At 42.6% G+C, this 58,369-nt stretch overlaps 2 protein-coding genes across 2 annotated transcripts; both read right to left on the reverse strand.

The window, feature by feature from the left end:
- Positions 1 to 815: 815 nt before the first annotated feature.
- LOC128408837 (vomeronasal type-2 receptor 26-like) lies at positions 816 to 14,665 on the reverse strand. Its single transcript, XM_053378860.1, has 5 exons — positions 13,931 to 14,665; positions 13,073 to 13,300; positions 12,388 to 12,514; positions 11,101 to 11,868; positions 816 to 1,069 (listed from the first exon to the last, which is right to left on the reverse strand). The coding sequence occupies exons 1-5, from the start codon at positions 14,663 to 14,665 to the stop codon at positions 816 to 818; spliced, it is 2,112 nt and encodes a 703-aa protein (XP_053234835.1).
- An 8,405-nt stretch (positions 14,666 to 23,070) lies between these two features.
- LOC128408838 (vomeronasal type-2 receptor 26-like) lies at positions 23,071 to 53,122 on the reverse strand. The gene is made up of 7 exons (XM_053378861.1): positions 52,788 to 53,122; positions 52,087 to 52,378; positions 34,081 to 34,893; positions 32,947 to 33,174; positions 32,211 to 32,337; positions 30,925 to 31,628; positions 23,071 to 23,316 (listed from the first exon to the last, which is right to left on the reverse strand). The coding sequence occupies exons 1-7, from the start codon at positions 53,120 to 53,122 to the stop codon at positions 23,071 to 23,073; spliced, it is 2,745 nt and encodes a 914-aa protein (XP_053234836.1).
- Between the last annotated feature and the right edge of the window lie 5,247 nt (positions 53,123 to 58,369).

Genomic DNA, 58,369 nt, shown 5'->3' on the forward strand with positions numbered 1-58,369 from the left:
TTAAGAGAGGGTTGAGGCCAATCTCTCCTTCTGCCTTAGAAGCAGGAATGACATTTTCACATCTTTCCAAAGAAATTGCAATAACATTCTGGGATTTCTCCTTCCCTCCTGACATTCATACCTGTGGGGTTTTGTAGATGCTTGACATGGTGGAAATATCTTTGGATGTGTCAGAGTCAGCCCCTTCAATAACGGCCAATACTTTATTCCATGGTCCACAGTAATAGTTTGGGATGTTTGGCTGCCCAGGGCAGAGCAGGTCCACCATGGCACCACAAGTCATTCTGGCGTCATAAAAGTTGTCATAGATGTCATAGCCCAGGGTGAGGTTGGGGAAAAGCCTGTGGTTCTCATTGACCTCCTGAACGGCAAACAAGAAGGACAGGATATGCCAGAAGGCCTGCATTCCAATCCTGGAAAAAAGTGTGTGTCATCTTGACATTCTTTCCATACAAAGACCAGATGGTGTCCTCCTTACCTGTGACCGGGGGGGGGGGGGAATCATGAGATGCTTCTGCAGCATCTGTACACCTGAGATCCATCAACCCCTTCCTGTCCAAATCTTAGAAGAACAGGCTATTCTAATGCAAAGGTCTCACTAGTGTGGGTGAAAGCCCACAGTTTGCAGTAGATGACTTTCTGACATTCAGAACAAATCCTACCATTTCCCTCCAAAGGGACGAAAATAGATGACATAATTGACCAAGCAAAGGTACCAGAAATGAGGATACATGCCTAGCAGACAACAACATTTGGTGTCCATGAAGTCAGATTCAGCTTGCATAAAGCTTTTACAACAGTAGGCACATAAGGACTTACCCATCAACTCTGGTAAAGGGAGGCTCATTGAAGACACTTGGAATGAACCCAACAGGTGTAGCAGATATGACCCCACTAATATGGTAGTCTCCTCGCCTGTACCAATTCAAGGGTGCATTGGGATCCCTTATCAAAGTCAATGGGCATTTTGAGTTCAGCATCTCTGGTGTTGCTTCAGGTAGTAGCAATAGCAACAGCAGAAGGTGAGTTATGATGCACCTGCCTTTTACTCCAATCTCCTTCTTGAGTGCTATCAGCAACAGAGCTAGCAAATTACCAGCAGTCAAAATCTGCTTGGAAGACCCAGGCTGCAGTGACTTAATCACAGAGAACATGCCTGGCGTTCATGGCTTGAGAGCCAAAGAGGATTCAATTCAGCCCCATGTGGGCAGCATAACCCCACCCCACCCTCAGTGGCATAGTGGAGAAGTATTTATGTACCAGTCTCTTCTGGCTGAGTTTGATGAAGTTACATCATGTTGTTGTTCAATGTTGAACGCAAATATGATTTTATTCCTCTTGAGCTTTGGCAAGATGATGACAAAGAAATCACCATTATTTTTAATAATTACATTTGCCCTCGCACCATGTTGAACTCCCTTTATGGCGTCAGGTGTAGACCTGAAGGAATACATGTTCCATCAAATCATAGAGCTATAGAATTGCAGTATGATAAGGGACCCTGAAGGAGATTTACATTGTTGAGCAGCTGTCAGAAAGTTCTTCCTAAAGTTTAGTCTGAATCTCTTTTCTTGTCACTTGATCCACTGTTTCAGGCCCAACTCTCCAGAGCAGAAGAAAACAAGCTTGCTTCATCTTCCATGTGACAACCCTTTAGATATCTGAAGAACTTCCCACTGCATTGTGGTTCTACTTGTGACATGGGTCAGAGAGGGGCACGGGAGGTTGGCATGACCTTTCCTAGCACTTCTGAAAGACTGACCCATGGTCCAGCAGTGGGCCTCAGTGCCACAGCCCACCCAGTGCCTCCTAATTCACCCGTCCTGCCCCTGGACCACACATAGCTCTTTGGTTGGACCAAGGGCATTACTGACAGTTTAAAGGGGCATAAAGGTGTCCAGGGGACAGAGAGGCTGAAGGAGGGCAAGGCTTTAAAGAAGGAAGGGAAATCTCTCTGCTCTGAGGGAAAAGGCAAGAGGATGTGTTGTGGGAAATTAGAATGAGTGATAAAGGGTTAATATCTAAAATTACAACAACCTGGGGAAAAAGAGTAAAGGAATAATAATAATAATAATAATAATAATAATAATAATAATAATAATAATAATATCTTTATTGTCATTGCCCCCTCTCGGGGACAACGAAATTACTTGACTGCTCCATAAAAACACTAATTAAAACAATGCAATATAGTACAGCAGGGAAGATTAGATGACTTTCAAAGTCCAGGCTTCCCATTCAGGGCCGAGATCGCTCTGGAGAAGAAGCTGTTCTTAAGACGGCTCGTTCTTGTCTTCATCGTCCAGTATCTCCGTCCCGACGGCAGGAGCTCGAAGAGACAGTGACCAGGATGCGATGGATCTTTTACTATGTCCAGTGCCTTCCTTTTTTTAAAAATGATATTTATTAAGATTTTCCACTGTAGTACAATAAAAAATCAAAAAAGAGAAAAAACAAAAAAGTTTAAAAACACATACAGTTCACAATCCTTATTTTCTATAACATATTTCCCTGACTTCCCCACACCTCTCCCTCTTGTATTCCAGGTCAGATTGTTGGTTCAACAAGTTCTTAACCCTATTTTCAAACCTTTTTATATTTAGTTCTTTTTTTTAAAAAAACCAATTTTGCCTTATAGACTTCATATTTATACATCATTGCTTATTCTTTAGACCTTTTTCTAAAGTCGGCCTAAATTCCCTTCCACGATTTCCCCAATTTTCATACAAATATCCAAACAAAATAAAAACAGAACAAGTTAGATTATACACCCTTTGGATTCCCAAACTCCACCCCCCCAACAAACGCCCATCAGTCCATCTACTATCAGCCTGGAGACCTCACGTCCGAGGCTCTTAATTCTCTCTCAATTCCTCTCTGCCGGTTTTTTTGATAGTCCTTGGTATTAAGCACCAAATCTCGGAGAAGCTCTAGTCCAATAGGGTCCATGTTTCTTCCAGCCAGACCTCCATACTTAAAAGTGGAGCCTGAATCTTGTTTCTTAATCCTTTCAAGTCCAAATGTCCCCAAAGCTCCACCTTCCACCTTAATCAGATTTGTAATCCTTAGGTCTTCAGATCTCCACATAAGGAGATCCCTCCATTTTTCAGTTTCCGATTCAAACCAGATTTTCTTCATCAAGTTCTTATTTTCCTTTGTAGCCATCATGTCAGGCCTCTGGCCTTCCTTTATCTTTGACAACATTACAGCTCCTCCTTCCTTTTCCTCAGGAACAACATATACGTCTTTCCCCTCACTCTCAAATCTCTCAAGTTTCTCTTCTTGGTCAGCTGCATAAGCTTCCTGAGTCAAATCCTTATCAAATTCAATGTATTTGTTTACTGTTAAGTCCAGAGTTGCAACATTTGTAGCCAAAACATCAACTTGGCCTTGTAACTTTCCCAAGAGAACAAAGACTCTGTCCAACTTAGCTTGAATTTCCCCTCCTTCAGCCATTCTTGTAATGTCCCAAAACCCCCTCTAGAGGGATTTTGGTTACTTAGTATTCCTTCCAGTTCAAATCCAAAAGCCAAATTAGTTTGTATCAGTTCTTCCTTATTTTCAACAAAGTATAATCAAATTGTCACAGATATAGCCAGCAGAGGGACGCGGGTGGTGCTGTGGGTAAAACCTCAGCTCCTAGGACTTGCCAATCGCATGGTCGGCGGTTCGAATCCCCGCAGCGGGGTGTGCTCCCGTTGCTCGGTCCCAGCGCCTGCCAACCTAGCAGTTCGAAAGCACCCCAGGGTGCAAGTAGATAAATAGGGACCGCTTACTAGCGGGAAGGTAAACGGCGTTTCCGTGTACGGCTCTGCCTCGCCAGGGTAGCTTCGTCACGCTGGCCACGTGACCCGGAAGTGTCTGCGGACAGCGCTGGCTCCCGGCCTATAGAGTGAGATGAGCGCACAACCCTAGAGTCTGTCAAGACTGACCCGTACGGGCAGGGGTACCTTTACCTTTACCTTATAGCCAGCAGAAGCAGTAGAAACAAAGTTCCCTTTTTCCGTCTTGACAGCTAGTTTGACAGCTGTCAAATTCTTCAGTACCTTTCCAACAGGCTTTCTTGTGGATCACTCCCGGGTCTGAGGGGGGGGGTGGTACCTCAGCTCAAAATTAGCTCTTATCCTCCAGTACAATTACTTGTAGTGCCAAATCGTGAAATTAGTGTCTTTTGCCCAATAAAAGAGAAAGAATTCTCACAACCTTAGTTAGCAGGTCCTTGTTTTAGGTTGTTTACAGGATGGGGAGACGGGCTTCCTGTTTACGCCTTCCCCGATCGTGCCTAATTCAAAAAAGATTTTCTTTGCATCCAAATTCCGTACTACTCACGGGTTGTTGTTTTGAGGTCCAATTCACAAGAAAAAGTCAGCGCTCTCCGGCCATGGCAGCGCGGCTTTACTCCGCAGGAGAAGCAGTCGACTCTCAGCACCGCGCCACTCACCCCGTCCCCCGTTCTGTAGCCTTTAAAAAGGCTCCTTCGCGGGTCGGGGGGCGCTAATGGTGCCCGCCGAGTCACCAGATTCACAGGCTTCACCGCCTGTGATTTCTGAGGGTCCCCGCGTCGCCGCCGCGGCAAGACCCAACTCCTACCGAGCCGATTCCCTCCGGAGCTCGGAGGGAATCCGCCATTAGCCGATGGCGCTAACCCGGAAGTACTTTTACTATGTCCAGTGCCTTCCTATGGCACCTTGTGGCATAAATCTGCTCTAAGGTGGGGAGTGGGCAGCCAACAATGCTCTCTGCTGCCTTAACAACTCTGCACAGTTGTTCCCAGAGGGGGAAAGGAAGAAAAAGTGAATATAAAATGAGCAGGGAAGAAAGATGACAGTTTTTGGAGGAATATGATACAAGCTGTGAAAAGAAATGGGAAGATGAAACAAGAGTAGACAAGTAAAATGTGAGGCATGCCGGGTGATATGAAACAAAAAGCCTTTTCCACTTAGCGCTTTGGAATGCCGAGATTCTGCTTAACTTGGGGAAGCTGAGTCACAATACTAGTCCCTGAGTCATTAATTGCTGCTCGATTATGCCAAAATCCGCCTTCATCTGCCACAGTTTTCTCCCTGGCTCTTCCGGCAGACCTGCCATTTTGTGACCTCACTAAGTTTTAGCCCTGTGATTTCGCCCCTACATGAAAGTCAGGAAGGATGACTGTTTCTGGAGCTAAACTGTGGAATACTACCCCCCAGAAATATGCTTGGTGCCATCATTCTCCATTTTAGATGGCCGGCTAAGACACTTCCATCTATACATGCCTTTGGTATAATAATAATAATAATAATTTATTATTTATACTCCGCCCATCTGGCTGGGCTTCCCCAGCCACTCTGGGCGGCTTCCAAAAAAATATTAAAATACCGTAATACATCAAACATTAAAAGCTTCCCTGAACAGGGCTGCCTTCAGATGTCTTCTAAAAGTCTGGTAGTTGTTGTTCTCTTTGACAACTGGTGGGAGGGTGTTCCACAGGGAGGGCGCCACTACCGAGAAGGTCCAGCACCGACCTGGTTCCCTGTAACTTGGCTTCTCGCAGTGAGGGAACCGCCAGAAGGCCCTCGGTGCTGGACCTCAGTGTCCGGGTAGAACGATGGGGGTGGAGACGCTCCTTCAGATAAGCTGGCTTTGACCATGGTGCTGAACTTTTAGTGGGATGGAGTAGGATTTCTTCTTATTATTACTGTACTGTTGGTTGAGCATTTTAGGAATTCTTTTTTGTCACTGGCTTCACCCCTGAAGTGCTATTTTGTGACTGGTGAGCCTCAGTAATTTCCCGCCCTTTCTACCTTAGCTCTGCTATACCTTCATGTGAGTCAAAATCAAGATTTATCTAGCTAGCCTTGAACATCTTTTGAACATTTTTCGGCTGAGAGAGAAGTGGGATGTGAATGTTTCATAGTGAAGTGAAGAGAAAACAAATAGTCTTTCCTGGCGCTTGGGGTCCCCCAACATTTTTGGGCTTGCTTATGTGCACATTTGGAAAAGTAAGACACTGTTGTGGGCACCACAAAATAGCAATTTCATGGAGGAAAAACGGGCAATGTTCGCCCACAAAGGCAAAATAAGTACAACAAAATAAAAAAAAACAGAGAAAAAAGGGAGACAGAACCTCCCCACCACCTTGTGCAAGAACAGATAACTCCTCCAACCAAATGATGCAGAACCTTGCAGGACCCCAAAGCACAACTGCAATAGCCCAACTTCTGTTCTTGGTTGGACTACTGCAATGAGTTATATGTTGGGTGCCTTTGAGGATGGTTCGGAAACTGCAGGTCAAGGTAAAGGTAAAGGACTCCTGGATAGTTAAGTCCAGTCAAATTTGACCTGGGGTGCTGTGCTCATCTCAGCTTTCAGACTGAGGGAGCTGGTGTTTATTCACAGACAGTTTTCTGGGTTATGTGGCCAGCATGACTAAACTGCTTCTGATGCAACAGGACACCATGACAAGTGCCAGAGTGCATGGAAATACTGGACTACATTGGCCTTTGGCCTTGAAGCAGAGTACATCTGATGTGTTCTTGAGAAGTTACTTTTTTTTGTTTTGGCCTTGGTTCTGACTTTACTTTATCAGTTGCAAAGGCAATCTTTAAGGAGAAATCCCTGAAGATTTTGCAAGACTATAATTACATAATTAAACATCTCCTCCTGCAACCTCCTGGGTTGATCAAGGAACAGGTGCAGAACTTGAGGAAAAACATGTTTGTGAGAAATCGCCACTGTGTCCCACAGCCTAACACTTGACAAAACTTGCTAAAGAAACCCCTTTTTAGAGAATCAGTGGTAGAGCATTTTTTTTCATGGATAAGGTCCCAGGTTCAATCATACATGGGTCTTCTCCTCCCCAGTGTATTTTCATGGCAACCCTGTTACACTGAGAGGCAGTGAGCGCTCAAGGTTACCCAGTGGGCTTCATCTGAGGAATGTTGGAGGCTATGTAACTGGCCACTGTGAGAACAGGATGCTGGACTAGGTGGGACACTGGACTGATCCAACAGTCTTCTCTTGTGATGGAAGGCTCAGCAGCACAGCCCATCTCTTTCTGGGCAACCAGCAGCTGCCTCCCTTTCTGCCTTAGCTGGACTTCTCTCCTACCCCTCTGGGCACTTCCAAAACTCCCCACCCTGCTTTCCTTCACTTCCTCTCTCTCTATATCCCTGATGATATAAGAATTAGAGATCCCATTAAAACCTTATTTTAATCATGTTTCACTTTGATTGTATTTAACCTTTTAGAATGTATTTTGGAACCTTTTAGAATGTATTCGGCTTGATTTTTGTGTGTTCTGCGTTTGTGAGTCTCCCTCCTGTGCTGCTCTCTCCTCTCTCCTGATCTACCTCTGAAAGTGGTACAAATGGCAGGATGTTTTAGCACCAGAGTGTAACTCAGCTATCCCTGAAGCTATCTAAGACCCAGGAAGAGGATTTTATCATGCTCTTCCCTCACTGAAGGCTAGGTTGCCAGGATAATGCCAGACACCCAAGACATAAAATGGTACAGTGATCTGGACAAATCGGGGCCACTCCAAGGTGATGTGGGGGTGAAGATACCAGGATGGAGCCATGTGTGCTTTACTTCTCATGACTTGTAACCTTTCCTGACATATGTGAAGATTTTTTTAATGATTATTTGTTATGTTTGAAATACTATATGAGCTTTTCTTCTGAAGTGCCTAGAGGCAGACGTTCTCAACTGGCATGTTGAGTTGAGTGAGCTCTGTCCTATTACAATAGCTATAATAAATGTTTGGTCCCTAAATCCAAGATGTTCCCTTGGTTCTGTGATTTATTCAAAAGGTTCCTCACCTGGGTAACAAACAAGGTGGTCAGGGTCCCTTCCGATTATACAAATCTATGATTCTATGTAGGGTAGAGTGGGAGGAGACAGGATTAGTTGGGAAAGTTTTCCACTACTAGACCACGAGATGGTCCATAAGAGATCCTGATTCCAAACCACTTGGATCAAATTAGACCTAATCCTCAGAAGTGGAGAAAAGATACAACGCCAAGGGAAGAATGGCAGATGATGTTAATAGAATAAATAGAAATGGCAAGACTGATAAATAGAATAAGAGATCTGGATAAAAAAACTATTTGAGAAAGATTGAAAATGCTTATAGATTATCTGGAGACATACTGTAAACATATTAAAAAGTTAACAGTAATAGAATAAATTTGGCAGTTCAAAAAAATATTGAGATATAAAGATGGTGGAAAATAAGATATAGGTAGAAATCAGAATATGGAGTTGAAAAAGAATGTAAAAAAATGCACCATGGAAGGAGAGTCAATATTTATTGTGTGGTTTTGTTTTTTCTTTCAAATATTGTACAGTGGACGCTTGGGTTGCGAATGTGATTCGTGTGGGATGCACATTCGCAACCTGCAGCGTTCGCAACCCGAAGCGGCGTCTCTGCACACGTGCGGATTGTGATTTGGTGCTTATGCGCATGCGCAAGGCACGATCATGTTCGCAACCCGAGCGTCCTCTGTACTGGTCAAGGGTATGAATCCAGGACAGAGCAAGCATGTAACTATGTATTTGGCTTCCGGCACAACTCACACGTACCGCTCTGTCTTTTGTTCTCCTTCCTAGCAACTATGCAAGTGTGGGGAGTGGGGAAGGTCCACCTATTTTTTTCTATGGCAGAGCAGCTTCTTTCACTGCCTCCTGTTCTTGCCACCCTCCTCCTCGCTAAATATAATTGATTTAATTCACACTGAGATGAAAAGGTAGCTTTAAAATGGGAAATGTCTGAATGTGTATTAATGAAGCGTTGCTAATATTGGGGCTTTTCCAAAGCTATTTCCTAAAGCACTCTGAGCTCCTTAATTTGTTAACAAATTACTGTTGGTTGTTTTCTACTCTGTGCTGAGAGTGAACTTTTGATCATGTGATGAAGGAATTGAGTTGCAAAACTCCATTTCCAAAGGGAGTTGACTTTAGTCTTTCTCTCCCAAGTTCCATGGAGTGAGGATGAAAATGAAGGGAGAGTAAACAGCCTGAGGCCAATGGTGGCTGGAAAGCAGGCTGTAGAGGAGAGATAGACTTCTGCTTCTAGGTGTGCATGGATTATTCTATATTTTCCTAAGATGCTGAGCCTGTGCTGGATAGCACAAGACATTGTATGGATATTTTGGTAGAGACTCTCCTCCTGAAAGAGAGGGGAGTGGTTGTGGGCGGGAGCCCGAGCTCCACCTCTAGCAGGGGGCGGTAGCCCCCTGCCTTCCACTCACCTGGCTGGCGCCCACGCCCATCGGCAGGCACCCAACCAGGTGCCTCCGAGGGGGCGTGTACAGCAGCCTAAATGCTGCGGCGCCAGCCCCTCCTCGGCCTCACTCTTCGTCATCTCATCGCGAGTCACCCACCCTCCACTCCCTTTTAGCTCAGGGTCTTAGTTTCCTTGGCCTTGCTATGGACCTTAGGTTGGTCGCCCTGGTTGTCCGGGGGGCCTGGTAGGAATTTTTCCATTTGGCATTAGGCTTTTTGGTTTTTTCGCCTACCTCGTAGCAATCGTCACAACTTTTGTGGTATTGGTGGGTAGGTTATGTTAGGAGTGGCTCAGAACTTACAGGGTTAAGAGTTCTGAGTGATGACGCCTCACATTCTGAGGGCGGGTTTAGAACACGGAAGGGGTGTGGTTTTCTCTGTGTTCTTTCAGTGTGCGTGTTTGCTCTAAGGAGAGAGCAAGCGAGATGTCTGCTCTGTCTCCAGGCAGGAGATTTATAGCTGTTGTGTTTTGCTAAGGAATAAAGTCTTTAAAGATAAGCAGACTGCTGCGTCCAGCCTGAGTTATTGCCACCACACGACAGAACGTTCCTGCTTCTGCTTCTGCTGTGTTTTATGCTCTGCTGAGTCAAAGGTCCCAGGGGGGAAGACCAGAGCTGCGCAAGAGAAGTGTGCCGGACCCCTGGACGTAATTGACCCTACAACAGGTTAGGCATTGGAAAAATGTGTTGTGGTGTCATCGAGCTAGGTGTGGCCATCGTCCATGCCTTCAATTTTGGGTATTCTGTTAAAGGAATCTGGCGGTCGTGTATTCTGTCCGATGCCTGCTTGGCGGGAGGCCATGGCACGACCCTCGGTGACATCAGGGGAGAGCCTATAGTTGGATTAGCATCAACAGGTTCCACCTACTGGTGAATAAACCCCCCTTGTTTCAGACTCACCCCTCTCTAAGGGAGTGGAGTCAGCTGACGTAATCCAATGCCTAAGCCAATACCTTTTCACTTGCTGTAATCAATAAAGTTGTGGCCTTTTCTTGTGTCCTTGTGTATTCATTCCACTTTGGGGGAAATCGGGTCCTCGAACCACAATATCTTTGATTATTGTGCTCTGTTTTTGAAGAGTTCTGCCACTAAAACTTTGAATACTAATTTTATGGGCCTGCACAATGATTTCTTCCAGAAGGAGTCAGTTCTTGTGCTTCCAGTCACTTCGAACTGTGCAATATTAATATCTGCAACACTCCTGAGCTGCCATGTCCCTTGCAGCTCCCATTGCCTCCCTCCCTTCAGGACCTGCTCATTTCCAGTCTTCTTTTTTCTCACTTGCAACCTTCAGCACAACAGGACTTCTGGATACCAAGAGATACCAATGGAATATGTTTCTTTTCATTTTGAAAAACAACGCGTAAGCAATTTATTTGTAATACTATCTTTAAAAAAGATTCTCTTAATGAATAGCATTCATTATTATTGAATTATCACAATTCAAGAATTTCTTATTAGGCAAAATAAGGATTTCTTATTAGGCAAAATATATAAACAGTATTCAGAAAAGAATTCCTAAATCAGGTAAAAAATGACCAGTACTAAGGATGGAATATGATTTAAATGATTATTTTGCGTTCTGATTTCCAAAACAATAGCTTTTAAGGAGCTACATTCCCAACTCATGTGTCCTGGTTTTATTGCTACCATGCTGGCTATCAATTGCAAAAACCAAAAACATATTTTAGGAATCAGCTGCCATATTAAGCCTTTGTAGAAAGGTGCTCCTTTGTATTCAGACTAGGCCTGAGTACAATAATGTAGCACTTGGGAAGGAAGATGCAGCCCAGAAGCCCAGCACTGGAGGCCAACATAGAGAAGATCTGCACGGCTACCATGTACTTCCCCTTGGTGCTCAGGTAGGTGGGCACAAAGGACACCCAAACACTGCAGAAGACCAGCATGCTGAAGGTGATCAGCTTGGCCTCATTGAAGGCCCCAGGCAGCTTCCTGGCTAGGAAAGCCACAGTGAAGCAGATGGCAGCCAGCAAGCCCATGTAGCCAATGACAGTGTAAAACATAGCAACAGATCCTTCATTGCATTGCAGGATGATCTCTCCAACCTGGGAGTGCATGTCAGAGTCTGAGAATGGAGGAAAGGTACCCAGCCAGATGACACAGATGAGAATTTGGATACTGGAACAGAAAATGACAATGGAATTAGCCAGACTCTTTCCCAGCCATCTCCTCACCCTGTTTCCTGGCTTAGTGGCTAGGAAGGCCAGCACGACAGTAATAGTTTTTGCCAACAAAGAAGAGACAGCAACTGAGAAGATGATGCCAAAGGCCGTCTGCCTGACAAGGCAGGTCACTTTCCTTGGCCGGCCTATAAACAGAAAGGAGGACAAAAAGGAAAGGAGGAGGGAGACAAGGAGGATGTAGGAAAGGTCCCTGTTGTTGGCTTTGACTATGGGAGTGTCAAGATATTTAATGAATATTCCTAAAACAAGGCCTGTGATTAAGGCCAAAAAAAGTGCAGTGGAAGCCAAGAGGGTCCCCAAATATTCATCATAGGACAGGAAGATGATAATCTTGGGGATACATTGATCTCTGTCCTTGTTGGGGTGTTGATCTTCTGGACATTTGGTGCAGTGATCTGCATCTGGAAAAAGAAGAGCATCTGCATGAACATTTTCCTGCAGACTAGCAAAAAAAGCAGGTCAATTTTGAATCCAGCCAACTCCCACAAATGGAAACAGTGATAGGACTTGCTGTTTCTGCTAATCTACACAGAGAGTTGGTCCTTGCAATGTAGGTCCCTCGTGCTGATAACCTCTTATTCACCTCCCAAGGAAGAACCTGGAGTGATCTTGAAGCTCCAAGTTAATGGCAGCTACATCTGATCTCACCCCTAGCACCAGGTTTTGTCCCTGGAACTCTGGTCTTCACAGTAGAAACCAAACATTCTAGCTACTTTGCCACACTGACTGGTCAAAAGCAACAACACTGTCTAATTCTTATATACTCAAAGCTGTTTCAGTCGTACCTGGAAAGCTTTATTAAGACTGTGTAAATCACCATTGAACCTTTATTAAATTCAACCATAAGATTATACTTGAATATTCATCAAGAAAGGACATATATTGTACTTTTTGCTACACATTCCTCTGAAGTCTCCTACCTTCCTGAGTGGAGATCATCCCTTCTGCACATGGAGCACAAGCATGGCAGCAAATAGGTTTCCCTTCCTGAACCTTCTTGGCATATCCAGGGCGACAGCTTTCGGTACACCTGGACTGAGGAAGAGTCTGACCAAAAAGAGAAAAAAGCATCAATGAAAGACTGTTAGCAAGTAACTTCTGGGCCAGTGTACAGTCTCAGTCTATGTGGAATAGACACAGCTCTGGTGTTTGATGCTTTTTTTGATCCATGGGACAAAACAGACAGCCAAATTCCTTGGGACATAGTTGGGGCAGAAAGAGATAATCAAGAAGAGAGAATTACATGGAGGCTGTATTGCCCTTGGATTTAGGAGTCAGAGATCAAATCTGCAGTTATTGAAATTGTTTAAAAATATCAAAATCCAGAGAAAGAAACAAGCTGAAACAGAAAGGTATTTGGAGCAGCCATGTTGTGCTTAATTCTGAAATCTGGCATGCTTTCTGGCTACTGCAAAAGCCATGCCCCAGTCATATTCCAACCTGCTTTTCCATTTTCATGTTTCTTATTTTGACTTTCCTCCATTCATCTCCTCCCCCGTATACTTTTAGCTCATTAATTGGATAGGCATAAGTTATACTGTTGTTTCCCCCAACAGAGAATCAGAGCTCAACATATCTCTAAAAGGGAATGGAATGCAACCAAACCTGGTTGAACAGTCTGGACCACACAAGAGCCTCTTGGTCAATGGTGAATTTTGTGCTTGAGGATCCCTGTCTGCTTATGCTCCCAAATTTCACGGCACCAAAGGAGTTGTTGGGAAATGGCACCCAGTTCACAACGTCAGATTTGACTGTCAACTGCCCATTCTCATTCAAATACACTCCTTCCATGGAAGTATTGTAAAACTGGGAGCTTCCCAGGAAAGGGTGAAGCTAGAACAGGAAAGAAAGCAGGCACATTTAGAAAAGAAGAAAATTATCTAGATAACATAGCCTAATTGCCGAAGATCTTTGTACAGACTGACAGTGGGATCTTTAGCCCATTGTTTCTGCTTCAGCCTTTTGGGACAGACTAAAGCCGTTAGATACATAAGCTTTATTCCACACCCCTGGAAGAATTCTGCAAGGATTAGTTTCCTTGGCTAGTAATAGCATGAAGTGTTGCTAAGGAAGCAGGTGGTAAAGTGGAGACAGATTGTCTTCTCAGCAGCAAAATAAAATGTGGGTAACAGTACAGTACAGCGGTACCTCGGGTTACAGACACTTCAGGTTACAGACGCTTCAGGTTACAGACTCCGCTAACCCAGAAATAGTACCTCGGGTTAAGAACTTTTCTTCAGGATGAGAAGAGAAATTGCCCGGTGGTAGCGCGGCAGCAGTGGGAGGCCCCATTAGCTAAAGTGGTACGTCAGGTTAAGAGCAGTTTCAGGTTAAGAATGGACCTCCAGAATGAATTAAGTTATCAACCAGAGGTACCACAGTAAATGGCGGCAAAGTAAAGTCAAGCCTGAATGGAATTCACAGCACCGATGCCTGTTCAGCCTGTGAGGAAAACAGCAATACCTGCCAAGACTGTATCCTTCGATATTTCAGCCTCTTTTTACCCTTTGCCACCATCTGATTGGATTTGGAGGAAAGTGCAGCCCTCAAGGCCCCTGCCAGAGCAAGGACAAGGTTGTAAATACTGTAACTATCCAGAGACAGGATTTTCTCAATCACTTTGTCAGGCGGGGACTCCAGAGTGTTATCTTCCCTGCACCTTTCCCTTCCTTTTACAGAGAACATGTGCTTTGAATATGAACACTTAAATGATTTCTGTCCAAACTTCCGCATAGGAATGTGAAATGTTTCATAATTATCATAGTTTGGCCTTCTTTTAATACGAGTTAAGAAAGAGAAAAACCCATGGATGTGCAGAGGAGAAAGCAGTTCATAAGACAAATTCAAGGTGAGATCCCACAAAGCTGTTGTGATCCAGACTTTCCCCACAATGGGTCTTATATAATTTTCAACCACATATTGCAAAATATCTATTATACTAATGAAGTAGCGCATCTCTCCATAGTAGACTAATACATTGACTTCGTTCCACCTGAAAAATGTTTTGAGAGGCACTGTTATTGGGATGCTAAGTGAGAAGGCAGCACAAATTGTGTTCCTGGTTAGCAGGGGCTTCAAGGTCCTCATGAACCTCTCTCCATTGTTTGTGTCTGGAGCAATGAGGCCAATCCAAGTCCAGTTGAAGTGCAGGAGCAGTTGGACTATCCCCAGATACTGATGTTCTTCTTTGGGGACCATTCGGTAGATAAAAGGGAACTGAGTTTTGTCATTAAGAGTGTCAGAAACAAAACCATAACTGACCTAGTAAAGAAGAGAAGAGATTAGTGTTGTCACTCCCAATAAAATCCCAAATCCAGTACTTTGTACTTGCCTGACTGATAACTTTTCTCTGACATGGAAAACAGAGAAAAGACACAGTTTCATGGGAGCTAAGAAGCTTTACTCCAGGGACCTTAACAACACCCCATATTTAGCTGTTTGCTTTCAAAAAACGGTGACAGAGTCTTTGGAATGGGTTGTGTTTGCTTTATGTTATGCCCTGATTGCATTTTTTTTACTGCTTTTAGAACATGTATCTTGTAGCAGTTTTATTTAATTGTATATGACCTCATCCTTATTTCTTCATTAAAGTGTCACATTTAAGAAGAAAGAACAGATTTTGTTAAAAAGAAAAGAGCTCACACAAAATTACAATGAACATTTTTAGCTCACATTAGACCTATAATAGCCATCAGTTCTTCTATATAAAATTAAGCTCTAAAATTAGTTGCTATAAACCCTACAGATGTCTAAATAGATTGCTGAGGTATTTGTAGTAGAAGAAACCTGCCTTGTGGCATACACTATAATCCTCCTCCTAATATCATCAGCTCACTTTTCTTAAGTGAGAAATGTGTGCAGATTTATCCCAAATAAATGTACAATCTTTGGAGAATAAATATAGCTTGACAACAACAACACATTTCATTTTGTGTTTATGATGGCACAATGCAAAATCATAACTATTTACTGACTTATTTCTATGATCCATTTTTAAATATTAGAATTATTATTATATTAGTATTATATTATTAGAATTCATTTGGGTTCTCCTCCCAGTTTTTTCTCCTCTAGTTGTTTCTGCATTTTTATACTCCATTCCCTGTATTTCATCATGGTCTAAACCACTAACCCTCTTGGGATTTCTGATCTGAAGGTCAACGGTTTGAATCCCCATGATGGAGTGAGCTCCGTTGCTCTCTCCCAGCTTTTGCCAACCTAACAGTTCAAAAGCATACCAATGCAAGTAGAAAAATAGGTACTGCTGCAGTGGGAAGGTGCATGGAAATGGTGTTCCGTTGTGCCAGAAGTGGTTTAGTCCTGCTGGCCACATGACCCAGAAAGCTGGCTGTGGACAAACGCCAGCCCCCTCAGCCTGAAAGTGAGATGAGTGCTGCACCCCATAGTCACCTTTGACTGGACTTAACAATCCAGGGGTCCTTTACCTTTACCTTCCTAGATACAATACTAGTGAATCACAGAATCGTCAAATTGGAAGGGACCACAAGGGCCATCTAGTCCAACCCCCTGAAATGCAGAATCTTATGTGGCTAGAGTTCTGATTAAGACTGAAAGCATATATTTGACCTTGAAATTCCTGGGCAACAAAGCAGATAAGGGAGCAGTAAGATGAGGCTCTAGAAGAACAGCTTTTGAGGATAATGTGATGCAACTGTTGTCAGAAATTAAAGATGATATAAAACACAATTCACAGGGTATTGAAAAATTGAATAAAATTTTTGAAAACTTGAAAGTGGAACTGAAAGAGGTGAAGACTGAGGTCACAAGCCATGAGACAAGATTGACACAGCTTGAGACAGTTGAGTGATTGATCTAGAAAGATTACAGTATGAAAATTCAAATTCGATTGCATTTCTTCAGATGAGGGAATCTCATTTAAGACGAAGTTGACTCTTGGATAGAAAAGGCCTACAGATTTGGTCCCAAAAAAGATGCTCTGGTCAGACCTCACCTGGAGTACTGTGTCCAGTTCTGGGTGCCACAGTTCAAGAAGGACACTGACAAACTGGAACGTGTCCAGAGGAGGGCAACCAAAATGGTCAAAGGCCTGGAAACGATGCCTTATGAGGAACGGCTAAGGGAGCTGGGCATGTTTAGCCTGGAGAAAAGGAGGTTAAGGGGTGATATGATAGCCATGTTCAAATATATAAAAGGATGTCACATAGAGGAGGGAGAAAGGTTGTTTTCTGCTGCTCCAGAGAAGCGGACACGGAGCAATGGATCCAAACTGCAGGAAAGAAGATTCCACCTAAACATTAGGAAGAACTTCCTGACAGTAAGAGCTGTTCGACAGTGGAATTTGCTGCCAAGGAGTGTGGTGGAGTCTCCTTCTTTGGAGGTCTTTAAGCAGAGGCTTGACAACCATATGTCAGGAGTGCTCTGATGGTGTTTCCTGCTTGGCAGGGGGTTGGACTCGATGGCCCTTGTGGTCTCTTCCAACTCTATGATTCTATGATTCTATGATTCTATGATTCACCTATGACTGCATAGTGGTCTTTAACACTAAAGAACAAAGAGATACCATTTTGGGCCTGCATTATAAAAAAAGGTTTAAAAATATAGGATAAAGCCATCATCCTTTTCAAAGAGATCCCTTAACACTTTTTGAGCTTGAGATCCAACTATACAGACCTGACCACCATTCTGAGGAGGAAAAATATTTTCTTCAGGTGGGAATTCCCAGAGGGCCTTTCCTTCAAATTTGAAGGAAGAAAACAAAGAATTAAGATTGTTGGAGAGAAAGAGTCAAACTTGGATTGGAAAGCCCACAGCTTCTAGGGGTGGGAGCAGGGACCCCGTAGCTTATCACGATGGCTTTAAGAATTTATTCTTGGAACGTGAATGGTTTAAATTCCCTTCAGAAAAGGAGGAAGGTTCATCATGTTTTGGCAAAACAGAATTTGGATGTAATTTGTTTACAGGAAACACTCATTACAAGACTACATAGAAAAATCTTATTGAATAAGAAACTTGGTCAAGAATTTATTTCTTCAGACAAAGTAAAAAAAAGAGTGGTTTTCTACGTTAAAGAAAAATGGAATCCAAAATTGATTTTTAAAGATGAGGCGGGAAGATACATAGCAGTGGAAATTACAGCACAAGGCGAAAAATACTTGCTATTGGGAATCTATGCACCCAATGATGGCAAGGCAGAATTTTTTAAAAAACTGGAAACAAGCCTCTTGGAACACTTGGATTATAAATTAATCTTAATGGGAGATCTGAATGGAGTGGCATCCACTTTAATGGATAGAACTCAGAGACAAAAAATATTGAATGCTGGCAGACTACCTAAGACTTTTTTTTTATCTAACTGATAAATTTGACCTGTCAGATATATGGAGAGTCAGAAATCCAACTGAAAAAGACTTCACATTCTATTCAGATGCAAATCAATCATTTTTGAGAAAATGATTATTTATGGCTATCCAGAGACTTGGTTCCCAGAGTAACAAAAATGGAAATTTGCCCTAAAACTTGCTCAGATCATAATACAGTATTTATGGAAGTGAAATTGTCAATACAGGGATCTTTCAGATGGAGAATGAATGATGACTTGCTGAGGAGTGAGCAAATTGTAAATAAGGCCCAAAAAACCTTAAAGGACTATTTTGAGATTAATATGAACCAGGGCATGGAAACAAGGGTTATTTGGGACCCCAGTAAAGCTGTAATGAGAGGATTCCCCATTCAACAAAATTCAATTAGGACAAAGATACAGAATGAAAAGAAAGATAAAATTTTGGACCAACTAAAAGATAAAGAGAAGCTCCTTAGAGGCAATCCAAAGAATTTGCAGGTACAAAAGGAAATTAAAGCTTTACAGACTCATTATTCACAGATTATCAATCAAGAAATAGAATGGGCATTAAGAATGATGCGACAAAGGAACTTTGAATCTGCAAATAAATGTGGGAAACTTTTAGCTCAGCAATTAAAAAAGAGGCAAAAACAAAGTACTATTACAAATATTGTATCAGATGGAAAGTCTGTAGAGAACCCTGTGGACATAAGAAAATGCTTTCAGAAATATTACAAACAACTGTATAAAAAGAGTAAAGAAGATAAAGTTAAAATTGAGCAATTTATTAGAACTAATGGTTTGCAGAAGATTCCCGAAGGTAAAAGGATCCTACTAAATGGATTAATTACAAGACAGGAGGTTGAAAATGCAATAAATTCAATGCAACTTGGCAAGGCCCCGGAACCAGATGGTTTGTCAGCAAAATATTATAAGATCCTGAAAGACTGGCTCATTCAGCCATTGTTAGAAGTTTGCAACAAGATTATAGGAGGGGACAAAGCACCCGAAACCTGGAAGGAAGCTTACATTACTCTGATTCCAAAACAAGATCAAGATAGATCTAATGTTAAAAATTATAGACCAGTCTCCTTACTCAATGTGGATTACAATTTTTTTGCCAATATATTGGCCAATAGGCTGAAGTAGGTCTTATCAGAATATATTCATAAGGACCAGGCAGGTTTTCTGCCTGGAAGACACATGAAAGATAATATTAGGAATCTAGTAGATATTTTGGAAAAATTGGAAGCAAGAAAAAATTGTAAAGCAATGTTAATGTTTATTGATGCAGAGAAGGCCTTTGACAATGTATCTTGGAGTTTTATGAGACAAAATTTAGAAAGCATTGGGGTTGGTCAGGAATTTTTCAATGGTATTAATGTGATCTATCATGAACAAAAAGCTAAAATTATAGTAAATAATGTGGTATCGGAGGAAATAAGAATTGAGAAGGGTACCAGGCAAGGGTGCCCACTTTCCCCTCTGCTTTTTATTTCAGTTCTCGAGGTCTTGTTAAGCATGATAAGGAAAGATGAACAAATTAAAGGTATATCAGTAGGATCAAAACAATATAAATTAAAAGCCTTTGCTGATTATTTGGCACTGACACTTCAAAACCCAGACTCCAGTGCAGTAAAAGCACTGGAGATGATACAGGAGTTTGGACAGGTAGCAGGATTTAAGTTAAATAAGAGCCAAACCAAAGTGCTAGAGAAAAATTTGGACAATGAGGAAAGGAAATTATTACAAGAAAAGATGGGCCTAGTCTTTGTGGAAAAAGTAAAATATATGGGGGTTAATTTGTCAGTGAAAAAATTGAATTTATATAAAGACAACTATGAGAAATTATGGAATGAAATTAAGAGAGATCTTGAGAGTTGGTCAAATTTAAAATTATCATTAATGGGTCGGATCTCGGTAGTTAAGATGAATGTATTGCCAAAGATGTTGTTTTTGTTTCAAGCCCTCCCAATTATTGACAATGTGAAATGTTTTAAAGAATGGCAGAAAGGTTTGTCTAGATTTATCTGGCAGGGGAAAAAACCCAGAATTAAATATAAATTACTAACAGATTCTAAAGAAAGAGGAGGATTTTCTCTGCCAGATTTGAGGATTTACTTTGAAGCCACAGCTCTCTGTTAGGTTAAGGAATGGATACAACTAGATAATGCGGATGTTTTAGATTTGGAGGGATCTGACAATGTGTTTGGATGGCATGCTTATCTATGGTATGACAAGACAAAGGCCCATAATGGTTTTAAAAATCATGGAGTTAGAAAACCCTTATATAATGTTTGGATAAAATACAAAGATCTTTTAGGAAGGAAAACACCCAGATGGCTTTCGCCAATGGAAGCAAAGGCCCAGAAAAAGTTAAATATGGAAACTAATTGGTTGAGATATTCAGATCTATTACTGGAAGAAAAAGAAGGGTTTAATTTAAAACCATTTGATCAAATTAAAGATAAAATAAATTGGTTACATTACCATCAGATCAATGAATTGTATAAATTAGATAAGAAAAATGGTTTTGCATCAGAAAAAACCAAGTTGGAAACGGAGTTGTTAGATTCTAAAGTTAAAAATTTATCTAAAATGTATAATATATTGTTGGAGTGGCATACAAAGGACAAACGAGTTAAATCTGTGATGATAGATTGAGCAAGAGATGTTGGACATAACATAATGTTTGAAGACTGGGAAAGGTTGTGGAGGAAAGGGGTTAGGTTCACTGCATGTTCGGTGTTAAAGGAAAATATTATGAAAATGATGTATATAGGTGGTACTTAACTCTTGTAAAACACAATACTGATAATCTATGTTGGAAATGTAAAGGAAAAGAAGGTACCTTTTATCATATGTGGTGGACCTGCCCCAAGAAAGATGTTAGATTGCCCAAGAAAGATGTTAGATTGTTTATGTATGCCACAACTGCTGCAAGGATTTTGTCAGCCAAGAATTGGAAAACACAAGTAGTGCCAACAGTGGAGGAATGGCAGATGAAGATGATGGACTTTTGGGAGCTAGCCGACCTGACCGGAAGAGTCTGCGACCAGGAACAATGGATGAAATTTAAAGAATATTTAGTTAAATATGCTGAGATATTTAAATAGAAATTCTTGCAAATACCAGATTGGCTTAGGATTTAAATATGTGATTTTACATAATAATATGTTTAAAGTTTATATGAAAAGTAAGAAAGAAGTTAATTGACTAAGTAAATTTTATGAGAAATTAGTTTTGGAAAACTGTTACAATGATATACATTGAAATTCAGCCGGGGGATTTGAGGAAGTCACCTAACAATGTTAATAATAGTGGAATAATTACAGTTAGGATTTATGTGTGTGTGTTTGTTTATTTATGAATTTGGAAAATCAATAAAAACATTTTTGGGGAAAAGACTGAAAGCATATTACAAGAATAGATCATTCCAGGGTGTGTGGCCAGACAGAAAAACTTAGAACAAAGCTCCCACTCCTGGATGCCAAAATTTGTGAAGATGTTTAAGAATTGCTCTCCGCCCTGTACTTTTCAAAACCTCGCCTTCAGAAATGATTTTTTTAAAAAAAACAATCCAATCACAACACAAATACCAATTGTGAAGGAAACAGAGGCAAAACATGATATAGGGAGTGGCTGCTTTTTAAAAAGATTTTTTTTCTTACTTGTAAAATTTTTTTTCTTATTGAAAATGTTTCAGTTAAACAAAGTAAAAAGAAAAAAGGGGTTCATAAAAAACAAGGGGAAAACTATAATTCTATACATGCATATATAATACAGTGGTATATAAATGATGATTCTAATATATATGATATTGTTTATAACATACTATCTTTTTTATGAATCCTTTCCAAACATCTTAATATATGTCCATAAACAGTCGAAGTCTATAAGCTATCTGTTCATATGTTGCATAGTGTCCAGATCAAGGGAAATAATAGTACCACTCTATTCTGCCTTGGTCAGACCACACCAGGAATACTGTGTCCAGTTCTGGGCACCACAGTTTAAGAAATATTTTGACAAGCTGGACGATGGGCAGAAGAGGTTCAACTAGGATGATCAAGGGTCTAGGAGTCAAGCCTTATGAGGAATGGTTGAAGGAGCTGGGTGTGTTTAGCCTGGAAAAGAGGAGACTGAGAGGAGATATGATAGCTGTATTCAAATATCTTAAGGGCTGTCACATAGAAGAGGGAACATGTTTGTTTTCTCCTGCTCTGGAGAGTAGGACTTGAACCAATGGCTTCAAGTTGAAGGAAAGGAGAGTCCAATAAGACATATGGAAAACCTTTTTGACTGTATGTGCTGTTTGACAGTGGAATGGTCTCTCTCGGAGGACTCTCCTTCCTCAGAGGTTTTTAGGCAGGGGTTGGATGGCCATCTGTCATGGATGCTTTAGCTGAGATTCCTGCATTGCAGGGGGTTGGACTAGATGACCCTTGGGTTTCTTCCAACTCTAATATTCTATCATTCTGTGATTCTAAGAGTTGCCATGTCTTCTGTGTTTGATTAAAGAGGACCATAGAGGGGAAGCATAGAGAAGCCATTAAAGCTAAGTGATCCAGTTATTTTTCATGAAACTAATTATCTTTCATGAGTCAAGGTAGCATATGAATATGTAAATAATAAGCAGGACCACATTAGGAATGTAAGTCTCAAGCTTTTCCTTTACTGTAAATTGCTCTTACTTTTACAGGTTTGTCTAAGGTTTGCTTAGCCTGAGCTCACAGAGTTTGTTTCAAAGGATGACATTCCATTGCCTTGTCATGCACTTTTTTTTGTATTTTGCCTCTTGTTTCTTTAATGTTTCCTTTTGCATATTTGTTCATTTGCATCTCACATGCCACTAGCTTTCATTACTTATTCCATTCCTCTGTCTTAATTTTGACAATTTCCTCAAATATCCTTCTCCATAAAACACAGCATTTGCATCTGTGGGATCTTGTAGATTTAGCTAAGGGCTTATTGACAGATCCCTTATCCCGTTGCTTTTCCAATTTAGAGTGGGTTTTCTGTGGGAAAGGAGTAGAGTGAGGGAGAAATGGCTTGGACACATGCCTACAAAGCACAGGGTAAATGGAAAGCCACTCAGACCCATGCTTTCTAACCATGGGATGGGAGGAAGTATGGACAAACCCAGAATCTCCTTAGTCATCTTTGTTAAGAGAGGGTTGAGGCCAATCTCTCCTTCTGCCTTAGAAGCAGGAATGACATTTTCACATCTTTCCAAAGAAATTGCAATAACATTCTGGGATTTCTCCTTCCCTCCTGACATTCATACCTGTGGGGTTTTGTAGATGCTTGACATGGTGGAAATATCTTTGGATGTGTCAGAGTCAGCCCCTTCAATAACGGCCAATACTTTATTCCATGGTCCACAGTAATAGTTTGGGATGTTTGGCTGCCCAGGGCAGAGCAGGTCCACCATGGCACCACAAGTCATTCTGGCGTCATAAAAGTTGTCATAGATGTCATAGCCCAGGGTGAGGTTGGGGAAAAGCCTGTGGTTCTCATTGACCTCCTGAACGGCAAACAAGAAGGACAGGATATGCCAGAAGGCCCGCATTCCAAACCTGGAAAAAAGTGTGTGTAATCTTGGCATTCTTTCCACACAAAGACCAGATTGTGTCATCCTTACCTGTGATGGGGATGTGTGTGTAAAAATCATGAGATGCGTCTGCAGCATCTGTACACCTGAGATCCATAAACCGCTTCCTGTTCAAATATTAGAAGAATGGGCTATTCTAAAGCAGAGGTCTCACTAGTGTGGGTGAAAGCGCACAGATTGCAGTAGATGACTTTCTGACATTCAAAACAAATCTGATCATTTCCCTCCAAAAGGATGAAAATGGAAGACATGATTTACCAAGCAAAAGTACCAGAAATGAGGAGACGTGCCCAGGAGACAACAACATTTGGTCTCCATGAGGTCACATTCAGTTTGCATAAAGCTTTTACAACAGTAGGCACATAAGGACTTACCCATTAACTCTGGTTAAGGGAGGCTCAGTGAAGACGCTTGGATTGAACCCAACAGGTGTAGCGGATATGACCCCACTAATATGGTAGTCTCCTCGCCTGTACCAATTCAAGGGTTGATTGAGATCCCTTATCAAAGTCAATGGGCATTTTGAGTTCAGCATCTCTGGTGTTGCTTCAGGTAGTAGCAATAGCAGCAGCAGAAGGTGAGTTATGATGCACCTGCCTTTTACTGCAATCTCCTTCTTGAGTGCTATCAGCAACAGAGCTAGCAAATTACCAGCAGTCAAAATCTGCTTGGAAGACCCAGGCTGCAGTGACTTAATCAGAGAGAACATGTCTGGCGTACATGGCTTGAGAGCCAAAGAGGATTCAATCCAGCCCCACGTAGGCAGCATAGCCCCACCCCACCCTCAGTGGCACAGTGGAGAAGTATTTATGTACCAGTCTCTTCTGGCTGAGTCTGATGAAGTTACATCATGTTGTTGTTCAATGTTGAACGCAAATATGATTTTATTCCTCTTGAGCTTTGGCAAGATGATGACAAAGAAATCACCATTATTTTTAATAATTACATTTGCCCTCACACCATGTTGAACTCCCTTTATAGCGCCAGGTGTAGGCCTGAAGGAATACATGTTCCATCAAATCATAGAGCTATAGAATTGCAGAATGAGAAGGGACCCTGAAGGAGATTTACATTGTTGAGCAGCTGTCAGAAAGTTCTTCCTAAAGTTTAGTCTGAATCTCTTTTCTTGTCACTTGATCCACTGTTTCAGGTCCAACTCTCCAGAGCAGAAGAAAACAAGCTTGCTTCATCTTCCATGTGACGACCCTTTAGATATCTGAAGAACTTCGAACTGCATTGTGGTTCTACTTGTGACATGGGTCAGAGAGGGGCACGGGAGGTTGGCATGACCTTTCCTAGCACTTCTGAAAGACTGGCCCATGGTCCAGCAGTGGGCCTCAGTGCCACAGCCGACCCAGTGCCTCCTAATTCACCCGTCCTGCCCCTGGGCCACACATAGCTCTTTGGTTGGACCAAGGGCATTACTGACAGTTTAAAAGGGCATAAAGGTGTCCAGGAGACAGAGAGGCTGAAGGAAGGCAAGGGTTTAAAGAAGGAAGGGAGATCTCTATGGTCTGAGGGAAAAGGCAAGAGGATGTGTTGTGGGAAATTAGGATGAGTGATAAAGGGTTAATATCTAGAATTACAACAACCTGGGGAAAAAAGAGTAAAGGAATAAGAGAGGGGGAAAGGAAGAAAAAGTGAATATCAAATGAGCAGGGAAGAAAGATGACAGTTTTTGGAGGAATATGATACAAACTGTGAAAAGAAATGGGAAGACGAAACAAGAGTAGACAAGTAAAATGTGAGGCATGCCGGGTGATATGAAATAAAAAGCCTTTTCCATTTAGTGCTTTGGAATGCATAGATTCTGCTTAACTTGGGGAGGCTGAGTCACAAAACTAGTCCCTGAGTCATTAATTGCTGCTTGATTATGCCAAACTCTGCCTTCATCTGCCACAGTTTTCTCCCTGGCTATTCCGGCGGACCTGCCATTTTGTGACCTCATTAAGTTTCAGCCCTGTGATTTGGCCCCTACATGAAAGTCAGGAAGGGTGACTGTTTCTGGAGTTAAACTGTGGAATACTCCCCACCCCAAATGTGCTTGGTGTCATCATTCTCCATTTTAGGTGGCCGGCTAAGACACTTCCATCTATACATGCCTTTGGTAGTTAAGCTGGCCTTGAATATGGTGCTGAACTTTTAGTGGGATGGAGTAGGATTTCTTATTATTATTACTGTACTATTGGTTGGCATTTTAGGAATTCTTCTCTGTCACTGGCTTCACCCCTGAAGTGCCATTTTGTGACTGGTGAGCCTCAGTAATTTCCCGCCCTTTCTAGAGTTCTCTACCTTAGCTCTGCTATACCTTCATGTGAGTCAAAATCAAGATTTATCTAGCTAGCCTTGAACATTTTTTGAACAGTTTTCCACTGAGAGGGAAGTGGGATGTGAATGTTTCATAGCAAAGTGCAGAGGAAAAAAGTTATCTTTCCTGGCGCTTGGGGTCCCCCAACATTTTTGGGCTTGGTTATGTGCACATTTGGAAAAGTAAGACACTGTTGTGGGCACCACAAAATAGCAATTTCATGGAGGAAAAACGGGCAATGTTCGCAGACAAAGGCAAAATAAGTACAACAAAATAAAAAAAACAGACAAAAAAGGGAGACACAACCTCCCCACCACCTTGTGCATGAACAGATAACTCCTCCAGCCAAATGATGCAGAACCTTGCAGGACCCCAAAGCACAACTGCAATAGCCCAACTTCTGTTCTTGGTTGGACTACTGCAATGAGTTATATGTTGGGTGCCTTTGAGGATGGTTCAGAAACTGCAGGTCAAGGTAAAGGTAAAGGACTCCTGGATAGTTAAGTCCAGTCAAATTTGACCTGGGGTGCTGTGCTCATCTCAGCTTTCAGACTGAGGGAGCTGGTGTTTATTCACAGACAGTTTTCTGGGTTATGTGGCCAGCATGACTAAACTGCTTCTGATGCAACAGGACACCATGACAAGTGCCAGAGTGCATGGAAATACTGGACTACATTGGCCTTTGGCCTTGAAGCAGAGTACATCTGATGTGTTCTTGAGAAGTTACTTTTTTTTGTTTTGGCCTTGGTTCTGACTTTACTTTATCAGTTGCAAAGGCAATCTTTAAGGAGAAATCCCTGAAGATTTTGCAAGACTATAATTACATAATTAAACATCTCCTCCTGTAACCTCCTGGCTTGATCAAGGAACAGGTGCAGAACTTGAGGAAAAACATGTTTGTGAGAAATCGCCACTGTGTCCCACAGCCTAACACTTGACAAAACTTGCTAAAGAAACCCCTTTTTAGAGAATCAGTGGTAGAGCATTTTTTTTTCATGGATAAGGTCCCAGGTTCAATCATACATGGGTCTTCTCCTCCCCAGTGTATTTTCATGGCAACCCTGTTACACTGAGAGGCAGTGAGCGCTCAAGGTTACCCAGTGGGCTTCATCTGAGGAATGTTGGAGGCTATGTAACTGGCCACTGTGAGAACAGGATGCTGGACTAGGTGGGACACTGGACTGATCCAACAGTCTTCTCTTGTGATGGAAGGCTCAGCAGCACAGCCCATCTCTTTCTGGGCAACCAGCAGCTGCCTCCCTTTCTGCCTTAGCTGGACTTCTCTCCTACCCCTCTGGGCACTTCCAAAACTCCCCACCCTGCTTTCCTTCACTTCCTCTCTCTCTATATCCCTGATGATATAAGAATTAGAGATCCCATTAAAACCTTATTTTAATCATGTTTCACTTTGATTGTATTTAACCTTTTAGAATGTATTTTGGAACCTTTTAGAATGTATTCGGCTTGATTTTTGTGTGTTCTGCGTTTGTGAGTCTCCCTCCTGTGCTGCTCTCTCCTCTCTCCTGATCTACCTCTGAAAGTGGTACAAATGGCAGGATGTTTTAGCACCAGAGTGTAACTCAGCTATCCCTGAAGCTATCTAAGACCCAGGAAGAGGATTTTATCATGCTCTTCCCTCACTGAAGGCTAGGTTGCCAGGATAATGCCAGACACCCAAGACATAAAATGGTACAGTGATCTGGACAAATCGGGGCCACTCCAAGGTGATGTGGGGGTGAAGATACCAGGATGGAGCCATGTGTGCTTTACTTCTCATGACTTGTAACCTTTCCTGACATATGTGAAGATTTTTTTAATGATTATTTGTTATGTTTGAAATACTATATGAGCTTTTCTTCTGAAGTGCCTAGAGGCAGACGTTCTCAACTGGCATGTTGAGTTGAGTGAGCTCTGTCCTATTACAATAGCTATAATAAATGTTTGGTCCCTAAATCCAAGATGTTCCCTTGGTTCTGTGATTTATTCAAAAGGTTCCTCACCTGGGTAACAAACAAGGTGGTCAGGGTCCCTTCCGATTATACAAATCTATGATTCTATGTAGGGTAGAGTGGGAGGAGACAGGATTAGTTGGGAAAGTTTTCCACTACTAGACCACGAGATGGTCCATAAGAGATCCTGATTCCAAACCACTTGGATCAAATTAGACCTAATCCTCAGAAGTGGAGAAAAGATACAACGCCAAGGGAAGAATGGCAGATGATGTTAATAGAATAAATAGAAATGGCAAGACTGATAAATAGAATAAGAGATCTGGATAAAAAAACTATTTGAGAAAGATTGAAAATGCTTATAGATTATCTGGAGACATACTGTAAACATATTAAAAAGTTAACAGTAATAGAATAAATTTGGCAGTTCAAAAAAATATTGAGATATAAAGATGGTGGAAAATAAGATATAGGTAGAAATCAGAATATGGAGTTGAAAAAGAATGTAAAAAAATGCACCATGGAAGGAGAGTCAATATTTATTGTGTGGTTTTGTTTTTTCTTTCAAATATTGTACAGTGGACACTTGGGTTGCGAATGTGATTCGTGTGGGATGCACATTCGCAACCTGCAGTGTTCGCAACCCGAAGCGGCGTCTCTGCACACGTGCGGATTGTGATTTGGTGCTTATGCGCATGCGCAAGGCACGATCATGTTCGCAACCCGAGCGTCCTCTGTACTGGTCAAGGGTATGAATCCAGGACAGAGCAAGCATGTAACTATGTATTTGGCTTCCGGCACAACTCACACATACCGCTCTGTCTTTTGTTCTCCTTCCTAGCAACTATGCAAGTGTGGGGAGTGGGGAAGGTCCACCTATTTTTTTCTATGGCAGAGCAGCTTCTTTCACTATGCTTCTGGTGCTTTGCTTCCGGTCTGGGAGGGGAACCCAGCATGGTATCTGGGAGAGCCATTGCCTGTCAGTCAGAAGCTGGACGAACTAGGTGAACCAAGAATCTGGCTCAGCGTGAGGCGGCTTCCGACCTTCCTCCCACCATCTTGCAGCCTGCTTCCCCATTTACCTGCATCCCATCATGCCAACATTTCCGTTTGCCCACCTGAGAGCCCATGAACCAGTTGGGTGGGGATCAGTTTTGTTATTGTTGCAGTTGCATCATGTTGCAACCACATCAAAGTTTGTTTTTTAAATCAAGCAGTGCACAAATAAATACATAAATTTTAAAAAGGTTAGCCGCCGCAACTTGTTTGTTGTTGGTTTTTTGTGTGCTATTTATTGATGGCAATTTCATTTTTTCCCTTTTTTACTGTATTCATTGTGATAGTGGTACTACTAGATACATTCATTATATTATTATTGACCCTCCCCTCATGGAATATTTCATTTATTTATTTATTTATTGTTTTTATTAAAGATTTTCTTGGGTTACAAAAGACCATACACTGTCTCTATTTTCATATCATAAAGTCCTTTCTATAGATCAGTTATATTTGATGTAAGGTTTTAATGTTGTATATCGTATAAGGTTGGGGGAGAAGACAGGTAGGGAGAGAGAGAAAGAAGGAAGGAAGGAGAGAAGGGGATAGTAAACTTTCATTTTTCTACATAGTGTATGTGTGAGGTTTTGTTTCAGCAACACATGGGTAGATTTTCTTTCTATTCATTTATTAGTTTTCATTGACAGTGAGAGAGATGGGTATTATTTTCAGGCAATTTTTATCTTGTGATTAGGAAGGGACAATGCAATGTTAATACTTATACTCTCTAATAGTTAGAAAGGGAACATAAAATTCATCTGAGTTCTCTTCCTGCTGTGAGCTCTGCTCTTTCCTGAGGTTCCTGTGGGTGCAGGGGAGCCCCCCATGAGGCACAGTGAGATATTTGCCTTGGGGACAGCTGGGAGGGGCAGAAGATCTGGGTCCAAGGAGCATGGTGCTCACTGTCTCCTGTTCTTGCCACCCTCCTCCTCGCTAAATATAATTGATTTAATTCACACTGAGATGAAAAGGTAGCTTTAAAATGGGAAATGTCTGAATGTGTATTAATGAAGCGTTGCTAATATTGGGGCTTTTCCAAAACTATTTCCTAAAGCACTCTGAGCTGCTTAATTTGTTAACAAATTGCTGTTGGTTGTTTTCTACTCTGTGCTGAGAGTGAACCTTTGATCATGTGATGAAGGAATTGAGCTGCAAACCTCCATTTCCAAAGGGAGTTGCCTTTAGTCTTTCTCTCCCAAGTTCCATGGAGTGAGGATGTAAATGAAGGGAGAGTAAACAGCCTGAGGCCAATGGTGGCTGGAAAGCAGGCTGTGGAGGAGAGACAGACTTCTGCTTCTAGGTGTGCATGGCTTATTCCATATTTTCCTAAGATGCTGAGCCTGTGCTGGATAGCACAAGACATTGTATGGATATTTGGGTAGTATCTTTGATTATTGTGCTCTGTTTTTGAAGAGTTCTGCCACTAAAACTTTGAATAATATTTTTATGGGCCTGCACACTGATTTCTTCCAGAAGGAGTCAGTTCTTGTGCTTCCAGTTGCTTCAAACTGTGCAATATTAATATCTGCAATACTCCTGAGCTGCCACGTCCCTTGCAGCTCCCATTGCGTCCCTCCCTTCAGGACCTGCTCATTTCCAGTCGTCTTTTTTCTCGCTTGCCACCTTCAGCACACCAGGACTTCTGGATACCAAGAGATACCAATGGAATATGTTTCTTTTCATTTTGAAAAACAATGCATAAGCAATTTATTTGTAATGCTATCTTTAAAAAAGATTCTCTTAATGAACATAATTCACTATTATTGAATTGTGAGAAGGACTTCTTATTAGGCAAAATATATAAACAGTATTCAGAAAAGAATTCCTAAATCAGGTAAGAAATGAACAGTACTAAGGATGGAATATGAGTCAAATGATTATTTTGTGTTCTGATTTCCAAAACAATAGCTTTTAAGGAGCTACATTCCCAACTCATGTGTCCTGCCTTTATTGCTACCATGCTGGCTGTCAATTGCAAAAACCAAAAACATATTTTAGGAATCAGGTGCCATATTAAGTCTTTGTAGTCAGATGCTCCTTTGTATTCAGACTAGGCCTGAGTACAATAATGTAGCACTTGGGAAGGAAGATGCAGCCCAGAAGCCCAGCACTGGAGGCCAAGATAGAGAAGACCTGCACGGCTACCATGTACTTCCCCTTGGTGCTCAGGTAGGTGGGCACAAAGGAGATCCAAACACTGCAGAAGACCAGCATGCTGAAGGTGATCAGCTTGGCTTCATTGAAGGCCCCAGGCAGCTTCCTGGCTAGGAAAGCAACCATGAAACAGATGGCAGCCAGGAAGCCCATGTAGCCAAGGACAGTGTAAAACATGGCAACAGATCCTTCATTGCATTGCAGGATGATCTCTCCAGCCTGGGAGTGCATGTCAGAGTCTGAGAATGGAGGAAAGGTACCCAGCCAGATGACACAGATGAGAATTTGGATACTGGAACAGGAAATGACAATGGAATTAGCCAGACTCTTTCCCAGCCATCTCCTCACCCTGTTTCCTGGCTTAGTGGCCAGGAAGGCCAGCACAACGGTTATAGTTTTTGCCAACAAAGAGGAGACAGCAACTGAGAAGATGATGCCAAAGGCCGTCTGCCTGACAAGGCAGGTCACTTTCCTTGGCCGGCCTATAAACAGAAAGGAGGACAAAAAGGAAAGGAGGAGGGAGACAAGGAGGATGTAGGAAAGGTCCCTGTTGTTGGCTTTGACTATGGGAGTGTCAAGATATTTAATGAATATTCCTAAAACAAGGCCTGTGATTAAGGACAAAAACAGGGCAGTGGAAGCCAAGAGGGTCCCCGGATATTCATCATAGGACAGGAAGGTGATAATCTTGGGGATGCATTGATCTCTGTCTTTGTTTGGATATTGATGTTCTGGACATTTGGTGCAGTGGTCTGCATCTGGGGAAAAAAGAATGTCTGCTTGAACATTTTTTTGTAGACTAGCAAAAAAAAAGCAGGTCAATTTTGAATCCAGCCACCCCATGCAAATGGAAACAGTGATGGTACTTGCTATTTCTGCTAATCAACACAGAGAGGTGGTCCTTTTAATGTAGGTCCCTCGTGCTGATACCCCCTTATTAACCTCCCACGGAAGAGCTTGGAGTGATCTCGAAGCTCCAAGTTCTTAATTGCAGCTACATCTGATCTCACCCCAACACCAGCTATTGTCAGATGGGCGTAATTTACAGAAAAAAATCCTCGGAGGAGCATGGACTGGAACTCTGGTCTTCCTCGTACAAACCAAACATCCTAGCTACTTTGCCACACTGACTGGTCAAGGGAGCCTACCAGATGCAGCAACACTGCCTAATTCTTACATACTCAAGGCTGTCTCAGTGGTACCTGGAAAGCTTTATTAAGACTGTGTAAATCACCATTGAACTTTTATTAAATTCAGCCATAAGATTATATTTGAATATTCATCAAAAAAGGACATATATTATTGTTCTTTTTGCTGCACATTCCTCTGAAGTCTCCTACCTTCCTGAGTGGAGATCATCCCTTCCGCACATGGAGCACAAGCATGGCAGCAAATGGGTTTCCCTTCCTGAACCTTCTTGTCATTTCCAGGGCGACAACTTTGGGTACACTTGGAATGAGGAAGGGTCTGACCAAAAAGACAGAAAGCATCAATGAAAGACTGTTGCCAAGTAATTTCTGGGGCATTGTACAATTTCAATCTATGTGGCATAGACACGGCTTTGGTGTAGATGTTTTTTTTGATCCATGGGACAAAACAGAGGGTCATAGTCCTTGGGACACAGTTGGGGTAGAAAGAGATAATCAAGAAGAAAGAATTACATGGAGACTGTATTGCCCTTGGATTTAGGAGTCAGAGCTCTCTGCCATTATAACAAAGCTCTAGTAAGCACAGTACCAATCTGCAGTCAGTTAAAAATATCAAAACCAGAGAAACAAACAAGCTGAAACAGAAAAGTATTTGGAGCAACCGTGTTGTGCTCAATTCTGAAGTCTGGCCTGCTTTCTGACCACTGAAAAGCCCATGCCCCAGTCATAGTCCAACATGCTTCTCCATTTTCATGTTTCCTTTTATAGATTTTTTATTTGTTTTTTAAAGTAAAGTTTACATTTAAACACAAGTCATAGTCATAGAAAAAAGAAAAAGGTAGGATTTCCCTAATCCTTGGATCATTATTATGTTGGATAGGCAACATACCTCTAAAAGGGGTAAATGCAATGAATGGGTTTTCCAAACCTGGTTGAACAGTCTGGACCACACAAGAGCCTTTTCGTCAATGGTGAATTTTGGGCCTGAGGATCCCTGTCTGCTTATGCTCCCAAATTTCACGGCACCAAAGGACTTGTTGGGAAATGGCACCCAGTTCACAACGTCAGATTCGACTGTCAACTGCCCATTCTCATCCAAATACACTCCTTCCATGGAAGTATTGTAAAACTGGGAACTTCCCAGAAAAGGGTGAAGCTAGAACAGGAAAGAAAGCATGCACATTTAGAAAAGAAGAAAATTATCTAGATAACATAGCCTAATTGCCGAAGATCTTTGTACAGACTGACAATGGGAAAACCATCTAGATAACTTGGCCTAATCTATGAAGGCATTTGTACAGACTGACACTTTGTGTGTGTGTTTGGGAAATGGATCTGTGGCCCATTCTTTCTGCTTCAGCCTTTTGGGACAGATTAAAGCCATGAGATCCATAAGCTACATTCCACACCCTTGGAAGAATTGTGCAAGCATTGGCCTCCTGTTTGTCAAAGTAAGGTTGTTGGAAGTGGTGTGTAGAAATCAGCTTCCTTGGCTAGTAATAGCAGGAAGCCTTATTGAGGGATTAGGTGGTGAAGTGGAGGCAGATTGTCTTCTCACAAGCAAAATTAGGATGCGGGTAACAGTAAAGTGGTGCTGTGGTCTAAACCACTGAGCCTTGGGCTTGCCGATCAGAAGGTTGGTGGTTCAAATCCCCGCGACGGAGTGAGGTCCCTTTGCTCGGTCCCAGCTCCTGCCCACCTAGCAGTTTGAAAGCATGTCAAAGTGCAAGTAGATAAATAGGTACGGCTCCGGCGAGAAGGTAAACGCTGTTTCTGTGCACTGCTCTGGTTCGCCAGAAGTGGCTTACTCATGCTTGCCACATGACCCGGAAGCTGTCTGCGGACAAATGCCAGCTCCCTCAGCCAGTAAAGCGAGATGAGTGCACAACCCCAGAGTTGTCTGTGACTGGACCTAATGGTCAGGGGTACCTTTACCTTTAACAGTAAAGTAAATGGAGGAAAAGTAAAGACAGTTTTGAGGCAAGCCTGAATTCAACTGAGAATGGAATGCATAGCGCCGATTCCTGTTCAACAAAGATATCTGTGAGAAAAACAGGAATACCTGCCAAGACTGTATCCTTTGATATTTCAACCTCTTTTTACCCTTCGCCACCATCCGATTGGATTTGGAGGAAAGTGCAGCCCTTAAGGCCCGTGCCAGAGCAAGGACAAGGTTGTAAATACTGTAGCTATCCAGAGACAGGGTTTTCTCAATCACTTCGTCACGCAGGAACTCCAGAGTATCAACTTCCCTGCACCTTTTCCTTCCCTTCACAGACAATATGTGCTTTGAATATGAACATTGAAATGTTTTCATCCCAAACAGAAACATGGACTTGGACAATAAGTCTTCAGTGTCATCGTCTGCCCCCTTTTTAATATGAGTTAAGAAAGAAAAAAACCCATGAATGTGCAGGGGAGAAAGAATATTATAAGACAAGCTCCAGGTGAGGTCCCACAAAGCTGTTGTGATCCAGACTTTCCCCACAATGGAACTTATATGCTTTTCAACCGATTTTTGCAAAACACGTATTGTACTAAAGTAGTAGCGCATCTCTCCATAGTAGATTAATACATTGACTTTCTTCCACATGAAAGATATTTTAGAATGCCACGGTATTTCCTGATTATGTATTGTGATTGTAACTGAGAAGGCAGCACAAATTGTGTTCCTGGTTAGCAGGGGCTTCAAGGTCCTCATGAACCTCTCTCCATTGTTGGTTTCTGGAGCAACAAGGCCAATCCAAGTCCAGTTGAAGTGCAGGAGCAGTTGGATTATCCCCAGATACTGATGCTCTTCTTTGGGGACCATTCGGTAGACAAAAGGGAACTGAGTTTTGTCACTAAGTGTGTCAGAAACAAAACCATAACTGACCTAGTAAAGAACAGAAGAGATTAGTGTTGTCACTCCCAACAAAATCCCAAATGTAGTACTTTTTACTTGCCTGACTGATAACTTTTCTCTGACATGGAAAACAGAGAAAAGACAAAGTTTCATGGGGGCTAAAGAGCTTTACTCCAGGGAGCTTAACAGCATGCTTAGTTGTTTGCTTTCAAAAAACGGTGACCGAGTCTTTGGAATGGATTGTGTTTGCCTTAGGTTATGCCCTGATTGCATTTTTGTTACTGCTTTTACAACATGTTTCTTGTAGCAGTTTCATTTAATTGTATATGACCTCATCATTATTTATTCATTAAAGTGTCACATTTAAGGACTTCCGGAGGCGGTGCCAATAGCAATGGCGGTCTCCTTCTAACTACGAGGGAGAAGCTCCGCAGAAATCGGGTCTATCCGCTACGGCGCAGCGGAGACCCTTCAAAAAACTGCAGGCGGGGGAAGCCTGTGGCCGTGGGACTCAGCGGGTGCCAAAAGTGCCCCCCCAAGTGGCAAAGGGACCCCGCGAGGGGCTCCGGAACGGAACGGGGGTGGTGCGGCACTGAGAGTCGATCGCTACTTCTGTGGAGTGAAGCCGCTGCAGCTGTTGCCGGAGAGCGCTGTCCTTTCTTCCTTGAAATTCGGCTTTTAAACTACAACCCGTGAGTAAGATTTTCTAAAGTTGGAAAGATCAAAGGATTTGTTCCTTTGATCAGAATAAAGAACTTGAATTTGGCTCTGAAGCGGGGAAGACGTAAAAAGGAAGTCCGTCTTCCGGTTTTGTAGACAGTATTAAAGCAAAGACTATTGGAACCAAGAACTGTGAAAGCTGAATTAAAAAGACTTAATTTTAATGCCAGATCTAAGAACCCCCCTTCAGAGTGGGGGGGGGGAGAAGAAAGTACTTTTTGAAGGGAAAAGTGGAAGGAAAGAAGAGACCACCACTTAATCCCTGATATTGGTCTGCCAGGAAAGTGGAAAGTATTGCACCGTTTAGAGACATTGTAATTTTATGTGTTTAACCTGCATTTGAACTGAATTGAAGGACCCCCTTTGCAACTGTTGCCATTCTATGGGAAAATTGGAAAGTTAAAAAGAGATACTGCTGCCTTTAGACAAAAGTTGCTTTGAAAAGAACATTGTTGCCATTGTGCTCCCCTAGAGGAGGATTGGGATACAACTGGGGAATTTCCACTGCAGCTGACTTGGAGATTTTCTCATAACAAAACAAGTTAAGTTGTGAGAACAACCTTGGGACTTTAAGATAAAGTTATGGATCAGGATAAACCCCAGGAAAAATCTACAAGGATAAAAACTAGGCAGCAGCAACGAAGACAGTCGATAGTAGTTCCATCTCTCCCAGAAAAAGAGGATACTGGGCAGACAGGAACAAAGGGAGTAGGCCCTGATGAGACATTAAATGCATCACTTGACAAAATATTTGGAGCTTTGGAAAAAATGTCAGCTAAAATTGATTTAAACACTACAACCATCAGCTCCAATACACAGGCTATTGACCGGCTGCTCCAGGAATCTAAAGAGACAAGGAAAATTGCTGAAGAAGCGAAAGAGAAGGTGACGGAGATAGAGGGAAAGATATCTCCAATTAATAAGCAATTGGAGGATCATAAGGCCCAACTATCTCTAATTGAACTTAGAGACAAACAGAACAATTTAAGAATCAGGGCAGTACCGGACGTGGAAGGAGGCAATTTGTGTGATTTTCTTACACAGGAGTTTGAGGAATTTTGGGGCCTTGAGTCAGATAAAGATTTCAAGATAGTGAGTGCCTTCAGAATTGGCAAAGGGGGAAGAAAGAACAAAGTGAGAGACTGCTTGATTTCACTTAGATCTAAAGAAGAGAGAGACAAAATATTGAGCCTCCATTACAAGAATCCATTGGAGATAGAAGATTTGAGAATCGAAATCTTCAAAGATATACCAAAGCACCTATTGGCTTTGAGAGCTAACTACGGTGACTTAGTCCAACTGTTAAGAAGAAACAGCATTATTTTCAGGTGGGAGTTCCCCCAGGGTCTGTCCTTCAATTATAAAGGGAAAAAAGTGAAGATAAGATCAGAGGAAGATAAAGTGCGATTTTTGAACTATCACGAGGAAGATCTACAGAAAGAGGCGGAAAAAGAGCCGAAGGCATTAAGACCAGGAGTCCTGGACATAGGGAACCCACCATCAGGCTTGGAAAAAACAGAGAAAGCAATACCACCCACTAATCAAGAACAACTGATGGGAGCAGTTGGAGGGACTACAGAATAACAACACAATGTCTCTGCAAGCACTAAGTTGGAACATCCGGGGTCTGAACTCCCCTGACAAGAGGAAAAGAATTTTTCATTTGTTGAAAAAAGAAAATTTGGACTTGATTTGCCTGCAAGAAACCCACGTGATTAGAACACATAGGAAAGTATTGATTAACAAAAGATTGGGTCAAGAATTCATTTCATCAGACAAAGTTAAGAAGAGAGGAGTGGTGATCTATGCGAAAGAAAGTTTATCCCCAAAATTTGTCTTTAAAGATGAACAAGGAAGATTTGTGGCAATTGAAATACAGGCCCAAGGAGAGAAATTCTTGATAGTAGGTGTTTATGCACCAAATGAGGGGAAATCAGAATTCTTTAAGAAACTGCATGAGACGTTGTTGGACTTTATGGATTATAACATCATTATGCTTGGAGATATGAATGGAGTGGTATCGACAAACATGGACAAGTCAGACAGACAAATAATAACAAAAGATGGAAGACTACCGAAATCTTTTTTTGAAATGACAGACAATATGGATTTAATTGATACTTGGAGAACTAAGAACCCCCTAAGTAAAGAAGGGACTTTCTTTTCTGAAGCCAAAAAGACCTGGACAAGAATTGACCAAATCTGGATAACCAGAGGAATGGCTCCAAAGATTCAAAAGGTGGAAATCTGCCCCAAAACTTGCTCTGACCATAACCCTGTGAAACTGGAAATGAAACTAACACTGACTGGCTCCTTCAGATGGAGGATGAATGACACCTTGTTTAGAGATCCAGAAATTATTAGGAAGGCCCAAAAAATGGTGAAAGACTATTTTGAGATAAATTTGAAGACATCAGTGGAAAAAAGGGTAATCTGGGACGCAAGTAAAGCCGTTATGAGAGGATTCTTGATTCAGCAGAATGCAGTAAAAAAGAGAACTCAAGAAGAGAAAAAGGGAAAGATCTTGGAAAAAATAAAAGAAGGGGAGAAGAAGCTTAGAGTTAAACCAAAGTCGCAGGAAATCTTGAGAGAGATCAAATTTTACCAAGCACAATATATGAAAATGACAAATCAGGAGATAGAATGGAAAATTAAACAGATGAGACAGAAGACTTTTGAATCTGCTAACAAATGTGGGAAATTGCTAGCATGGCAATTGAAGAAAAGACATAAGTTAAATACTGTGACTAACCTTGAAGTGAATGGAAAGAACATACAAAACCCACAGGAGATTAGAAACTGCTTCCAGAGATATTTCAAACAACTTTATACACAAGGGCCACAGACAGAGACTAAAATTGATCAATTTCTGAAAACCAATGGATTACAAAAAATTTCTCAAGAAAATAAATTATTGTTGAACTCTAAAATATCAGAACAAGAGGTTGAAGGTGCCATACAGACTATGCTCATGGAACTTTGAAGTGTCAGGCATAGCTCTAATGGCTTTAGCCCAAACGTAGCAGAGTTTTCCTGCACAGCGAAGAAGCTAGTTGAGGTGGAAATGACTAGTCAGCTAGACTCAGAATAACTATTTACAGGATTTATTAAAAGGAAAAATAAAACCAGCAGAGTTTCTGCATACAAAACAAAGCAAAATAAATCCTTCCTTTCTCTCTCTCTCTCTTAACCATACACAGCACTCCTACTCCTAACACACCACACACCAAACTGTGCTAGCAATCCCTAGATAACAGAGTTGAGTGCTGGTCGTTAACCAATCAGAGTAAGTAGTTTCTAGGTCAAGCTGACCTTGGCTTTCTGCCAAGAGTAAATTGACACTGCCTTGAGTTAATTGTGTGAAGCCAGAATCTGTAAGTTTCCCATGAGAACCAATTAACAGAAACTCAACATATGCAACTGGGAAAATCTCCAGGGCCTGATGGATTAACCTCCAAATACTACAGAACTTTGAAGGACTATTTGATTCAACCACTAAAGGAGGTTTGCAACGAAATCATGGAGGGGGAAAAGGCGCCGGAATCGTGGAAAGAAGCCTTCATCACACTTATACCTAAAACTGAGTCTGAGAACACACAACTCAAGAACTATCGCCCCATATCCCTGCTTAATGTGGATTACAAAATTTTTGCTGATATTTTGGCTAAAAGACTTTAAAAAGTTTTAGCAGAAATGATACATAAAGACCAGGCTGGCTTTCTCCCTGGTAGACATTTATCTGATAATATGAGAAATGTAATTAACATTTTGGAAAAGTTACAAGTGAATATTAATACAAAAGCGGTTTTGATATTCGTAGATGCAGAGAAAGCCTTTGACAACATCTCTTGGATTTTTATGAAGAAAAATCTGCAGGGGATGGGGGTTGGACAAAATTTTGAAAAATGGTATAGGTGCGATTTATTCTGAACAAAAGGCTAAACATATAGTTAATAACATAGTGACAGAAGAATTTAAAATTGAGAAAGGGACACGACAAGGCTGCCCAATTTCCCCACTGCTCTTTATTTCGGTCCTGGAGGTTTTGCTAAATATGATAAGAAGGGACCAGCTGATTCATGGTATTCAGGTCGGAGCAAAACAATATGAACTTAAAGCCTTTGCAGATGATCTTGTATTGACATTACAAGAGCCAGTACCTAGTACCAAGAGGGCTTTAGAATTAATCCAGGAGTTTGCTCATGTGGCAGGCTTTAAGTTAAACAAGTTAAAAACTAAAGTTTTGGAGAAAAACTTGACGCCGATGGAGAGAGAGAGGTTTCAGAAAGAGACAGACCTGACATTAGTAAAGAAGGTAAAATACTTGGGGGTGAATATGACTGCTAAGAATGCAAATTTATTTAAAGATAATTATGAGAAATGTTGGTCAGAAGTGAAGAAAGATTTAGAGATTTGGTCGAATTTGAAGCTTTCCTTGCTGGGTCGGATTGCTGTCATTAAGATGAATGTACTGCCGAGAATGTTGTTTTTGTTTCAATCATTACAAATCATTGACAAGATGGACTGTTTCAAGAGGTGGCAAAGAGATATCTCTAGATTTGTCTGGCAGGGCAAAAAGCCCAGAATAAAATTTAAGATACTTACTGATGCTAAAGACAGAGGGGGGTTTGCCCTGCCGGACTTTAAACTTTATTATGAACCAGCAGCTTTTTGCTGGTTGAAGGAATGGCTACTTCTTGAGAACACTGACATCCTAGATCTTGAAGGTTATGATAATGTATTTGGGTGGCATGCATATTTGTGGTATGGCAAGGTTAAAGCGCATAAAGCATTCAAAAACCATATTGTCAGGAAAGCACTATTTAATGTCTGGACAAGATATAAAGATTTTTTGGAGAACAAAACCCCAAGGTGGTTATCACCTATGGAAGCGAAAGCTATGAAAAAACTTAATATGGAGGAAAAATGGCCAAAGTATTGTGAAATTTTGGAACAGGAAGGTGACAAGCTGAAATTGCAGAGTTATGAGAAGCTCAAAGGGAAGGTGTGAGACTGGTTACATTATTTTCAAATAAGAGAGGTTTATAATCAAGATTAAAAAATTGGTTTTCAGGTGGAAAAATCAAAGTTGGAAACAGAATTGTTAGAATCCAATGCTAAGATATTATCAAGAATGTATAATTTGCTGTTGAAATGGAGTACTGAGGAAGAAATGGTAAAATCTGCTATGATTAAATGGGCACAAGATATAGGACACAATATCATGTTTGCTGACTGGGAGCAGTTGTGGACCACTGGGATTAAATTTACGGCATGTAATGCCCTAAGAGAGAATATTATGAAAATGATGTATAGGTGGTACATGACCCCAGTCAAGCTTGCAAAAATATACCACTTGCCTGATAATAAATGTTGGAAATGTAAAGAAATTGAAGGTACATTCTTTCACCTTTGGTGGACGTGCCTGAGGATTAAGGCTTTCTGGGAGACGATTTATAATGAAATAAAAAAGGTACTTAAATACACTTTTGTGAAGAAACCAGAGGCCTTTCTCCTGGGCATAGTTGGCCAATTGGTGCCAAAGAAGGATAGAACTTTCTTTATGTATGCTACAGCAGCAGCAAGAATACTCATCGCAAAGCATTGGAAGACACAAGAATTACCCACCTTGGAAGAATGGCAGATGCAAGTAATCGACTATATGGAAATGGCTGAGATGACTGGCAGAATCCGAGATCAGGGAGAAGAGTTGGTGGAAGAAGATTGGAGGAAATTTAAAATTTATTTACAGAAGTACTGTAAAATGTATGAATGCTGATGACATTGAAATAAAATGAAGGGGTTCTAGTAACAAGAGATAAAATTTATAAATTATAAATTTGGGAGGTAAAATATATAAGGACAAAGTAGTAGGATACGAATTTGCTGAACTAACTGTTAAAAGGGGATATAAAAAAGGGAGGCGTGAGGAAGTCAGGAAAATAAGTTAATCAAAGATGAACAATTAGAAAAGAGTGATTTGTGTTTTTTCCTATTCTATTTTTTGTGTGTTGACTGATTTTTTTTTTTTACCCCTTGTTAGGTTAAATGTTTGTAGTTTATGTATTGTGAAAGCTTGTATTGTTGTGTTTTATATTTTCCCTGTGTTTTTACTGTTCTATGTTTGGTTGTATCTTTTTACTGTTAAACTTAATAAAATATTATTATATAAAAAAAATAAAGTGTCACATTTAAGAAAGAAGAACAAATTCTGTTAAAAAGGAAAAAGCTCACACACAATTACAAAGACTCTCCTCCCTGGAAGAGAGGGGAGTGGTGGTGGGCGTGAGCCCGAGCACCGCCCCTAGCAGGGGGCGTTAGCCCCCTGCCTCCACCTCTCCTGGCTGGCGCCCACGCCCCTCGGCAGGCACCCAACCAGGTGCCTTCGAGGGGGCGTGTTCAGCAGCCTTTTGCAGCGGCGCCAGCCTCTCCTCGGCCTCATTCTTCTCCGTCCTCTCGTCGCGAGTCAACAGGACCGTCGTCTCAGCTGCAGGAGCCAGGGAAGTATTTTGCGAGGGTTGGGTTTGGGGGTAGCGTGCCTGAGATGTGTTACGTGTCGCTTCAGACGCGCGCTTTCTCTTAGGAGCCATGAGGTGCGCTTCGTCTAATACAAGTGTAACGGCTGTGCTCTCTTTTTTTATGTATTTATTTAAGTTTTATTATTATAATTAGTTTTTAATATTTTTTGTTTTTTATTTATTTATTTATGTATTTTACTATTAAACTTAATTTCTATATTTTTTTTTTAATTATTGGCTCGGGTGGCGGTTAGGCATTGGAATAATGTGTTGTGGTGTGTCAAAGGGCTGGGTGTGGCCATCGCCTATGCCTTCAATTTTTGGGTATTCCGTTAAAGGAATCTGGCGGTCATGTACTCTGTCCGCAGGGAAGAGCTCAGCCATGAGGTTTGGAGTCGGGGGGTGTTTGTGTGTGTGGAGGCTGTCTGGTTCCTGGCTTGCCTTTTTAAATTTAGGAGGCTTGCGTGTGCTCATTGCTTTACTGCTTTTAAAAAACCTAGGCACCCAAGTTTGCCTTGCTGTCTTGCTGTGTCCTCTTTTCTGTGTGAAAACCTACATTTTATTTTCCCCCACTCCTGGTGCTGGATTTGTTTGGGCGGTTTAAGTGTGAATTACTTTTCTTAAGCTGCAGCTTTTTCCTTTGCCCAGCACCAGCGAGGTCTGAGTGTGAGTGCCGTCTTTCTATCTCCCTTGTCTCCTCACTTTCCTTCCCTGGCCTCTGCCTTGGTGGCTGTGCGTTTTATTTTAATTTTGGCCAGGGTGCCTGTATGTTTTCCCCCTCTATTGCCCTTGCCCGTCCGATTGCCTGGCTGGTCTGGGTGACTGAGTGGGTTTGCCTTACATTTTAATTTGTTGGCTAGGGTGCTTGTACGTTTCCCCCCTCCCTTGCCCTTGCCTGTTCCTCTCTAATTTTAAGTCGTGTGTGTGTGTGTGTGCTGGCAGCGTGTGTTTGTGCCTGCCGTTTGTTGATTTATTACTCTTTTAGTGTGGGTTTGATTTACCCTGCCACCCCTTCCATTGGTACCACTTAAACCTCACCCCTCTATCTAAGACACACACCCCTCTTTGCTTGGCATTTGGGGGAAGAAATAAGGCAGGGCTTGTGGCGGACAACTAGCTGAGCGCTGCTGCTTGAACTCTTGCTGGGTTGTGATTTAATAAATATAAATAAATACAAGTGGTGCAGCTTATTCTGTATGGGACCCCGTGCATATTCCTGCTTTGCAGAGGATTGAATGAGAATTTATTTATTTATTTAAAAGGCTCACTGTTCTGCTGAAATGCTGGTAGAAGGACCATTTCCTTAAGTGTATTTTCCTACATTTTCATTTGATAGCAGTTCCTGTGTCTGTTGTTCTCTGATTGTTCTATTGTACCATCCCTCTAAATCACTAGGAGTTTTACCTGAGGAAGCACAGTGTAGTTAATTCAGCTGAAGTTAAGAATTTATATAGCCAAGCGTTAATAATCAACTCAAGGAAACATTGTCTTTGGCAGCATTTTCCTTCTGCTGGGCCTCCAGCGTTACCTTTTGTTTTGCAAAGTGTTAGTAAAGGACATTTCCCTGAGAGTGATTTTCTTTGATTCCATTTGATTGCAGTGGGGGGGGGGCTGCGTTGCTCTGCTGTTCCTATTGTTTCATCACTACATGCTTGTGAGTTGCTCCTCAGGAGGCAGGCTTAAATATTTAGCTGTGTCTATCCACCTGACCCATTAGTTTGGTGGCAAATAAATAAATTTATAGACATATACAAACGGAACAGTCAAGTGAGGAATAATTATTTCACATCATCGTCAGTTACAGTAGACAATTGATAGTATCAGCAATTAATTCTACTTACAGTGGTAATTGATTGAACAAATAATACTGGTTTAGATTTTAATAATAACACTAATAATAAATAATAATAATAACAATAAATAAATAAATAAAAGATAAATAATAATAATAATAATAATAATAATAATAATAATAATATAAATGGATAAATAAATAAATAAAATAAAGAATATTAATAATAATAATATATAATAAAAAAATAAAGAGAATAAGTGGAATGGCATCACATACCAAGATTAAATTGATTAATTAATTAAATAAATCTAAAGATAAATATATAAATAGACAAATAAAATTAATAATAATAAAAATAAAATTAATAATAAATAATTTACATATATTTCGGAACCCTCAGTTGCTTAGATCGTGGTGACAATAATGCCAAGGTTGCAGGTTCGATCCCTGTATGGAACAATTGCATATTCCTGCATTGCAAGGGGTTGGACTAAATGACCCATGGGGTCCCACACAATTCTAGAGAGCCTGGATAGCTCAACTGGTTAGAGCATGGGGCTGATAATGCTCAACTGGTTAGAGCATGGGGCTGATAATGCCAAGGTTGCAGGTTTGATCCCTGTATGGAACAACTGCATATTCCTGCATTGCAAGGGGTTGGACTGAATGACCCTTGGGGTCCCAAACAATTCTAGAGAGCCTGGATAGCTCAACTGGTTAGAGGATAGTGCTGATAATGCCAAGGTTGCTGGTTTGATCCCTGTATGGGACCCCTGCATATTGAATGAGATATTATAATATGAAGTAGGAAGAATCATATATATATATATATATATATATATATATATATATATATATATATATATATAAATAACACACGCACGCACATACTAATTGGATAAACAATTGAACATTTAACCAAATACTTGGAAAAATCGTTATTTAGTATAAGTAAATCAATCGTTAATTAGTACATTCGTTTCAGAATCCATAGCATGTGCCTGTACAACCGCTTGTAAACAGTAGCACGTGTTTGTGGCAGTAGCTTTAGCATGTTATCCATGGCACCTAAGAGGAGGTGCTCTGTGGCGGAATCAGCTCACACCTCAGGCTGCATGGGTGCCACATGGACGGGATAATAACCCCAAACCTATTTCACACTACCTAAATGCCTTTAGATCGTTCATTGATGATTATGAGCAGCATTTTTTCGAGCAATCCCTAACCCCATGCCCTCCGCTGCTACCCCTGATATGATACTAGATTGCCAGGTGGTTCCGGAGAGCCCACCTCTCACCCAGGTTGATGACCTCCCAGGCACCTCTGTCGCCCTCTTCAACGATTTTCAGTTCTCAGGCGCAGGCCCAAGCTCTCGGGCAGTAACTGCGGCAGTGCAAACTAGGCCTCTGGCCCTCAGAACTGCATTGGGTCGCCTGTGCGGAGCCCGCCAGCCTGTGTCAATAACCCTGTTGCGTCCAGTTCTTCCGGTTCTTTGCAGAATAAGCAGCCCAGCAGCTGGAGGGGGAGCTTCAGACAGTCGAGGGGGGACAAACCGTCAGGCAAAAGACGCACCAAGAAGAAGCACATGTGTAAGAAGAGCAAGTCGAAAACGGGCGACATGATGAAGAGTCAGAACAGCCTGTGCACTTTCTGGGGTGGCCGCCACCATTAGCTATGATAAAAGTCCAAAGGAAGGCTTCCAGGATCCCTCTAGCATGCTGGGATCAAATTGAAAATGGCACCTGGTCTGTGGCGGTCGTCCCGTATGTTGAGAAGAAGCCATTAGATTCTTATTGCACGGGTAAGCCGGACCTGAGAAGGGAGCCAAAGCGCAAGGCATGTTGGGAATTCAATAAGGGGTCATGCCAAAGGCAGTCTTGTAAGTATCTGCATGAGTGCGAGAGGTGTGCAGGGGTACTCCCAGCCGTAGCGTGTTACAAAGGGAAGCAGCCCTTTTGGGGAGGCGGGGTTCCAGTTCCAGAGAAGCCCCCGCAGCAGGGAACAGACGATAGGGACCCTCCGGGTCTAGCATTTTCCCTGATCCAGCTCCCTCCTCTCCGCATTCTTCGATCGAATTCTTCGATCGGGCAGGCTGTCAGTTGGTCTCAGACACCCACACCACAGGGTCCGACTTTCCAAGTCGGTTAAGGCAGACCTGAAGGTGTGGATGACATTTTTGGAACACTACAATGGGGTATCCCTATGGCAGGATGTTCTAAATTTGTCCTCAGATTTCCAGGTCCAATCAGATGCGGCAGGGTCCCTGGGCTTTGGCTTGTACTTCAGGGGACGATGGTGCGCGCAACGATGGCCAACGGGGTGGCAGGGCCAGGCCATCATGTGGGATCTCACCTTTCTCGAGTTTTTTCCAATAGTAGTCCACATCTGGACGGAGGAGTTTCGAAATCGCAGTGTGTGCTTCAGGACCGACAACCTGGCAGTGGTGAACATACTGGCCAGGCAGTCATCTCGGTCTGCGAGGGTCTCCTCCCTTCTGCAGGCGTTCGTTCTCCGGGGCCTTGAGTACGACATAATTTTTTCAGCCAAATTCATACCAGGGACCAATAATGATATAGCCGATGCCTTGTCTCACTTTCAGATATCTCACTTCCGGTCGCTAGCACCTGGAGCACAACTGTTGCCCAAACCCTTTCCGGAGCACCTGTGGAACGTTGGAGACGCAAAGTGATACAGGGAGTATTAGCGTCTGTCGCACCCTCCACTCTCAGGTCTTACAAGAAGGCCTGGTGCGATTTCCTGGGTTTCAGGTCTGGGATATCTGGGCTTTCGCATAACGTGCCACCCACCACTGATGATGTTCTGCAGTACCTTTCCCATCTTGACGATTTGGGACGTGCTCCCAAAACCTTAAAGATACACGTAGCCGCCATCAGCTTCTTTGCTAAAGCCACATTTTCCTCCGATCCATATAGTGACTTCCTGATCCGCAGAGCTATTGAAGGTTGGGGCAGGCTACAACCCCCCAGGGCCAAGGGCCGTAAGCCAATTTCTTATGGGTTGCTATCTCAGATACGCATAAAGCTCAGGTCAATTTGCTGGACCAGGTTTGAAGCCCGCCTCTTTTCCGCGGCGTACGCTATCGCCTTTTTGGCGCTCTGGGAGTTGGTGAAGCTGTGGTTGAAGTTAGCGCAGGAGGTTCAGCGCGCGCCCTCCTTAGGGAAGACGTGCAGTGGTCCGAATCTAGCTTGACGGTTCGGATAACTCAGTCCAAAACTGATCAGGCTGGTATGGGTGTTCTAGTTAAGCTTACAGCGTCGGCGCAGCAGGGCCCATGCCCGGTAAAGGACACTAGATGGTACCTTTACCTCAGACCGCCCGGTTCTGGCCCGCTCCTGGTTCACGAGGATGGGTCACCTTTGTTGAGACACCAATTCACAAGGGCACTCCGCAAAGCTATTGATGCCTGTGGTTTATCTTCCCAGGATTATGCGGCACACTCATTCAGGATTGGCGCCGCCACAACAGCTGCACGCTTGGGCCTGCCAGCGGATAAGATTAAGGAAATGGGTCGGTGGAAATCCGACGCTTATAAAGGTTACACTCGTTAGAATGCGCTCTGCTCCTTTACCTCTACTTATCCGTAATTTTTTATTTTCCTTTATTCTCAGCCGTTCTCAGAAGTGTCTGGATTTGTGGCCATGGTATAGTCCATTCGGCTCACGTACGGTCAGTTAGCTGTGGCCTCACCCCTAACCTTGGATTGCCACCTGGAGTGCGAGTTTCCTGGTTTTCGAGACGAGGCATTGCTTATGCCATTGCTGAGAGGGAGAGTTGCCGCGTTTGGCCCTCCTGACATCCTTATCCTTCAATTAGGGGAAAATGACCTTGTTAGCAGAAGAAGTGTGGACTTGTCGTGGCACATAAAAGGAGATTTGGATGAGATTGCTGCCTTGTGTCCCGGAACAACGGTGTTCTGGTCCTCCTTCCTGAAGAGAGTTGTGTGGCACGGTGTGCAGAACTGTATTGCCATTGAAAAATCCAGGAAACTCTTGAATCGTGCAATAGCCCGTTGGGTGCACTTTTTGTATGGCCGAGTCATCTCTCACGGCCGTATCCGGATTGGCGACCAAGCCTTGTACCGGAATGATGGGGTTCATCTTTCAGACCAAGGGAATGACATTTGGTTAACTGGCATCATCAGCAGCATCAGGGATTGGTTACAGCTGTGAGGGTATTGGCGGCGAGCCTTTCGGCTCGGGTGGCGGTTAGGCATTGGAATAATGTGTTGTGGTGTGTCGAAGGGCTAGGTGTGGCCATCGCCTATGAATTCAATTTTTGGGTATTCCGTTAAAGGAATCTGGCGGTCGTGTATTCTGTCCGATGCCTGCTTGGCGGGAGGCCATGGCACGACCCTCGGTGACATCAGGGGTGAGGCTATAGTTGGATTAGCATCAACAGGCTCCACCTACTGGTGAATAAACCCACTTGTTTAAGCCAATACCTTTTCACTGCTGTAATCAATAAAGTTGTGGCCTTTCCTTGCCCATTAACATTATATCATGTGTCCTTGTGTATTCTTTTCACATTGCGGGGGTCGGGTCCTTGAACCACAATGAACATTTTTAGCTTACATTAGACGTTTAATAGCCACCAGTTCTTCTATATAAAATCAAACCCTAAAATTAGTTGCTATAAACCATACATATGTCTAAATGGGTATCTATACTAGATTGCTAAGGTATTTGTAGTAGAAGAAAATTGCCCGTTGCTTGTACATGATAAAAGATATGCTTTGTGGCATAAACTCATATCTTGAAGATGCAATCTTTCTCCTGATATCATCAGCTCACTTAAGTGAGAAATGAGTGCAGATTTATCCCAAATGAATGTACAATCTTTGGAGAATAAATATAGTTTGACAACAACAACACATTTCATTTTGGGTTTACAATGGCGCAATGCAAAATAACAACTTTTTTCCTGCCTTATTTATATGTTTCATTTTTAAATATTAGAATTCATTTGGGTTACCATCCCAGTTGTTTCTCCTCTCGATGACACTGCATTGAGCTCTTGTGGAGGTAGACAACTCCTTCCTCCATTCTCTATCAAGAACTGATTACTGTGCTTTGAATATGAACATTTAAATGCTTTCCACAGAACCACAAAAGTGTGGTTCTGCATTTTTATACTACATTTCCAGTATTTCATCAACACTAGAAACAATACCATCGAATCTTAGAATCGTCAAATTGAAAGGGCCACGAGGGCCATTTAGTCCAATTCCCTGAGATGCAGGAATCTTATGTGGCTAGAGTTCTGATTAAGACTGAAAGCATATAACAATAATATATCATTTCAAGGTGTGTGTGGTGCGATAGAAACCAAAATGGCCATTTAGAACAAAGCTCCCACTCCTGGGTGCTAAAATTTGTGAAGACATTTAAGTGTTGTTCTCCTCCCTGTACTCTTCAAAAATCTCACCTTCAAAAATGGTTTTTTTAATCTAATCACAACACAAATATCAACTATGAAGCAGAGGCAAAACATAAGGAAGGGGAAATTATTAGTTGATTTATTTTTTGAAAATATTTCAGTTAAACGAAATGGGGAAAAAGGGTTCCTAAAAAAGGGGAAACTATAATTCTATACATGCTTATATAATACATTGGTATATAAATGATGATTCTGATATATATATATATATATATATATATATATATATATATATATATACATATATATACACACACATACATACAATTGTTTATACTATATTTTTTATGAATGCTTTTCAAACATCATAATATATGTCCATAAACAGTCAAGGTCTATAAGCTATGTGTTATTATGTTGCATAGTGTCCAGATCAAGGGAAGTAATAGTACTACTCTATTCTGCCTTGATCCGACCACACCTGGAATACTGTGTTCTGCTGTGGGCACCACAGTTTAAGAAGCATGTTGAAAAGCTGGAACATGGGTGTCAGGGAAGTGCAAACGGCTAGAGAGCCGAGGGCGGAGACTAGCACTTATAGAGAGCCGAAAGAGCTTATTAGCAGCTTCTCATCTGACTCGGAAGAAGAAACAGGGAGGGGGGATTCAGAGCCCGGAAATAGCTATTCACTGAACAGAGGAAATAAGAGACGGGTCTTTCGACGATTGGCCTGCTGGGGGAGGAGGAGTAAAAAAAAGCCATTTGAGGCACCTGAGTGAGACAGGGACGGACATGCCTTTGAAGCTCTTGTAACCGTTTGAACTTTGTAAATAAAACTTCAAGACAGAAACTGGCTGTGAGCCTGGAGTTTTATCTCTGCTAGCTTTGGCAGCACCAACCCCTTACAATGGGCAGAAGATCAAGAATGATCAAGGGTCTAGGAGACAAGCCTTATGAGGAATGGTTGAAGGACCTGAGTATGTTTAGCCTGGAAAGAGGCGACTGAGAGGAGATATGATAGCTGTATCTTAAGGGCTGTCACATAGAAGAGGGAACATGTTTGTTTTCTCCTGCTCTGGAGAGTAGGACTTGAACCAATGGCTTCAAGTTGAAGGAAAGGAGAGTCCAATAAGACATATGGAAAACCTTTTTGACTGTAAGTGCTGTTTGACAGTGGATGGTCTCTCTCAGAGGACTCTCCTTCCTCAGAGGTTTTTAGGCAGGGGTTGGATGGCCATCTGTCATGGATGCTTTAGCTGAGATTCCTGCATTGCAGAGGGTTGGACTAGATGACCCTTGGGTTTCTTCCAACTCTAATAGTCTATCATTCTGTGATTCTAAGAGTTGCCATGTCTTCTGTGTTTGATTAAAGAGGGCCATAGAGGGGAAGCATAGAGAAGCCATTAAAGCTAAGTGATCCAGTTATTTTTCATGAAACTAATTTTCTTTCATGAGTCAAGGTAGCATATAAATAAGTAAATAATAAGCAGGACCACATTAGGAATGTAAATCTCTTGCCTTTACTGTAAATTGCTCTTACTTTTACAGGTTTATCTAAGGTTTGCTTAGCCTGAGCTCACAGAATTTCTTTCAAAGATGATGATGCTCCATTGCCTTGTCATGCACTTTTTTGTATTTTGCCTCTTGTTTCTTTAGTGTTTCCTTTTGCATATTTGTTAATTTGCATTTCACACGGCACTAGCTTTCATTACCTATTCTATTCTTCTGCATTAAATTTGACCATTTCCTCAAAGATCCTTGTCCATAAAATAAAATACAGCATTTACACCTGTGGGGTCTTATAGATTTAACTACGAGGGGCTGCCCCTGAAGCTACCCCAGAAACTCCAGCAGGTGCAGAACAACTGCGGCAAGGCTGCTTATGGGGGTCTCACCACTGGATCATACTCACCCAGTGCTATACCAGCTGCACTGGCTCCTGGTGGAGTACATGGTCAGGTTTAAGGTGCTGGTTTTAACCTTTAAAGCCCTATACGGCCTAGGACCCTCGTACCTACGGGACCGCCTCTCCTGGTATGTCCCACGGAGGACCTTACGGTCCACAAACAATAACTTCTTGGAAGCCCTGGGCCTCAAGGAAATTAGACTAGTCTCTACCAGGGCCAGGGCTTTTTTGGCTGTGGCCCTGGCCTGGTGAAATGCTCTGCCACAAGACACCATGGCCCGGAGGGATTTGACATCTTTCTGCAGAGCCTGCAAGACAGAACTGTTCTGCCAGGCCTTTGGTTGGGCCCCTATGGTTATAATTTGTGGGTTGTCATTTGATTTTATTCTGATCTTAATTTGATTTTAAGCAGTATTTTAATCAATTGTTTGATTTTATGTTTTTAATATATTATATATTTTGATGTTTGGTGCCCTGAGCCCGGTCCTGGCCGGTGAGGACAGGGTATAAATAAATTGATGGTGATGCTGATGGTGATGATTAACTAAGGGCTTATCCACACATCTCTTGTCCCGTTGCTTTTCCTGGGGAAAAACACATTGTTGTTTTTCCAATTTAGAGTGAAAGAGTGGGTATTCTGTGGGAAAGAAGTAGGGTAAGGGGGAAACTGCTTGGACCCATGTAAAAAAAAACCACAGGGCAAATGGAAAGCTTTCTAACCATGGGATAAGTGTGGATGAGTCCAGAATCTCCTGAGTCATCTTTGTCAAGAGGGGGTTGGGGGCAAATGCTCCTTCTGCCTTAGAATCATAAATGACATTTTCATGTCTTTCCAAAGAAATTACAATAACATTCTGGGATTTCTCCTTCCCTCCTGACATTCATACCTGTGGGGTTTTGTAGATGCTTGACATGGTGGAAATATCTTTGGATGTGTCAGTGTCAGCCCCTTCAATAACAGCCAATACTTTATTCCTTGGTCCACAGTAATAGTTTGGGATGTTTGCCTGCCCAGGACAGAGCAGGTCCACCATGGCACCACAAGTCATTCTGGCGTCGTAAAAGTTGTCATAGACGTCATAGCCCAGGGTGAGGTTGGGGAAAAGCCTGTGGTTCTCATTGACCTCCCGAACAGCAAACAAGAAGGACAGGATATACCAGTAGGCCCGGACTCCTCTCCTGGAAAAAAGTGTGTGTCATCTTGGCATTCTTTCCACACAAAGACCAGATTGTGTCATCCTTACCTGTGATGGGGATGTGTGTGTAAAAATCATGAGATGCGTCTGCAGCATCTGTACACCTGAGATCCATAAACCGCTTCCTGTTCAAATATTAGAAGAACGGGCTATTCTAAAGCAGAGGTCTCACTAGTGTGGGTGAAAGCGCACAGATTGCAGTAGATGACTTTCTGACATTCAAAACAAATCTGACCATTTCCCTCCAAAAGGATGAAAATGGAAGACATGATTTACCAAGCAAAAGTACCAGAAATGAGGAGACGTGCCCAGGAGACAACAACATTTGGTCTCCATGAGGTCACATTCAGTTTGCATAAAGCTTTTACAACAGTAGGCACATAAGGACTTACCCATTAACTCTGGTTAAGGGAGGCTCAGTGAAGACGCTTGGATTGAACCCAACAGGTGTAGCGGATATGACCCCACTAATATGGTAGTCTCCTCGCCTGTACCAATTCAAGGGTTGATTGGGATCCCTCATCAAAGTCAATGGGCATTTTGAGTTCAGCATCTCTGGTGTTGCTTCAGGTAGTAGCAATAGCAGCAGCAGAAGGTGAGTTATGATGCACCTGCCTTTTACTGCAATCTCCTTCTTGAGTGCTATCAGCAACAGAGCTAGCAAATTACCAGCAGTCAAAATCTGCTTGGAAGACCCAGGCTGCAGTGACTGAATCAGAGAGAACATGCCTGGCGTACATGGCTTGAGAGCCAAAGAGGATTCACTTCAGTCCCATGTGGGCAGCATAACCCCACCCCACCCTCAGTGGCACAGTGGAGAAGTATTTATGTACCAGTCTCTTCTGGCTGAGTTTGATGAAGTTACATCATGTTGTTGTTCAATGTTGAACGCAAATATGATTTTATTCCTCTTGAGCTTTGGCAAGATGATGACAAAGAAATCACCATTATTTTTAATAATTACATTTGCCCTCGCACCATGTTGAACTCCCTTTATGGCGTCAGGTGTAGACCTGAAGGAATACATGTTCCATCGAATCATAGATCTATAGAATTGCAGTAAGATAAGGGACCCTGAAGGAGATTTACATTGTTGAACAGCTGTCAGAAAGTTCTTCCTAAAGTTTAGTCTGAATCTCTTTTCTTGTCACTTGATCCACTGTTTCAGGTCCAACTCTTCATCTTCCATGTGACAACCCTTTAGATATTTGAAGAACTTCCCACTGCATTGTGGTTCTACTTGTGACATGGGCCAGAGAGGCGTACAGGAGGTTGGCATGACCTTTCCTAGCACTTCTGAAAGACTGGCCTATTGTCCAGCAGTGGGCCTCAGTGCCACAGCCCACCCAGTGCCTCCTAATTCACCCGTACTGCCCCTGGGCCACACATAGCTCTTTGGTTGGACCAAGGGCATTACTGACAGTTTAAAGGGGCATAAAGGTGTCCAGGAGACAGAGAGGCTGAAGGAGGGCAAGGGTTTAAAGAAGGAAGGGAGATCTCTATGGTCTGAGGCAAAAGGCAAGAGGATGTGTTGTGGGAAATTAGGATGAGTGATAAAGGGTTAATATCTAAAGTTACAACAACTTGGGAAAATAGAGTAAAGGAATAAGAGAGGGGGGAAGGAAGAAAAAGTGAATATAAAATGAGTAGGGAAGAAAGATAACAGTTTTTGGAGGAATATGATACAAACTGAAAAGAAATGGGAAGACGAAACAAGAGTAGACAAGTAAAATGTGAGGAATGCCGGGTGATATGAAATAAAAAGCCTTTTCCGCTTAGTGCTTTTGAATACAGAGATTCTGCTTAACTTGGGGAGGCCGAGTCACAATACTAGTTCCTGAGTCATTAATTGCTGCTTGATTATGCCAAACTCGGCCTCCATCTGCCACAGTTTTCTCTCTGGCTCCTCCTGTGGACCTGTCATTTTGTGACTGTTGTTGTTGTTTAGTCGTTTAGTCGTGTCCGACTCTTCGTGACCCCATGGACCAGAGCACGCCAGGCACTTCTGTCCTCCACTGCCTCCCGCAGTTTGATCAAACTCATGCTGGTAGCTTCAAGAACACCATCCAACCATCTCATCCTCTGTCATCCCCTTCTCCTTGTGCCCTCCATCTTCCCCAACATCAGGGTCTTTTCCAGGGAGTCTTCTCTTCTCATGAGGTGGCCAAAGTATTGGAGCCTCAGCTTCACGATCTGTCATTCCAGTGAGCACTCAGGGCTGATTTCCTTAAGAATGGATACGTTTGATCTTCTTGCAGTCCATGGGACTCTCAAGAGCCTCCTCCAGCACCATAATTCAAAAGCATCAATTCTTCGGCGATCAGCCTTCTTTATGGTTCAGCTCTCACTTCCATACATCACTACTGGGAAAACCATAGCTTTAACTATACGGACCTTATTTTATAGCTTTAACTATACGGACCTTATAACCCCTTCATGGATCACTGCCTTGTCGTGGCGAAGGGGCTTGAATAACTCAGAGAAGCTATGAACTATGCCGAGCAGGGCACCCAAGATGAACAGGTCATAGTGGAGAGTTTTGACCAAACGTGATCCACCTGGAGGAGGAACCGGCAAGCCACTCCAGTATCCCTGCCAAGAAAACTCCATTTTGTGACTAGTGGACCTTATTAAGTTTCAGCCCTTTGATTTGGCCCCTACATGAAAGTCAGGAAAGACGACTGTTTCTGGAGCTAAACTGTGGAATGCTCCCCCTCCCCAAATGTTCTTGCTGCCATCATTCTCCATTTTAGGTGGCAGGTTAAGATACTTCCATCTATACTTGCCTTTTGTAAATAAGCTGGCCTTGACCGTGGTGCTTAACTTTTAGTGGGATGGGGTAGGATTTCTTATTACCGTAAATTTCGCTCCATAACACGCAGATTTTTCCTCCTAGAAAGTAGGGGGAAATGTCTGTGCGTGTTATGGAGCGAATGCCTACAGATGGCGGGGGAATCTGCTGCAGTTGTGAGCAGTCCGTGGCTCGCTTTGAAACAGTAAGCGGCTCCTGTCAGCTAGCGGAGCCGGGGAGGAGGGAGAGAAGCAGAGTGGGGTTGGCTGCTTTAAAACAACCCCGTCCTCTATGTTCCTCTCTCCTCCCCACTGAGCTGCTAAGTAGCAGCAAAGCTTTTCAGCCAGCCTAGCCGGGAGGAGGGAGAGAAGCAGAGCGGGGTTGGCTGCTTTAAAACAACCCAATGCTCTCTGTCCCTGCCTGCAGTTTTTTGCTGTCCGATTTTGGATTAGCCACTGTAGGGGCTGTGTGTGTGTGTGCTTGAGCTATCGTTCTCCTCCTCCTGCTTCCCGTTCACTCTCCCTGCGCCCCTGCGCTCTCCCTCCGACTTTAGGATTGACACTCTGTGTGTCTGTGTGTGTGAGAGAGGGCTCCTTCTCCTTCTCTTGCTTCCGTTCACTCTCCCTGCGCCCCTGCGACTTTAGAATTGACACTCTGTGTGTCTGTGTGTGAGAGAGGGCTCCTTCTCCTTCTCTTGCTTCCCGTTCACTCTCCCTGCGCCCCTGCGCTCTCCCTCCGACTTTAGGATTGACACTCTGTGTGTCTGTGTGTGTGTGTGAGAGGGCTCCTTCTCCTTCTCTTGCTTCCCGTTCACTCTCCCTGCGCCCCTGCGCTCTCCCTCCGACTTTAGGATTGACACTCTGTGTGTCTGTGTGTGAGAGAGGGCTCCTTCTCCTTCTCTTGCTTCCCGTTCACTCTCCCTGCGCCCCTGCGACTTTAGAATTGACACTCTGTGTGTCTGTGTCTGTGTGAGGGCTCCTTCTCCTTCTCTTGCTTCCGTTCACTCTCCCTGCGCCCCTGCGACTTTAGAATCGACACTGTGTGTCTCTCTGTGTGTGAGGGCTCCTTCTCCTTTTCTTGCTTCCCGTTCACTCCCCCAGCGCCCCAGCGCCCCTGCGACTTCCAGCGCCCTGTGACTTTAGGGCCAGTTCTCTCTCTGCGTGTGTGTGTGTTTTGACCTCACTGCGCTTGTTGGGGGAGAGTGTTGGTCGCAATTTTTATTGATTTGTCTCAGAGTGGTTACTATCATGGTTTCCTTGCCGGGGAGGAGGGAGAGACGCAGAGCCTGCTTGTTCTAAAGGAGCAAAGCCAGAGAGGAGCCTCTCCTGCATTATTAGCAGCATCCTTCTCCACACACCCCACGCGTGCTCCTTGTCCCTTGAGTTCTTTTCCTTCCCTCCCCACTTAAAACGTGGTTACAAAGCACGGATCCACATGGATCCTCAGGATTTTTGCACTAGGTCACCCCAAATTCACCATCAGATCACATAGCATATCCATGGCTACAGCCTGCACCAAAAAACACACGCACCCACTGTTTCATGGGGCCGCAATGGCGCAAAAACGTGGTTACAAAGCATGGATCCACATGGATCCTCAGGATTTTTGCATTGGGCTACCCCAAACTCACCGTCAGATCACATGTCTGTGGCCACAGCATGAACCACAAAAATCATACATCCACTGTTTCGTTTAGAATATTTTTTTTCTTGTTTTCCTCCTCTAAAAACTACGTGCGTGTTATGGTCCGGTGCGTGTTATAGAGCGAAAAATACGGTATATCTGTGCTCTTGGGTTGAGCATTTAAGAATTCTTTTTTGTCACTGGCAACGGGAGCTCACCCATCGTGTGGATTTGAACCGCCAATGTTGTGATCGACAAGCCCAAGAGGCTCAGTAGTTTAGACCACAGCTCCATCAGCTGTTTCAGAATCCCTTGGCCAGACTGATGACCAGGGCAGGGTGACCTGAGCATGTAACACCAATTCTGTCATGACTGCAATGGCTACCAAGTAGTTGACGGTCTCTATTCAAAGTCCTAGTTTTGACTTTAAAAGCCTTAGGAGGGTCAGGAATCCACCACCTCAAGAACTACCTCTCCCCACATGAATAGACCCAGGCCCCGGATCATCACCAGAGGGTCTTCTTCAAGTTTTCCCTTTGCCGCCGTGGAATGCTCTCCTCAGCGAGCCTCACCTGGTGCCATCTTTATTTATCTTTAGCCACCAGGAAAAGACTATTCTTTTACCTTGGCTTTTGGCCTTTGATTTGAAAGGCGGCACTGCGGCATCTTTTAGTGGGCAGGATTTCTCAGTCCCACCTTCTAATTGGATAGCTGTGTTTTTAGGCTGTAAATTGCTTTGGTTAACTCTGTGGAAAACTCTGGGAAAAGCGAATAATAATAATAATAATATGCACAGCTCTCTGGTTTTCTTCTTTGGCAATCACTCGTAGCTGAGTAAGATTGTCTTTCATAAACACGGTTTTAACAATGAGTCCGTAAGTGACTGTGGAGGCCAATAGTAGGCCTATAGTTAACAGAACCATTGCAACACAGTGCCTTCTTCTCCCAAACCACACAGCCTTCATATGATTAACTACCAATAGGTCTAGGAGAATGAACAGGGCAGAAACTCTCCAGAAAATGGTGATCAAAGTGACCAGGTTTTTCCCAATCTGCTATCCAGGTCTAAAGCCAGACTGCAATGTGTCCAGAATGGGAATGGGGAACCTTTGAACTCCCAGTCTAACTGAATGTTGGGAGATTCAGAATAGATAAGAGAAAATATTTATCCAGGCATTGCTTAGCTAAACTATAGAACCTGCTCCCACAGGAGGCAGTGATGGCCATCAGACCAAGATGGCTTTAAAAGAAGATCAGACAATTTTATGGAGCAGCAAGAAGCTGCTGCCGGCTGTTGGTGGATCTTCTCTGTCTCCACAGTTGAGGCAGCAATGCCTCATAATACCAGTTGCTAGAAACCACAGGAGGTTGAGAGGCCTCTTGTGCTTGAGCCCTGCTTGTGCGTTTCCCGTAGGCTTCTGGTTGGCCACTGTGAGAACAGGATGCTGTGCTTGATGGGCTGTTGGCCTGATCCAGCAGGCTCTTCTTATGTTCAGGTGTTGCTGAACTACAACTCCCATCAGCCCCAGCAAGCATGAGCAACAGGTGGGGGGCCACAGG

The sequence above is a fragment of the Podarcis raffonei genome, chromosome 2 (assembly GCF_027172205.1).
Source record: "Podarcis raffonei isolate rPodRaf1 chromosome 2, rPodRaf1.pri, whole genome shotgun sequence".
NCBI classification, from domain to species: Eukaryota; Metazoa; Chordata; class Lepidosauria; order Squamata; family Lacertidae; genus Podarcis; species Podarcis raffonei.

Coding starts and splice junctions, on each gene's coding strand:
- LOC128408838 (XM_053378861.1), bottom strand. CDS start 53,122: ATGTTCTCTCTGATTCAGTCACTGCAGCCTGGGTCTTCCAAGCAGATT. Junction 52,379..52,787: donor CCCTTAACCAGAGTTAATGG/GTAAGTCCTTAT, acceptor ACTTTTTTCCAG/GAGAGGAGTCCGGGCCTACT. Junction 32,338..32,946: donor GGTCCAGACTGTTCAACCAG/GTTTGGAAAACC, acceptor CTTTTTGGTCAG/ACCCTTCCTCATTCCAAGTG.
- LOC128408837 (XM_053378860.1), bottom strand. CDS start 14,665: ATGGTCCCCAAAGAAGAACATCAGTATCTGGGGATAGTCCAACTGCTC. Junction 13,301..13,930: donor GAAGGATACAGTCTTGGCAG/GTATTGCTGTTT, acceptor TTCCTGTTCTAG/CTTCACCCTTTCCTGGGAAG. Junction 12,515..13,072: donor GGTCCAGACTGTTCAACCAG/GTTTGGTTGCAT, acceptor CTTTTTGGTCAG/ACTCTTCCTCAGTCCAGGTG.